General features: G+C 46.8%; 1 protein-coding gene and 1 pseudogene across 2 annotated transcripts; both read left to right on the top strand.

The window, feature by feature from the left end:
- The first annotated feature begins 39671 nt into the window (after positions 1-39671).
- Positions 39672-39823, top strand: LOC139437615 (U1 spliceosomal RNA; annotated as a pseudogene).
- Positions 39824-53358: 13535 nt separating this feature from the next.
- Positions 53359-68656, top strand: E2F6 (E2F transcription factor 6). 2 transcript variants are annotated; one of them, XM_071211883.1, is made up of 7 exons: positions 53359-53581; positions 58404-58458; positions 60969-61185; positions 62714-62869; positions 64081-64195; positions 67327-67471; positions 67903-68656. In XM_071211883.1, exons 1-7 carry the CDS (start codon positions 53453-53455, stop codon positions 67950-67952), a joined length of 867 nt encoding a protein of 288 aa, XP_071067984.1. In that variant the 5' UTR covers positions 53359-53452; the 3' UTR covers positions 67953-68656. The 2 variants fall into 2 exon arrangements, with proteins under 2 accessions (XP_071067984.1, XP_071067985.1); XM_071211884.1 differs by lacking the exon at positions 53359-53581 and adding an exon at positions 53770-57600.
- The last annotated feature ends 3060 nt before the right edge of the window (positions 68657-71716 follow it).

The raw sequence follows: 71716 nt of genomic DNA, 5'->3' as shown, positions 1-71716 counted from the left end.
TGCAGGTGTATACATGTGCACATGTATGTGTGTATGTGCACAGCTCTACATACATATACACACACACTTATGCTATTATTTTGTAACCAGCCAACACTTTGAGCATCTATTATATATCAAACATAGGTTCTAAGTGAACAAAACAGCTCCTGCTCTCAGGCAGCTCCTGTCCAGTGAGGGAGACAAGCATTAATCCAATAATCACACAAATCATTACAAACTGTGATAACACTGTGAAAGAAAACTACCAAGGACACTGAGGACAAAAACAAAGTGGACTGACACAGGGGAGGGGGCCAGAGAAGGCGGGCGGAGGACACCAGGGGAGCTCTTGGAGAAGCAGAGGGCCACCTGCACAAGGCCTCGAGCCCGTCCAGGTGATGAGGGCAGGGGCAGGGCTGGAGAGAGGCCGGGGCATGTGCCACCTCAGGGGGCAGGGCTGGAGAGGGGCCGGGGGGCATGTGCCACCTCAGGGGGCAGGGGCAGGGCTGGAGAGGGGCCGGGGGGCGTGTGCCACCTCCGGGGGCAGGGCTGGAGAGGGGCCGGGGGGAACGTGCCACCTCAGGGGGCAGGGGCAGGGCTGGAGAGGGGCTGGGGGGCACATGCCACCTCAGGGGAGAGGGGCAGGGATGGAGAGGGGCCGGGGGGCACGTGCCACCTCAGGGAAGAGGGGCAGGGCTGGAGAGGGGCTGGGGGGCGTGCCACCTCAGGGGACAGGGCTGGAGAGGGGCCGGGGGGCACGTGCCACCTCAGGGAAGAGGGGCAGGGCTGGAGAGGGGCCGGGGGGCACACGCCACCTCAGGGGAGAGGGGCAGGGCTGGAGAGGGGCCGGGGGGCACGTGCCACCTCAGGGGAGAGGGGCAGGGCTGGAGAGGGGCTGGGGGGCGTGCCACCTCAGGGGACAGGGCTGGAGAGGGGCCGGGGGGCACGTGCCACCTCAGGGGAGAGGGGCAGGGCTGGAGAGGGGCTGGGGGGCGTGCCACCTCAGGGGAGAGGGGCAGGGCTGGAGAGGGGCCAGGGGGCACGTGCCACCTCAGGGGGCAGGGCTGGAGAGGGGCCGGGGGGCACGTGCCACCTCAGGGGAGAGGGGCAGGGCTGGAGAGGAGCCGGGGGGCACGTGCCACCTCAGGGGAGAGGGGCAGGGCTGGAGAGGGGCCGGGGGGCACGTGCCACCTCAGGGGAGAGGGGCAGGGCTGGAGAGGGGCCGGGGGGCACGTGCCACCTCAGGGGAGAGGGGCAGGGCTGGAGAGGGGCCGGGGGGCACGTGCCACCTCAGGGGAGAGGGGCAGGGCTGGAGAAGGGCCAGGGGGCGTGCCACCTCCGGGGGCAGGGGCAGGGCAGGAGAGGGGCTGGGGGGCGCATGCCACCTCAGGGCGACAGGAGGTTGGCAGATGAGTTTTTCATAACAGAGACACACAACAGGTCTGGCTTGGAGGGTCCGTCGGTCCCTCACCGTGGGTGACCAAACGCTCGGCCCGCAGTGGACACGCATGGGCAAACGGCCACGACCGGCAAGAGCATGTGACCCCGGTGGTCCAGCCGTGCGGCAGCTGAAGACAGGGAGTGAAACGGCATCTCAGTAGCCCCTGAGGTTTCTCACATCTCGTTTAGCATTTAAATCTCGCTGCAGCTCCCAGTGCACTCCTCTGTCGTCTTGGCCAAAAGCTGGCTGAGGAGGCACCTGTGCCCTCCGGGGGGCTCCCCAACGCGGACTTTCCCCCACAAAGGCGCACCTGTCCCCGCTGTAAAGGGGCCACGACTTGCTCATCAAAACAGGTAAAATCTCAGAGCTCCCTTTCACAAGCGCTGGGGCCATTCTGCCTAGCAAAGTAACCACTTGTCAGGAGTAAAAATTCGCCAGGTGAAGAGTACTTGTGCATAGCACCTAGGAGAAAGCAACTCTATTTAAAAGGTTATAGCGGCCACAAAAAGAACAGGATGCTAATCAGAAAAGGCAGCGACACCATTTTCTATCCCTCCCTGGCAGCTTTTCGCGAGCCGTCTGCTCGTGTCCACTCGCTGTGCATTCTTTTGTGTCTACATTTATTTATTCCCGCCCCCCGCAGCCTGCTTGCTGTCTGCTCTCTGTGTCCATTCGCTGCATGCTCTTCTGTATTTCAGCTTGTCTCCCTTTTTGCTGTGTCACCTCGCTGAGTCGGCCCCTCCGTGGCGCCCACGGGCTGGGCAGCGCTCCATGGTGTCCGCAGGCCAGGAGGCGCTCCGGAGCACCTGGGGGCCGGCGGCTCTCTGCGGCATGCGGGCGAGCCTGTCTTCACAAGGAGGCCCCGGGACGCGAACCCAGGGCCTCCCACGTGGTAGACGGGAGTTCAACCGACTGAGCCACAGCGCTTCCCTCAACAATACCATTTTAAAGCAATTACTCTACAATGTAACACATTGTTACAAAGCTATGGCAGAAAACTGTGCAGGTATCAAAATTTGTATGGTAGAAAATGCACAGTAATTTCAAGGATAACTGTTCCTAGCAGACCGACAGGAAAATTGCATGTACAGTATCATAGCATTTCTTTTTTGTAAAATCTAAATTATATACGCACATTAAAAGGACCAAAAACCTCCCCAAAATGCTAGCAGTGGTTATTTCTAAGCGGAGAACTCAGGGTTTTTTTGTATTTTTCTTCATTTTATAAGTTTTCTGCAATGAACATGCGCAGTTTTTAAATTAGAAGAAATGCTTTTTAATTTTTTAATCAGATAGTAAGTTTTCCCCAGAACAAGACGTAAATGGCTAATGCAAACACCCTGATCGGCTCCCACCAGAGCTAAGTGCCTGCCGCTCGGCGCCGCCCGGGGCTCCCCGGGAAAGCTTCACAGCCTGACAGGTCCTCAGCCACCGGCCCCGACCGCCAGCTGGGGACAAAGGCCCCTCCTCGCGGGGCCGGCCGCAGCGGCCACTGTGGACTCCAGCTCCTGACGCCCTGCGTCTCCAGCCCTGACCTCTGCCCTCACACAAAGGCCTCACTTGCAGGACGGCGGCGGTGCCAGAAATTCCCTCCCGATTCAGCCGAGGAGAGGTCTGTCTTCTTTTTTCCAAACCAGCCTTGTGCCCTCGTGGACCAGCTAGGGTGAGAATTTTTTCAAGAAATGAATGGAAAAGACCATCTTCCTTCCAAAATTAATAATTTTATGTTCACCAGGATTACAGGTAAATTTTGCTTCATTTTTTTACTTAATCTGAAATCAACACATTTGTGTAATAAAACATTTTAAAATAGTAATTTTGGGAATTTAAACCCACACTCAACAGTTACATTTCGGGTCCCTGTGTTCAGCGGCTGGGAGCCAGCTCAGGGGTGCTGACACCTGAACTCAGTCCAGACCGGGCTCCAGCCCGGGCCTGCGCCGGCCTCCCCCACCCGCAGGCCAACCCCCCACCGTGGGCCGCCCCCGCAGCAGACCACCCCTGCCCACAGGTCACCCCCGCCCGGGCCACCCCCGCCCCACAGGCTGGGAGCCCGGCTCTCTGCCCTCCCCGCAGAGGCAGGCTGCTGCTCTCAGCAGCAAACTCCTCGGAGCTCAGAGACCAGCACCCTCTCTGATGCCCCTGCCCCACCCAGCTGACTCGCGCCGCGAGGCGCAAGCACAGCGCATCTGAGCTGGACACCGGGCTGATCTCCTGAAGCCTAGAACCAGCTATGGGAGCACCTCGGAGTGACCGTGCACACTCCAGCCCTTCATGGTCCGATGCTAGAACTCCTACCTCAACGCAAAAGCAGCCCACTGTGGAAAGAAAGCCTTTTCAGCAAATGACGCTGAGCAGCTGGACGTGCAGAGGCAGAAAAGGGAAGCCTGACCTAGCCCCTTCCAGCCTCACACAAGAACTAGTCAAAACAGAACCCAGACTTAGAGATAAAGTGGGAAGCCATAAAATTTTTAGAAAAAAACGTAGGAGAAAATCTTGGGATCTGGGATTTGACTCACAAGCCAAATCCATAATTGAAAAATTTATGAACTGGGCTTCATGAAAATTAGAAACTTGTGATACAATAGACCCTTTTAAGGTAAGTTATAGGGGAAGCGGCTGTGGCTCAACCAACTGGGTTCACATCCCAGGACCTCCTTGTGAAAGCAGGCTGGCCAGCCCGCGGAGAGCTGACAGCCTGCGCCCACGTAGAGCTGGCACAGCAAGATGACGCAACAAAAGGGAGACAAGCAGACACAGAAGAACGCGCAGCGAATGGACACAGAGAGCAGACAGCAAGCAAGCTGTGGGGGGCGGGGTGGGAATAAATAATCTTTTTTTAAAAAATAAGCTATAGAGCAGGAGAAAATATTTGTAAGCCACACATAGGTCAAAGGACAAGTATCTAAAATACATTTTAAAAATCAAAACTGAACAGTGAAGAGAACACACACACACAGAAATAATCCAATTAGAAAATGGGCAAAAAAACACAGAGCTATTTCACCAAAGAGGAATACAGATGGAATTACCCCCATGAAAAGATGTTCAACATCGTTAGCCAACAGGAAATTGCAGATTAAAACCGCAATAAGAAGACACCACTATACAACTATCAGAACAGCTAAAATAAAAAACTGTAACACCAAATGCTGGCAAGGATGCACAGAAACTGGGTCCTCCAGACAGGACTGACAGGAGTGTAAAGTGGTGCAGCTATTCCTGAAAACAACTTTGCAGATTCTTATAAAACTAAACATGCTCCACCCCATGACCCAAAACTGTGCTCATGGGCACTTAGCCCAGAGAAATGCAACCTTAGGTTTGCACAAAACCAGCTTTTTTCCTACCAGCCTAAGCTGAAAGCGGCTGGTCGCCCTTCAGGGTGAATGGCTGAACCACCCGTGGTACACCCTTGCCATTAAAAGCTGCTCGGCAACAGTAAGGAAAGAGCTGTCGATTCCTCAAACAGCCTGGATAAGTCTCCAGAGAATTATGCTCCGTGAAGAAAAGCCAATCCCCAAAGTTAACTTACTGTTACAATTCCATTTACATATGGTCTTGAACTGACAAAATTGCCGAAATGAAGACCAGATTGGCGGCTACTTTGGAGGGAGACAGCAGGGCTGGCTGAGGGGCTCCAATCCTTGTGCTGCCGGAACTAGTCTCAATCTTGAATATATCACAGTTGTGATATTATACTAGACTTTTGCAGGATGTTACCATGGGGGAAAACGTAGAGAGTATGTCTGCAGTATTTATTTCAACTGCATGTGAATCTATGATTATGTCAAAATAAAAACTTAATAAATATAGATCAGTTTGGCTTAGTTTTTATTTAATATTATCTTTGCTAACAGCTCTCCATAACACCCAACAGTAGAGAATACTTCCATCCAGGCTCCTTGCTTTGCTAATCTGAAATCTGAGTGTGGTAACAGCGTGGCGAAGGTAAGTTGCTACTCCTTGATGTAGTTTCTGCGTCAGAAATCTCTAAGAATCTGCAATCTTCATACAACATCAACGGGGATGAGAAAGCAGCACTCAAGAGCCAAATCTGAGCCAGTTCCTTCTCACCTAAGCAAATGACCCCAGATAAATATAAATTGAAGGGCTTAAAATCACAAGGAGGAATTTTTGTTCCTTTCGTGGTGATTGAACAGTGGAAAGAAGATCCCACTGGGGACCCCAGCCCCAATTCCAGAGGCATCTGCTTCCCTGGGCTCAGGACCCACACACAGCGGAGGCACCTGCTTCCAAGCAGAGGTTCTGAGAGGAACAAACAAGAGGATGAGCAAGGCAGACCAGAGTGCTGAGGAGAAACGTGTTTCCCTGAGAAGGGGCCTGAAGAGAGAGCAAGGAGTGCTGACCCCACCAGTGACAGTGATGGTAATAAAATAAGTAAAACTTTTAAGACCCACCACACTGAGGTGCTCTCCACTGACAGTGCTCAAGCCGGAGAACAGAGGCACAGCTCAGAAGCAGGTTCAGGCCAATTCCTGAGTGGCCACAGAAGAGCTGACAGTGGAACCCCTCCAGAGACAGGTGTGGACAGCGATGAGAATAACAACACAGGGCGGGCTCGGGCTCTCCTACGGAGGAGGCGTGCTCTCGGCACCTGGCGTGTCACACGCTGAATCCCTGGAGCCTCCCGAGGATGCCTCACTGCGGATCCCAAGCCACAGGAGAAGAGCAGAAGGTCAAGAGGTCTGCCCAAGCGGAGGCCTGGTCTGCTTGGCTCCAGGCAACCAGCTGTTTTTTAAAAACTTCTTATTTGAAATGATTTCAAACTTACAGGACAATTAAAAAAATACAAAGTCCATACAAGAGAACGCCAACACACCCCCACCCAGATCCCTGACCACAAATTTTAACATTTCCCATCTTTGCCAAATCATTCTATGTATTTTCTGAACATCTGAAAGCAGGTTACACATACAACCCTCCTTGATCAGGTACACTTCCACGTACGTTTCCTATAAACAAGAATATTTACTTATGAGTCAACTAAGGTGTAGTTACCAAGTTCAAGAAATACACTCACATAAAGCTTAGTCTACATTCCAAATTTTTTTTTTTATTTTTTATTTTTTAATATTTATTTATTATTATTATTTTTTAATTACATTAAAAAATATATATGAGGTCCCATTCAACCCCACCGCCCCCGCCCCCCACTCCCCCCACAGCAACACTCTCTCCCATCATCGTGATACATCCATTGCACCTGGTAAGTTCATCTCTGAGCATCACTGCACCCCATAGTCAATGGTCCACATCATAGCCCAGACTCTCTCACGTTCCATCCAGTGGGCCCTGGGGGGATCTACAGTGTCCCGTAATTGTCCGTGAAGCAGTATCCAGGACAACTCCACGTCCCGAAAATGCCTCCACATCTCATCTCTTCCTCCCGTTCCCCACACCCAGCAGCCCCCATGGCTACCGTTCCCACACCCATTTCACATTTCCTCTGTGGACATTGGATTGGTTGTGTCCATTGCACACCTATGTCAAGTGAGGGCTTAGATTCCACATGGGTACTGGATGCACTCTTCCCGCTTCTAGTTGTAGACACTCTAGGCTCCATGCTGTGGTGGTTGACCTTCTTCAACTCCATGTTAGCTGAGTGGAGTAAGTCCAATAAGTCAAAGTGTAGGAGCTGAAGTCTGTTGAGGCTCTGGGCCTGGGTGTCATATTATCAGTCCAGAGATTCAAATCCCCTACATATATCTTAAACTCAGCACCAAATACAATTCCAATAAAGTAGCATGCAAGTCTTGTGAAAAGAGATCCCCTCTGAGTCCATTTCCATCACGCAGAAACACCAGCTCCAAAGAAGGGCCATCTGTCATGGCAGTGAACCCCTTCTGCCATGACCATAGAACCCGTGGGTCTCTTTATCCCTCAAAAGAACCAATACCTGGGGTTGTATCTACCTTATCTGTCTCTTAGACTCTGTTCAGTTGTACATAGGGGTATTCCTTCTGACAACCTCCAGACTCTTTTTTAGAGACTCACAGCCTTATAATCTCATTTCTCCTCTCCATTTCCCCCTTACATTAGGTCAAACTGCTTCCCGAAGTCATGTTATTATATGTAGACAGGTATATTCTGCTGTTCCGCATTGAATCTTTAATTCAAGGTCATTTTCTAGTTGCTTCTTCAGCTGGTATGTGGTAGTGATCCCTCGGTGCCAGGGAGGCTCATCCCTGGGTGTCGTGTCCCACGCTGGGGGGAATGCATCACATCTACACGCTGAGTTTGGCTGTGAGAGTGGCCACATTTGAGTAACATGAAGGCTGTCAGGAGGAAACCCCCAGGCACAATGCTACTCTAGGCCTTGTTCTTATTGCAGGTGCATAGGCTCAAAAGTGTAGCCATTAATATCAAGGGCCCACTGTTGGGCCCTCCTTCCTTCCTGGTTCTTGCCGTTGCACCTGGAGGATTGCCGCTGCTCTCCCAGGGCCCACAACAGTGACCCCCCGGCCAGGAGCCCAGTACCCCCCCAGCTGTTGTTTTTAATTGTTTCCACTATGAGTATATATAGACATTACCATATACCCTGGGCATATGCCCTGTATAACTCCCTGTCAACCATATATATCTTGTCAATAACATCCCATATCAGTATTCCTCCGCTGCCATTGTTGAACCACTCTGTGATCCAAAACTTCCCGTAAAGTGAATCCCAACATAATGTCAGCTTCAGAAGAGTCTTAGATCACCAAAATTCGTATATACAATATACAGTATTTCCCCAGATCCACCATAAAACCTTTTCCCTTCCACAGCAATAATCTTTTAACTTATTCATATCATATTTCCTGAAACTGATGTACAGATTCCGAAACTATAGTTTTCAAACAAGGTAACATTTGTGCTTACTATGTGGTCCATACTTTAGGTTGTACAGTTTTCTAAATTTTTTAGTTATCCTATGTTTTTTCTTATGGTTTTCATTATTAGTCTGTCATCCCCTATATGTTTTTGGTGTAATATTAGCTGTTTTATATTCATCCTCGTGTACACTCACATAACTCCTCTTTTGCCCCCTTATTTACCTTTGTTCTATCCATTGCACGTCCATTTTCCCCTCCCCTTAGGGCCCACAACGCCTGCCAATCTAATGCCCTGGGAGCCGTCCTTTCTCACGAGAGATACAGTTCTCTCTATTCGACGGCATTAGTCTTCCCCAGGATATGGGTCCACCCCACCCAATGGTAGAACGCACCTTGGCAAAATGAGCCTTCAGCTATTCCCTCCGGAGTCCGTCACGCATCAGACCATACCCCCTGAGCGTCCTAACCAGGTGACCCTCCTACTTATACTTTGATACGTTTTACTCAACATTTAGTTCTCAACAAACTTCTGGCACTCTCCCATGTTTGTATGTTGCCCCTCCCTCCCACCTATTTCTTGGACCATATTACCCCTCTTCCCATCCCCAGCCCCCCTCAAACCCAGAAAACCCCACCCGAAGGTAACCCCTTGCCCCCATTTTGTCCCTTCTTTGTGCTCATACTTACCCCCAGCTCATCACAGATTCCACCCCTACAGACATTAACTCACATCCTTCCTCCACCCCCCGATTTCCAGTAAGCCACTTTTCCAGACTCTAGCTCTCTGAGGCAGGTAACTTATTTCATATCATTGAGGTCATATAGTATTTGTCCTTCAATGCCTGGGTTGCTTCACTTAACATAAGATTCTCAAGGTTCATCCATGTTATCACGTGCGATTGTAGTGTATTGGTTCTTACAGCTGAGTAGTATTCCATTGTGTGTATATACCACATTTTATTGATCCACTCATCTGTTGATGGACTTTTGGATTGATTCCAACTTTTGGCGATGGTGAACAATGCTGCTATGAACATTGGTGTACATATATCGGTTTGTGTCCTTGTTTTCAGATCTGATGGGTATATACCCAGCAGTGGTATTGCTGGGTCATATGGCAAATCTATGGATAATTTTTTGAGAAACTGCCAAACTGTCCTCCAGAATGGTTGGATCCTTCTGCATTCCCACCAGCAATGGATGAGTGTTCCCCTTTCTTCACATCCTCTCCAGCATTTGTATTCTACTGTTTTTTTCATGGCTGCCAATCTTATGGGAGTAAGATGGTATCTCATTGTAGTTTTGATTTGCATTTCCCTGATAGCTAGGGATTTGGAGCATTTTTTCATGTGCTTTTTAGCCATTTGTATTTCTTCTTTGGAGAAGTGTCTGTTTAAATCTTTTTCCCATTTTTTAAATGGGTTGTTTATCTTTTTGTTTTCGAGATATATGAGTTCTTTATATATGCAAGTTATAAGTCTCTTATCAGATATATGGTTGCCAAATATTTTCTCCCATTGTGTGGGTTCCCTTTTTACTTTCTTGACAAACTCCTTTGAGGTGCAGAAGGCTTTAATTTTGAGGTAGTCCCATTTATCTATTTGTTCTTTTGCTGCTCGTGCTTTTGGTGTGATATTCATGAAGCCATTTCCTATTACAAGGTCCTGTAGATGTTTCCCTACACTGCTTTCTAAGGTCTTTATGGTCTTGGCTCTTATATTTAGGTCTTTGATCCATCTAGAGTTGATCTTTGTATAAGGTGTGAGATGGTAATCCTCTTTCATTCTTCTACATATGGCTATCCAGTTCTCCAGGCACCATTTGTTGAATAGGCCATTCTCTCCCAGTTGAGAGGGTTTGGTGGCTTTATCGAATATTATATGGCTATATACATGAGGTTCTATATCTGAACTTTCAATTCGATTCCATTGGTCTGTGTGTCTCTCCTTATGCCAGTACCATGCTGTTTTCACTACTGTAGCTTTGTAGTATGTTTTGAAGTCAGGAAGTGTGATTCCTCCTATTTCGTTTTTCTTTTTCAATATGTCTTTGGCTATTCGGGGCCTCTTTTTATTCCAAATAAATTTCATAGTTAGTTTTTCTAGTTCCTTAAAGAAGGCTGTGTTGATTTTTATTGGGATTGCATTGAATGTGTAGATCAGTTTTGGTAGGATAGACATCTTAATAATATTCAGTCTTCCTATCCATGAACAGGGAATATTCTTCCATTTATTTAGGTCTTCTTTGATTTCCTTGAACAATCTTGTATAGTTCTCGATGTATAAGTTTTTTACCTCTTTAGTTAAATTTATTCCTAAGTATTTGATTTTTTTATTTACTATTGTGAATGGTATTTGTTTCTTGATTTCCTCCTGATCTTGCTCATTATTGGTGTATAGAAATGCTACTGATTTTTGCACATTGATCTTATAACCTGCGACTTTGCTAAACTCATTTATGAGTTCTAGGAGCTTTGTTGAAGATCTCTCAGGGTTTTCTATATATAGGATCATGTCATCTGCAAATAATGAAATTTTGACTTCTTCCCTTCCAATTTGAATGCCTTTTATATCTGGTTCTTGTCTCAGTGCTCGAGCCAGTACTTCCAAGACAATGTTAAATAGGAGCGGAGACAATGGGCATCCTTGTCTTGTTCCTGATTTTAGAGGGAAGGATTTCAGGACTTCGCCATTGTAAACAATGTTGGCTTTAGGTTTTTCATATATACTCTTTATCATGTTCAAAAAGTTTCCTTGTATTCCGATCTTTTAGAGTGTTTTTATCAGGAAGGGGTGCTGTATTTTGTCAAATGCCTTTTCTGCATCTATAGATATAATCATGTGGTTTTTTTCTCTCAATCTGTTTATATGGTGTATTACATTGATTGATTTTCTTATGTTGAACCATCCTTGCATACCTGGGATAAATCCCACTTGGTCATGGTGTATAATTCGTTTAATGTGTTGTTGAATACGATAAGCAAGTATTTTGTTAAGTATTTTTGCGTCTAGGTTCATTAGAGAAATTGGTCTGTAATTTTCCTTTCTTGTGGTGTCTTTGTTTGGCTTTGGTACTAGGGTAATGTTGGCATCATAGAAGGAATTAGGCAGTGTTCCTTCTGTTTCGATTTTTTGGAATAGTTTCAACAGGATTGGTGTTAGTTCTTTCCGGAATGTTTTGTAGAATTCACCTGTGAAGCCGTCTGGCCCTGGGCTCTTCTTAGTTGGGAGATTTTTAATGACTGATTCTATCTCTTTGCTTGTGATTGGTTTGTTAAGATCATCAATTTCTTCTTTTGTCAGTATGGGCTGCTTATGTATTTCTAGGAATTTGTCCATTTCCTCTAAATTGTCATTTTTGTTGGAATATAGTTTTTCAAAGTATCCTCTTATGATAGTCTTTATTTCTGTGGGGTCAGTGGTGATATCACCTTTCTCATTTCTTATTTTGTGTATTTGCATCTTTTCTCTTTTTTTCTTTGTTAGTCTCACTAAAGGTTTGTCAATTTTGTTGATCTTCTCAAAAAACCAGCTCTTGGTCTTGTTTATTTTTTCAAGTGCTTTCTTATTTTCTATTTCATTTAGTTCTGCTCTTATCTTTGTTATTTCCTTCCTTCTTCTTCCTGTTGGGTTACTTTGTTGTTGTTTTTCTAATTCCTTCAAATGTGCAGTTAATTCTTCAATTTCTGCTCTTTCTTCTTTTTTGATATATGAATTTATGGCTATAAATTTCCCTCTCAGTACCGCTTTTGCTGCATCCCATAAATTTTGGTATGTTGTGTTATCATTATCATTTGTTTCAAGGTAGTCATTGATTTCTTTTGAGATTTCCTCTTTGACCCACTGTTTTTCTAAGAGTGTGCTGTTTAATTTCCAAATTGTCGTGTGAAGTCTGGGTCTCTGTCCCTTGCAAATTTCCAGCTTGACTCCACTGTGGTCAGAGATATTGTTTTGTATGATTTCGATCTTTCTGAATTCATTAAGCCTTTCTTTGTGGCCTAGCATATGGTCAATCTTGGAGAATGTTCCATGTGCGCTTGAGAAAAATGTATATCCTGCTGTGTTTGGGTGTAATGATCTATATATGTCTATTAGATCCAGCTCTTCTAATATACTGTTCAAATGTTTTGTTTCTTTAGTGATTCTCTTTTGAGATGTTCTGTCCAGAGTTGATAGTGGTGTATTAAAATCCCCCACTATAATTGTAGATGCATCTATTCTTTCACTTAGTTTTTCCAGCGTTTGCCTCACATATTTAGAGGCGCCCTTGTTAGGAGCATAAATATTTATGATTGTTCGATCTTCTTGACAAATTGTCCCTTTCACTAAAATATAGTATCCTTCTTTGTCTCTCACAATTGTTTCGCATTTAAAGTCTATTTTGTCTGATATTAATATAGCTACTCCTGCCTTTTTTTGGTTGTTGTTTGCTTGTATGATTGTTTTCCAGCCATTCACTTTCAACCTCCTTGAGTCTCTGGGTCTAAGATGTGTCTCTTGTAGGCAGCATATAGATGGGTCGTATTTCCTTATCCAGTGTCCCAGTCTGAATCTTTTGATAGGTGAGTTTAATCCGTTGACATTCAGTGTTATTACGTTTAGAGAGTTATTTATGGTAGCCATATTTTGGTTGGATTTGTGTTTGTTATATTTTGTTTGTATTATTTTATTTTCCCCTTCTATTTTTGTCTTTCTTGTTGCTTTTACACTCTCCTCCATCTCTGACTGTCCTGTTTTTTCCTTTCTTCCTGCAGAATTCCCTTAAGAATTTCTTGAAGGGGAGGTTTCTTGTTGATATACTCTTTCAGTTTCTGTTTATCTGTGAATATTTTGAACTCTCCATCATTTTTGAATGCTAGTTTAGCTGGATAGAGTATTCTTGGTTGGAGATTTTTTTCCTTTAGTACCTTGACTATATCATACCACTGCCTTCTTGCCTCCATCGTTTCAGATGAGAAATCAGCACTTAATCTTATGGAGTTTCCCTTGTATGTGATGGTTTTCTTTTCTCTTGCTGCTTTTAGAATTTTTTCTTTGTCTTGAGCATTGGATAATTTGACAAGTATATGTCTTGGGGTGGGCCTGTTGGGGTTTATGACCAGTGGAGTGCGCTGTGCTTCTTGGATATGTACATCTGTCTCTTTCAGTAGATTTGGGAAGTTTTCATTCATTATTTCCTGCAACACTCCTTCTGACCCCTTTCCCTTCTCTTCTCCTTCTGGAATGCCTATAATACGTATGTTTGAGCGTTTTGCGTTATCATTCAGGTCCCTAAGTCCTATCTGGATTTTTTCTACCTTTTTATTGACCACTTCTACTATCTGTTTGATTTCCAATGCACTGTCTTCCACATCACTAATTCTCTGCTCTGCCTCTTCTAGTCTGCTGATATTTGCTGCAAGTGTATTTTTGATTTCTTGAATTGTGGTGTTCATTTCCATCATATCTGTTATTTTTTTGCGCATGTCTGCAATTTCCCCTCCAAGTGTTGTCTTCACGCTGTTGACCTCTTTCATTACTTCATCAAATTTGTCGGTGATAAATGTTCTGAGATCTTTCATTGCTTGTGCGAAGTCCTGCCCCCCTTCCTGATTTTCAGTTTGTTGATTGGATTCAGCCATGTTTTCCTGATTACTGGTTTGGTTTGTAGATTTTTGTTGCTGTCTTGTCAACATTTTTTCTTGACGGGTTTAATCAGTTCCTTAGCTTCTTTGTCTAGTCTTGGAGATTAATTAGCTGTTGTTTTTGCGTAAGTGTTATATCTTCTCTTTGTCACTTTGTTCTTCTTATTCGAATTTCTTATTGCTAGTTAAGCTCACTTTAAAGGAAAGTATTAGTGCTGGGGAAAGTCAATTGTGTAAGGAAGGAAAAAGTGTGAAGTAGTATTGGTGATATATGTTTACAAAGCAACAATATGAGTTCTGGGAGGATGGAGGTTAGATCATGTAAATTGTGTAGAGTTATAGTAGTAGGAAAGTACCTATAATGAGGTAGACGACTGAATATGGGAGGAATGTGGTACGTACTAAGAGGCTATTGTTTTCGTGAGAGAGGGAAAGAGAAAAGAAAGGTAATAGTTTCAGGGACGAATACCAGATGGAAAACTAAACAAAGGTATTAGAAATTAAGAGTTAGACACTTTGTGGATCAAAGAAAGGGAGATGGAATATAGGAGAGATAGCAGATGGTGGAGGATATCAAGTTGTAGGGGAAAGGGGATAGTGTAGATAGGCTAAATCTATTCACAGAGAAATGAGGCAGTGGAGGGTGAGGAAACCCAGCAAATGTGAGGTATTTCCTGTAGGACCTATTGTATTGTTAAGGTAAAATAGTATAAGAAGAATATTGGGGACAAGAAAGAGAGGATTGAAAAAAAAAAAGAACAACAACAACAACAACAAAAAATAAAAAATAAAAAAAAATAAAAAACAAAACAAAACAAAGAACAGAAACCCCGCCGCCAGGCTCGGCTGGGCTCAGCTGGGCTCCGGTCCCCCGCCCGCCGCCCGCCCCGGCTCGGCTGGGCTCGGCTGAGCTCGGCTTTCCCGCCCGCCGCCGCCCGGCGCGGCGTGGCAGGGCTTGGCCCCCCCGCCCGCTGCGGCTCAGCCCGGCTCGGCCGGACTCGGCCGGACTCGGCCGGACTCGGCTTCCCCGCCCACCGCCCGCCGCCGCGGCGCAGCGCGGCTCGGCTCTCCCGCCCGCCGCCTGCCGCGGCACGGCTAGGCTCAGCTGGGCTTGTCTCCTTCGCCCGCCGCCCGCCGCGGCACAGCGCGGCTCGGCTCTCCCGCCCGCCACCCGCCGCGGTGCTAGCTGCCTCGGCTCCGCCTACCCAAGGAGGGAGTCCTCCACACGTAGCTGGGATCTCCGTGTATATTTCACAGATGGATCCTCTCTGTTACCTTCCCTCCAAATCGATGTCCAGACACCTCCGGACCAGGAAAAATCCCGAGACAGCCGGTCCCAAAGAGTCTCCGACGCCTCCCAGCCGATTCCCCCCAGGAGCTAGTAACCGGGAAGTTCACTCAGCCGCCATCTTGCCTCCCCCTCCTGAAAAGTCCCAAATTATATCTTATAGACCAGTCCTTTCCGTTACCTTCCCACCAAATCGATGTCCAGACACTTCCTGCCCTGAAAAAATCCTGAAAAAGCCTGGTCCCGGAGAACCTCCAGCGGTGCCCAGCTGCCTCTTCCCAGGAGAGACGGCAAGGCAAGCTCACTCAGCCACCATCTTGCCGGAAGTCTACATTCCAAATTTTTAATGTGCTTTTGAGCTTTTATTCCTCCAAACTTAGACACCATACAGCATCATGTATTGCATTTAATCGCCATTATATCTTTAGGTTCTCTCTCTTTCTGCTTTTTTGTTAATTGTGGAAACATACATACAACATAAGTCTGTCTACCCCCGGCCCCTCCCAAGCACACTGTTGGTGGGATTGACCACATTCCAACGTTGCAGAACCCTCACCCCCACCCCCTGCTGGGACTGCCAGAAGCCACAGAAGACAGACTGATTAGAAGACGACGTCCAGCTGAGCATCCTGACGGTGAGGCGGAGGCAACCCCTTGGAGCTACCAGAATCACAACGTCTAATACTCTAGACAAAGCCGACAAGCACATCTTGGTAAAAGAGAGGACCCAGAGTAGATTTTTAGGATATGCCCCATAAGATCTTGTGGGAAAATGCAGGTTCTCAGGAAAAAGTAGGGAGGATGATAGAGAAAATCCTGACATACGGCGATTACTCAGACCAATCCAGTGACCAAAAGAGAGTCAACGGCAGAACAAATGGAAGAGTCCATGAAAAAGGAACTTGCAAGAGAGATGAGAATCTGGGAAAGGTAACAGAATGGGTAGAGACCATTTGCAACACTGAGACTTAGCTTTCTTGGGTGCATAGCTTTGAGACCTGCCTTGGTCAAGCAGTGAACTTCTCTGGACTCAGAAATAACACCTACACCTCACGAGACAAGCCAACGCAAGGCCTCACGAGCTCCCCCTGCCCCGCCCCACCGCCACCAGCAGGACAGGTTCCAACCCCATCTGCAGACTGGGTTCCAGAGCTGCTAGAAATTACCTCCATGTTTCTAAGGAATGACTGAAAGTTAAATTTCTGTCACCACTGAAACAACTCAGAAGTAAAACTTGGTGAACCTGGCCACAGTGGAGCTTGTGATGAAGAGGAGGCTGTGGAGGCCCCGGTCTGTCGTGTAAATGCTCTTTAAGGAATTAGGGGGCATTTCTCTGGGCTTCCATTTCTTATTTCCATCTAGCCTGTAACTCTCAGGATCACCCTCGGGTGGTAAAACTCAAAATTCAATGCACAGGGAAGCAGACTTGGCCCAGTGGTTAGGGCGTCCGTCTACCACATGGAAAGTCCACAGTTCAAACCCCGGGCCTCCTTGACCCGTGTGGCGCTGGCCCACGCGCAGTGCCGATATGCGCAAGGAGTGCCCTGCCACGCAGGGGTGTCCCTGCACAGGAAAGCCCCACGTGCAAGAAGTGCGCCCGTGAGGAGAGCCGCCCAGCGCGGAAGAAAGCGCAGCCTGCCCAGGAATGGCGCCGCACACACGGAGAGCTGACACAACAAGATGACGCAACAAAAAGAGACACAGATTACTGTGCTGCTGATAAGGATAGAAGCGGTCACAGAAGAACACTCAGCGAATGGACACAGAGAGCAGACAACGGGGCAGGGTGGGGGGGAAGGGGAGAGAAATAAATAAGGAAAAAAAAAGGAAGGAGCTTAAAAAAAAAAAAAACGCAATGCACAGCATGGCCACCATGAGACCCACTGTCAGGGAAAATGCCAGAGGGGCTGTCGGCAGGAGCCCCCACGGATGCCCCTCACCACCAAGCTCTCCGGTAGGCGTTGACCAGTTTTGTGAAGGATGTTCCTCAGCTTCTCCATCTAGAACAGGGGGTGGTGGGTTCTAAAGGCCCAGAACGGCTCTCATCACCATCGCTTCTAAACTGCTCTCGCGGGCACACACAGTCTACCAGAGGACACGCACTTCACAAGAAGCCAAGGCACGAGGAAGGACAGAAACAGAGGCCCCAAGCTGAGCATCTGTCAAAGCAGTCTGTGTGTCTTCAACACCAGAAGACACCAGTGCACTGAACAAATGACCAACGATGGTAGAGCTTACCGGCCTGGCAGGTGACTCACCTGATCCCACGTCCAGGTACTCGCTTCCCGAGGGACCTGGCCACTTTCATGTGCTGTTTCCAGTCAAGCTTTCCCCGCCCCAGGTGCAGAGATAAGCGATAACTAACACCGTGTGGCCCCGCGCGCTCCCCTCCCCCCAGGAAGAAAGGGTCCTGTCCCTGTAAACCAGTCCTCCACCTGAGGTTCCAAAACGTGTGTTTACTTCGGAGGGTGCCATCTTTGGGGACACAAGAGACAATATGGAACTTTCTCGACCTTAAAAAAGTCAGTAAATGCAGCCTTGGTAATGGATGGGCCCTGGCAGCCTCCATGGGCCCACAAGTCACAGGCAGTAGCAGAGGCACTGTGGGGAAACGGTGGGTACTCCAAACTCAGAGGGGACGGCAGGGACCCCTCACCTGTCCGCCTGCTCTCCAGGGATGCAACACATCACAGTTACAGATGTCCACGCTGCTACCCGAAGTAACAGATTCCATTTACATAAACTGTCAGAACACGCAGTCCACAGATCTGCAGGTGGATGGGTGGTGGCTGGTGTCTGGGGAGTGGCTGGGGCTAATGAAGGGCTGCGGGTGGGAACATGGTTTCTTTAGGAGGTGACAAAAATGTTCTGGGATTAGATAGGGGTGATGGCTGCACGGCCCGTGAACACACTAAACACCACTGGACTGCACACTTAGAAACGCACTGGAGGGAAAAAGGCCTGAATAGACGCCAACGTGTGGCGTGAGCTGCTGGTGGCCTTTCCATGGAGGGTAACTTTTTTTTTGAAGGTCCTAATATTTACATACTATCAACCCTAACAAGCCACTTCTGAACCTATTTCCTCCTCTGTAAAATGGGGTGACCACCCCACCTTTGCAAGGGTGTAAGGAGAGCAGTAAGCACCTAAAACTCTTCCCCCCTGGGAGATGCCCAAGCAAGGGCGGTATCCGCTTGCTCTCCAGTGTGGAGACGGTGGCAGGAAAAGCAGTTATGGACCAATGAAATGCTCTAACCCTCACGAGCTCGTTCTAGACTTCTTTCACACTGCCCACCACACTTCTCCCCACAGTCTAAGACACTGTTAAGCTCATGAAAGAATCACAGATATTTCTATTTGACTAATACGAAGCAAAATGGTCATTTGAATCAAGTTCTCCTACATCTGGAAGCAAGATCTCAAAGTAGAACCCATAACCATTATCTAGTTGTTTCTTCCCATGTTGAGCTTGGCTCTCTACCCAAGGTTCCATAAACTCCCCACAGAACAAAACAGCATTCTTCCAGCAAGCATTTACTGAGCACCTGCTATGGGCCAGCCATTGTGCTGGGGGCTGGGATGCGACGTGAGCAAACAGACTTGATCCTTCCTAGAACTTACAGGAGGGAAGATAATACACACAAAAAAAACACAGTCACAAATGTGGTGTGGCACAAAATTAAGTGGTTCCCAACCTTATTAAGGAATCACAAACACACAACTACCAACGTTCCTGGTCAACAGAAGACTCCAGTTGCTCGGCAGCTGATACCATCTCCACAGAAGGAAGAAGCCCAAGATGGGACTGCCTGGAAGTGGTGGAGGCAGGCACCACAGTTTCTGAACTTCAAGAGCAGGCAGACCCTCTGCTGTTCCTCAGAGTCGCCGCAGCCTTGGTAGGACTGCTGGGCTCCAGCCTGGCGTTCTTGAGCAGGTGGAGAAGGGGGCCTGGAATGTGCATTTCTCACGAGTCCCCAGGTGAAGCCAAAGCTGCTGGTGACAACACCTGCCATGCCACACGGCAGACCTTATGTTTGAACAAAACTAGATTTAGAAGGAAACTTACAGACCTTCAGAATGACTAAGAGGTAAGACCCTGAGCTCAGAGAGAACAGACAACAACTGGTCAAAACCCACCAAGTTCAGCAGATTCCTTAACTCTCAGCCACTGCCGACCCATCACACAGCGCTGCCTGGACCGAGGAAAACAGACTTCTAAAAATGTCTACACAATTACAGGACACTGTAGATCCCCCCAGGGCCCACTGGATGGAACGTGAGAGAGTCTGGGCTATGATGTGGACCATTGACTATGGGGTGCAGTGATGCTCAGAGATGAACTTACCAGGTGCAATGGATGTATCACGATGATGGGAGAGAGTGTTGCTGTGGGGGGAGTGGGGGGCGGGGGCGGTGGGGTTGAATGGGACCTCATATATTTTTTTAATGTAATTAAAAATAATAATAATAAATAAATATTTAAAAAAAAATAAATTAAATTAAATTTTTAAAAAAATGTCTACAGCCACTGGCTATTTATTCTTTTTATTCTTTTGAAAAACAAGTAAAATAACTATGATATATTAATGCAGTGAAATGTGCAGCCATTTACATTTATTACCTAGGATTAGAATGATACTTACTAATTTAGGAAAACGCTCATACTAAAATGAAAGAAGCAGTATATAAAATAGTATGTACAGCATAACCCCAGTTTTGTTATCTATGTACACAATGAAATTTTAATGGAAATAAACATTAGTAGTGATAGAATTTGTGGGTAGTCTTTTCTCCATTTTATTTGTTTTTTTTCCCCAAATACTCATCATGAATACATGCTACTTTTATAATCAGAAATAAATAAGTTTTTAAATAACTTTTTCTTAAACCCAAATTTTGAATCCTATAACCAGCATTTCTTTCCCCAGAGAAAACTTCAAACAAACTAGTGTGACACCCAAGTCTGCCAGCAGCGCGGTTCTCTGGGCTGGCGCTGGGCTGCTCTGCCCACCCTCCTGTCACCTGCCCTTACCCCCCCAAACCCATGGCTGTGGTAACTGCCAGGGGCTCGGCGCCCCCTTCCCAACCACGCTGGGGTCACGCCTTGTGGCAGACTCACCCTTTCCCACTGAGCCCCCTGAAGACCTCCCCTTCGCACGGGATTTAAACACTAGGAGTGTTCAAGGAATTAATGACGTGGATTTACTTCAAAGTAATCTGGTGGGGAACAAGGTGGGAAAATGCTGACTGCCGCTGAAGCTGGGCAATGGCCACAAAGAGCTTCGTTACACTAATCTTTCTACCTTTCCACGTGTTTGAAATTTTCTTCAATTAAAAAGTAAGGGGGAGCAGGTAGGCTAAGATTTGTCCCTGTGTACCTCCGGGAGCCCTGGGTTTCCCACTCAGCCCCTGACAGATCCCCACAAAGGGTGCATCTTAAGCATCCACAACAGCCCTCACTGGGCACTAGAAGGATTCAGACAAACGGTGACATACATTTCTGTCCCCAAAAGCTCATAACTTGGGATGGGTAAATAAAACGCTAATGATTGTATTACTGGGATGGATAACTGCTATAAGAGATAATTACCACTAAACTAGATTATATCCCACTGAGATTAAGACAATTAAGGCAAGATTTCACCCTTTTCACTTCATGTCCCTTAAGCTAAACATTTTTTACTTTTCAAGACCAGCAAAGTTTTAGAAATGTGTATTACCATCAGTCAGTGATGTTTTATCAAAATGGAAAGAATATCAAATGCACAAATGATAAAAAAGCCTGTGTATGTGCTAGAGAAATAAATTATAATTTATCCACATAATACAATACAAAACAGTTACTGAAAAGGAGAAAAAATAAGCAATAGTCATAATTATTACATTTAAAAAATGACATAAATGCCATAATATATAATTTTGAACAATTTCAGAAGCATACACTATTCAGTGTTTTGTTTTGTTTTGTTCTGGTTTGGTTTGGTTTGAGGTACAAGGGCTGGAGACTGAACCTGGGATCCTGTATGTGGGAAGCCAGAGCTAAACCACTGAGGCACATCAGTTCCCGAGTTCATTTTTTCATCTGTTTGCTTGTTGTTTGGGTTTTTTGTTTTGTGTTTAGGAGGCACTGGGAACTGAACCCAGGACCTCCCTGTGGGAAGCAGGCCCTCAACCACGTGAGCCACAGCGGCTCCCATTCAGTTTTTACACCACGGAAAAAAACGCATTAAAGTAGTCACAGTAATTCTATCTGAACCATGGACTTCTGGGTGCTTTCTTTCCTTAAACTTTTCTGAATGTTCTTTTGTCTTCTTTTTAAAGATACCTAGATCACACAAAATGTTACATTAAAAATTATATCTGCATGTTCTTAAACTTTTGTCATAAATATACATTACTTGTACATTAACCTTCCCCTGCCCTGTTTTTTAAGTACAATTACCTTGAAAGTACAAAAATTTATCTGTAGATCCATAAACCAACTGGAAAACCAAGAGGGCCACTGAGCAGTGCACAGGCTGACAGAAGCCTAACTGCGGGGGGGGGGGAGCCCTCAAGAAGCCCCCTCCTCGCCTGCAAAGCGCCCCAGGCCACAGGCTCTGAGGGTCCTTCCACCTTCCACAGAGCGTGCAGCCCTGGGCAGCCCCTGGACCCTCTCCATGGTGCAGACTGCCCTTATGGGTTTAGAGCCGACACCGCCTCAGAACTCTCTAGAGTCCTAACCCCACGGGCCGCTGTGTTCTCCTGAAGGCTGCGCTCAAGCACGGGCCCACACCAGCACACGGGACCAACCGGCACACGGGGGCCACCCGGCACACGGAGCCACACCAGCACACAGGGGCCACCCGGCACACAGGGGGCCACCCAGCACACAAGGGCCACCCAGCACACAGAGCCACCCAGCACACGGGGCCACCCAGCTCACGGGCCCACACCAGCACACCAGGGCCACCAAGCACACGGGGGGCCACCCAGCACACGGAGCCACACCAGCACACATGGGGCCACCCAGCACACAGGGGCCACCCAGCACACAAGGGTCACCCAGTACACGGGGGCCACCCAGCACACGGAGCCACACCAGCACACAGGGGGCCACCCAGCACACGGGGCCACCCAGCTCACGGGCCCACACCAGCACACCAGGGCCACCAAGCACACGGGGGGCCACCCAGCACACGGAGCCACACCAGCACACAGGGGCCACCCAGCACACAAGGGCCACCCAGCACACGGGGGCCACCCAGCACACGGAGCCACACCAGCACACAGGGGGCCACCCAGCACACAGGGGCCACCCAGCACACAAGGGCCACCCAGCACACGGGGGCCACCCGGCACACGGAGCCACACCAGCACACAGGGGGCCACCCAGCACACAAGGGCCACCCAGCACACAGAGCCACCCAGCACACAAGGGCCACCCAGCACACAGAGCCACCCAGCACACGGGGCCACCCAGCTCACGGGCCCACACCAGCACACCAGGGCCACCAAGCACACGGGGGGCCACCCAGCACACGGAGCCACACCAGCACACAAGGGCCACCCAGCACACGGGGGCCACCCAGCACACGGGGCCACCCAGCTCACGGGCCCACACCAGCACACAGGGGACCACCCAGCACACAAGGGCCACCCAGCACACAGAGCCACCCAGCACACAAGGGCCACCCAGCACACGGGGCCACCCAGCTAACGGGCCCACACCAGCACACCAGGGCCACCAAGCACACGGGGGGCCACCCAGCACATGGAGCCACACCAGCACACAGGGGGCCACCCAGCACACGGGGCCACCCAGCTCACGGGCCCACACCAGCACACAGGGGCCACCCAGCACACAAGGGCCACCCAGCACACGGGGGCCACCCAGCACACAAGGGCCACCCAGCACACGGGACCAACCGGCACACGGGGGCCACCCGGCACACCGGGCCACCCAGCACACGGAGCCACACCAGCACACGGGATCAACCGGCACACGGGGGCCACCCAACACACCAGGCCACCCGGCACACGGAGCCACACCAGCACACGGGGGCCACCCAGCACACAGGGGCCACCCAGCACACGGAGCCACACCAGCACACAGGGGGCCACCCAGCACACAGAGCCACCCAGCACATGGGGCCACCCAGCACACGGGGCCACCCAGCTCACGGGCCCACACCAGCACACCAGGGCCACCAAGCACACAGGGCCACCCAGCTCACGGGCCCACACCAGCACACAGGGGCCACCCAGCACACGGGGGGCCACACAGCACACAGGGGCCACACCGGCACACAGGGTCACCCAGCACACCGGGTTCACCCAGCACACGGGGACCAACCAGCACACAGGGGCCACCCAGCATGGGGACACACCGGCACACGGGGCGACCCCGGCACACCGGGGCCACACCAGCACACTGGGGCCACCCAGCACATCGCCCAACCAGCACGTGGCTCTGCGAACCGCCCGAGGAAGGGAGGCAGTCCACTCGGCACTGCAGAGCAATCCCTAGACCGGCTCTGGAAGACCAGACCCTCGGTTAAAAACAGACTCAGAGGACAGCTGCAAACCACCAGAAGGAGATCACAGCTACTGGTCAAAATGGCTATTCTAATTAAAAGCATTTTGAGCCACAAAGAAATCACTGAAATCAACTACAAAAACAAGGAAGGCCAGGGTAGAATCTCGCCTCAGGCCACCCCATAAAAACCCCGGTCCGCTGGTCAGCACAGCCGCCCCCGGATGGCACTGAAATGGTAGGCACAGCGCAGGGCCACGAGCCCCGGGACACCTCTCCGCCTGTGCGCGATTTCATTGCTTCAAATTATAAATTTGGCTTTTATTTTCTAGAAATTTTACTTTTCTTCTCAAGCCCCAAAACAGCACCCTGGAAGCAAAAGATTGGTCATAAAGAATTCTCCCAATCTGCCCAGAGATTTAAGAAACCCTAAGACGACAGACAGAGGTAGAATTTTAATTGGGCTTTCAAACTCCTAATAACATCTTCTTATAAAGTGCTACACTAACACAACATTTACCTAAGAGGAGCCCCAGAACCCTCCCAACCCCCATCTCGTTCCGCGTCTACACCCAGTGCTAAATGCAGAGATTAAAATATTCTCACTGGAAATCAAAGTTTTTATTCAAGTTAAACTTACACATTTTATGTAACACAATTCTATAATAAAAGTTTAACCAACAAAAGCTTCAGTAAACAAATTAAGTAGTCCCTCTGTTTCGCTGGCCTCTCAGGGATCAAAAGGTGGTTGACAGCAAATGGCCCCGGACCCCCGAGCGGCCGGGCGCCCCGGCGGCGGCCACACGCGCGCGCACACGCGCCCACGCCCCTTCTCGGACTTCGGGGAAGCCGCCTTTGTTCCCAGGACCCACGGCGGGGCCCCCGGCCCTCGGCCCTCGGCCCTACCTCTCCTGAATCAGCCTCTGCGCGCGCAGAGCCCGTCGCGGGCGCCCGGGTCCAGGCAGCAGCCGCCGGGCCCGCGTGCGCCGAGGCCCGCGGCCCCCACGCCGCCTCCCCGCACTCTCTCCAAACCGCTCTGCCTTTGTCGCCACTGTCACTCCTACCGCTCTCGCCGCTGAGCCTCGGCCCGCGCGCTCCTCGCCGCCCGCCTCCCTGCCCGGCACACGCTCACGCGCGCACGCCCACGAGGCAGCGGCGCCGGGGCCTCGCACGCGCCCTCGGGGCTGAGCGCGCAAACTCCCCGCTGGTCCCGCGGCGAGCGGGCGCCCCGGCAGCCGTGCGCCCCTGCGGGCCGCGCTCTCCCCCCGCGGGGCCGCTCTCACCTCGGGCCCTTTGTGCTCCGCGGAGGCTGCCCCTCTCCGGCGCCACCAGGGCCACTGGCCGGCCCGACCAGCGGCTGCGGGCCACACCAGCCACCCCCCGGTTGGGGCCCGGCCGGGGGCGCGCGGCAAAGCCCGGAGTCTCCGGAGCCAGCCGGACTCGACCCCTGACACCGGCCGCCCCCGGAGTCCACTTCTCCGGGTCTTGCTGGCGGCCGCGGGGCCGAGGCGCCGGGGACCCGGCCTGGGGCAGGGGCTGCGGCGGGCCGCGCGCGTGGGGCGGGGAGGTCGTGCTGGGGCGCCCGGGCCGGGCGAGGGCAGGCGAGAGCGGCGCGGCGCCCCGAGCCCCGCGCACGCCCCCTGCGCGCTGTCGGAAACCTGCGCCCCGCTCTCACTGCGCCCGGTCGAGGACCCCGCCCCGCCGTGCCCCGGAGCTGGGGTGTGTCCCCGGCCTGGGGCGCTCGCCGCCTGGGCGTCGGAAGCAAGCGAGGAAATCCCGCAGCAACGGCCGAGGCGCGCCGTGCGCACCCGGGAAACGTTGCCGGCCCCTGGGGGTCCCAGGAAGCACGGCCCTCGCCCCCCGCCCTTTCTGGTAGGGCCACAGCCCGGGGCTCCCTCCAGCCACAGCGCGCCTTGCGGGGGTCGGGGTCCAGGCAGACGCTGGCAGGGCACTCCGAGAGCCCACTCCAGGCAGGGGGCAGGGGTCGCGAGCGCCCAGAGGAGCCTCCCGGCGACTCCGCCAGAGAAGCGGAGGAGCTGCCGAGGCCACGCAGGAGGAAGCGGACTCGCGCACGAGCGCATCCACGGGAGGGACACAGCTGACTTCCCGCGGATCGGGAGGACGAGGGAATGGACGGACGAACCAGGACCCCGAAGAAGTCCTGGTGGCCTCGGGCGGCCGGTGTGGGGATGGCGCGCAGGGAGGGAAGCCCGGGGACTCGAGACGGGAAACAGAGCGCGAGGTTTCTCTCCGCAGAACACAGGCTGTTGTTTTCTGGAACTAGAGCGAGAACCAGAGCCGGAGCCGCACCCGTGTTCCGGTGCCACCCACCCGTGACCCCTAGCGAGGCCTTGAAAAGGAAGGAGAGTGCGCAGAGCCTGGCGGTGCGGGAATTGCCGCCCCGCCAGGGTGAGGCACAGCGGGGCCTCCGCGCACGGGGCCTCCTGCACCAAGCTGGCACCATCGTTTTCCTTTTTATATCTTTAGGAAATCGTTCAAACACACACTAAACTCACCCCGTGGGCCCAGGAACAGTCCAAGAGTCTGCATGCTGCAGAGGTTAAAAAAAGGCATACCCCGTCACAGCCAGAGCCCCGAGGCATCTTGCCCCCACCCCACTCTCCAAAACACCCTTTCCACTTTTTCATACTGTGACCAAAAATGCATGTGTTCATTAACCATATATAGTATTTGTACTAGTTTTACAACTTTCCTGTGTTACCATGTTCCATATTTCATTCCATGACCTGGGCAGTTTGTTTTGTTTACTCAGGTATCTTTATAAGACCCTTCTGATCTCGTAGATGGCTCCAGCTTATTCATCTCACCTGCTGAACAGCACTCCACTGTATGACTATGCCTCCATTTATACGTGTCCCTCTGTTGATGGACGTTAACAGTAACCCAGCTTTTGACGCTTAACGAGAGGGCAATAGCTGTTCTTGACACCGTTTCTAGGTTACAGTCCAGTAAGTGGAAGTTTTGGTCATGAAGTTTGTGCATTGTGGACTTTACATCCCCAGGTCCACTGAGCCCCTCAGCTTCTGGCTTTACCTAGTGCTCTGTAGTAGTAGGCTTTGAAATGTTCCCTAGAGGGAAATGGATTTGGCTCAACTGATAGAGCATCTGCCTACCACATGGGAGGTCCAGGGTTCAAACCCCTGCCCTCCTGACTAGTGCTGTGTGCAGCACTGATGCGTTCAAGGAGGGCCGTGCCACGCAGGCATGTCCCCCACGTAGGGGAGCCCCATGGGCAAGGAGTGCACCCCATAAGGAGAGCCACCCCGCATGAAAAATGTGCAGCCTGCCCAGGAGTGGTGCCACACACGGAGAGCTGGCACTGCAAGATGATGCAACACAAAGAGACACAGATTCCCAGTGCCACTCACAAGAATGCAAGTGGACACAGAAGAACACACAGCAAAGGAACACAGCAGACTGGGGGCAGGAAGGGGAGAGAAATAAATAAAAAATAAAACTCTTTAAAAAAAAATGTTTCCTAGACAGAACATGCAAAAGTGTATTTATTTTAGAGAAGTTGTGGGTTTACAGAAAAATCATAAAATACAGAGTTCCATATACCACCCTCTTATTAATAAACTTGTTACAATTCATGAAAAAACACTTTTAAAATTCTACTATTAACTATAATCTGTCATTTACTGTAGGATTTACTGTGTTGCAGTATTACATATTTCTTTTAACTTTTATTCTAGTAACATATACAACCTAAAATTTCTCCAGCAGCTGCACCATTTGCATTCATAAATATAATCCAGTACTGTTAATACAATCTCGATGTTGTGCTACCATCACACCATTCATTACCAAAACTTCACAATCAACCCACATAGAAGCTCCGTACGTTTTAAGCATCTGCTCCTCATTCCCAGTGCCCACTCCAGCCCCTGATATTCCAGATTCTAGATTCTGAGTCTATGACTTTGCCTCTTCTAACTCTTCGTTCTCAGTGAGATCCCTCTATGTTTGTCCTTTTGTGTCTGGCTTATTTCACTCACCACGATGTCTTCAAGGTTCATCCCAGTTGTCGTATGGGTCAGAACTTCATTCCCTTTTACAGATGGATAATATTCCATTGTATGTATACACATTTTATTTATACATTCACCAGTTCATGGACAGTAGGGCTGCTTCCCTCTTTTGGCCACTGTGAATAATGATGCCGTGAACATTCGTGTGCTGTTCGCGTCCATGCTTTCAAATTTGGGGGGTATATACCTAGAAGTGGGATTGCTGGGTCATATGGTAATTGTATACCTAACTTTCTGAGGAACCACTCAACTGTCTTCCACGGTGGCTGCACTATTTTACATTCCTACCAACAGTGAATGAGTCTTCCTATTTCTCCACATCCTCTCCAACACTGGTAATTTTCTGGGGTTTTTTTTTGTTTTGTTTTTTAATTGTAGCCATTTTTCTACCAGGTGTGAAATGGTATCTCAGTGTGGGTTTGATTTGCATTTCCCTAACAGCTACCAAAGTTTAGCATCTTTTCATATCCTTTTTAGCAATTTGAATATCCTTTTTGAAGAAATGTCTTTCAAGGTCTTTTGCCCGTTTTTAAATGGGTTGTTTTCTTTTTTGTTGAATTGTAGGATTTCTTTACATATTTTGCATTTTAAACCCTTACCAGATATGTGGTTTCCAAATATTTCCTCCCATTGAGTAGATTGTCTTATCTTTTCATGTTCATGATGAACTCCTTTAATGCACAAAAGGTTTTCATTTTGATGCGGTCCCATTTATCTATTTTTTTCTTTTGTTGCTTGTGCTATGGGTATAAAGTCTAAGAAACCATTGCCTATCACGAGGTCCTGAACATGCTTCCCTACATTTTCTTCTAGGAGTTTTATGGTTCTGGTTCTTATATTTAAGCCTTTCATCCATTGTGAGTTAATTTTTTTTTAAAGATTTATTTATTTATTTATTTATTGAATCCCCCCACACCCCGGTTGTCCGTTCTCTGTGTCTATTTGCTGCATCTTCTTCTTTGTCCGCTTCTGTTGTTGTCAGCGGCACAGATTGCTTTGTTGCATCATCTTGTTGTGTCAGCTCTCCGTGTGTGCGGCACCATTCCTGGGCAGGCTGCACTTTCTTTCGTGCTGGGCGGCTCTCCTTACGGGGCGCACTCCTTGCGTGTGGGGCTCCCCTATGCAGGGGACACCCCTGCGTGGCACAACACTCCTTGCACGCATCAGCACTGTGCATGGGCCAGCTCCACACAGGTCAAGGAGGTCGAGGGTTTGAACCGTGGACCTTCCATGTGGTAGACGGACGCCCTAACCACTGGGCCAAGTCCACCACCCCTTGAGTTAATTTTTGTACATGGTGTGGGGTAGGGGTCCCCCTTCATTCTTCTACATGTGGATATCCAGTTCTTCCAGCACCATTTGTTGAAGAGACTATTCTTTCCCAATTGCATGGGCTTGGCAGGGTAGTCAAAATTCAATTGGCCATAGATATGAGGCTCTATTTCTGAATTCTCCATTTGATTCCATTGGATATCTATCCATGTGATTTTGACCACTGTATCTTTGTAATAAGTTTTACATTCAGAAAGTGTGAGTCCTCCAACTTCATTCTTCTTTTTCAGGATGGTTTTGAAAAACCCTTGCCCTTCCAAATAAATTTGATGATTGGCTTTTCCCTTTCTACAAAGAAGACTGTTGGAATTTTCATTGGGATTGCATTGAGTCTGTAAATCACTTTGGGTAGAAATTACATCTTAACAGTATTTAATCTTCCAATTCATGAGCATGGATAGGTCTTTTTACATTTTTTTTAGCAGGGAAACAGACTTGGCCCAGTGGTTAGGGCGTCCGTCTACCACATGGGAGGTCCGCGGTTCAAGCCCCAGGCCTCCTTGACCCTTGTGGAGCTGGCCCATGCGCAGTGCTGATGTGCACTCCCTGCGTAGGGGAGCCCCACGTGCAAGGAGTGTGCCTGTAAGGAGAGCCGCCCAGCGTGAAGAAAGTGCAGCCTGCCCAGGAATGGCGCCGCCCACACTTCCCATGCCGCTCACGACAACAGAAGCGGACAAAGAAACAAGACACAGCAAATAGACACAGAGAACAGACAACTGGGGGAGGGGGGAAATTAAATAAAATAAATAAATCTTTAATAAATAAATAAATTTCTTTTAGCAAAGTTTTGTAGTTTTCTGTGTACAAGTCCTTACATCATTAATTAGATTTATTCCTAGATACTTCATTCTTTCAGTTGCTACTGTAAATGGAAATTTTTCTTGATTTCCTCTTCAGATTGCACATTATTAGTGTTTAGAAACACTACTGATTTTTATGTGTTGATCTTGTACCCTGCACTTTACTGAATTTGTTTCAGTTTCAGAGCTCTGGTAGCTCTAGTAACTCTGTTGTATATTTTTCAGTACTTTCTATAAATAGGATCATGTTGTCTGCAAAATAGTGAAAGTTTTACCTTTCCTTTTCAATTTGGATACCTTTTATTTCTTTTTCTTGCCCAATTACTCTGGCTGGAACTTCCAGTACAAGGTACAGTGCTGACAGTGGGCATCTTTGATCTTGTTGCTGATCTTAGAGAGCTAGCTTTCCATCTTTCACCATTGAGTAGGATGTTAGCTATGGGTTTTTTATCGTGTCCTTTATCGTGTTGAGATAGTTTCCTTCTATTCCTATCTTTCTAAGTGTTTTTATCAAGAAAGGATGCTGGGTTTTGTTAAATGCCTCTTCTGCATCAATTGAGATGATCGTGAGGGTTTTTTCACGTCAATGTCTTAATGTGGTGTATTACATAAATTGGTTTTCTTGTGTTGAACCACCGTTGCATACATGGTGTGACACCCACTAGATTATGGTATATTTCATTCATATTTATATTTTAATGTGCTGTTAGATTTTATTTGCAAGGATTTTTTGAGGATTTTTATATAAATATTCATTAAAGAAATTAGTCTGTGCTTTTCTTTCCTTTTTTATCTGGTTTTGGTATTAGAGTGATTTGGCCTTATAGAATGACTTAGGTAGTGTTCCCTCCTCTTCAGTTTTTTGGGAGGATTTTGAGAAGGACTGGAATGTTGGGTAGAATTCACTTGTGAAGGCATTTGGTCCTGGGCTTTTCTTGTTGGGAGGTTTTGGATGACTGATTCCGTTTCCTTCTTTGTAATTGGTCTGTTGAGATCTTCTATTACTTCTAGCATCCATGTAGTTTGTTAGTGTGTTTCTCAGAATTTGCCCATTTTATCTCGGTTGTCTAATTGGTCTAAATAGCGTTTTTAAGCTTTCCTTTGCATTGTCCTGGCCACTGGTGAGAGTGAGCAGCTCTTCAAATGCTTCTTGGCCGGCTTTCCTCGGCTCTGAATGGCCCGGTTAGTCCCTGACGAGCTTTCTGCTTCCTCGTCTTTTCCTTGTTGGTTCACTGAGTCCTTCCAGTCCTCTGGGCACTAAGCCTCTATTGGTTACATGCACTGCACATAACGTCTCCTAACATGTGTCTTTTCACTCTATGATGTCTTTTGTTAAACAGAAGGGTGGGAAACGGACTTTGGCCCAGTGGTTAGGGCGTCCATCTACCATATGGGAGGTCCATGGTTCAAACCCCGGGCCTCCTTGAGCCACCCAGCGTGAAAAGAAAGAGCAGCCCTGCCCAGGGATGGTGCCGCCCACACTTCCTGTGCGCCGCTGACGACAACAGAAGCAGACAAAGAAACAAGACGCAGCAAATAGACACCAAGAACAGACAACCAGGGGAGGGGGGGAAATTAAATAAATAAATAAATCTTTAAAAAAAAAACAGAAGGGTTTTGTTAAAATATTCTTTTCATCAATTAAATCAATCACCCTTGTGGTCCTTTGTTTCAGATAGCCCTACCCTCAGCTCTTAAAAAAATCCTACTGCGGTTTCTCCTAAAAGTATTAAAGTTTTGCTTTTCACATGTAGGTCTTTAACTCAACAGGATTTTTTTTTTTTTTTTTTTTTTTTTTTGGCTGTAGGCACTTGATTTTCTCAGCTCTAAGTAACCTGGGAGAGCCAAGCCAGAAGTTTTTGTGGCCAAGAGAGCAGCTCAGCTGGAGTTAACTGGAGGTTGATTGGCATGTGCTCCTTCTTATCTTCCAGTCCTCAGCTGCCTTGCCTCCACCTGGGAACGCACTTCTCCAGGGTCCTGCTCTAGAGAAGTTTATCACTAATTTCCCCCCTACTGAACTAGTGGCAAAACGCTCAGCAGCCCTTCCAGAGGTGCCTGCATTTTACGCTGATTCCCAGAATCCAAAAATCCTCCAAGACTCAGGGGACACTGGGATTTGGAAGCAGTGGGGGCGGCTAGGGACGAGCTTGGAGGCACAGATTCCACAGCCGTTAATGAGGCTAAAAGATGCCCCTTCACTACTCAGTGAACTCTTGCTTCTTAGGTAATTTGCACCCCTGAGGTAGAAATTACCATCCTGTTTTCAGCTGGGAAACCAGGACTAGCCACAAAGCTCCTGGAGGGCAGAGCCAGATTTTGAACAGAGCCAGATGTTTCTGACTCCAAAGCCCCAACTCTCCCCCGTACCCTGTGCCTACACTTTACACACGGCCCAGCTGGGCTGCTGGGTAGCATTACTTTAAATTCCGGCTTTCAATGTGATATAGAAATCATGATTATTTAAATGAATAGTTTAGTATTTGTTGTTTAATAGAACCAATTTATGGAGATTCACTCAGTGAATGTTTATTGTGCGTCTGCTCGTCTGTGGCAGTGTGGTAGGGGCTGTAAACTCTGAGGATGCCACACTAATGGAAGAAGTTGTTGATGTAGGAGGAGTGGGGGGTGTGGGGAGTGTGGGAACCTCTTACAGTTTTTAATGTAACATTGTGTGTGGTCTATGCATCCTTTTTTAAAAAAATATATAAATGAAAAAAAAAAAACCTGTGATGAGACGCGGCCTGGTGGGGCAGACAATGCAAGCGGGATGTGGGGCTGTGGCCGCCAAGCTGGGAGTCCCTGCCTAGCCTACAGGCAGGTCTAACGGGAAACTTCTCACATGAGGGGTACCTCCTATTGATTTGCCCGTGTGTGAGCGCCGTGAGGCAGGAACCATAGCTCATCCATCTTTCTATCTTCAGCACCTGGCAAAAAGGTGCTCAAGAATTATTTGTTAAATGAATAAATATGTGAATGAGAACATCTTAAGCCCCTACGGTGATTATATCTCAGATTTTTTAAAGAATAGACTCATTTTCACCTATTCTTGTTAAATATATAATGTAATGTGATTTGATTTTTGTATCTGTTGTCAGACCGTGCGTCACGAGTTATTGTTTTAATGTGTAGTCAATATACCTCTGCAAGTGACAGGAAGCGGCACAGATCTTCTTGGAAAAAGCACTGTCTCTCGAGGAACAGGCAAGGCTTCTGCAGTAAGGGTGGGTAAGTGGGGAAAGGATGGCATTCCAAGTGGAGGGGAGCAGAGCCCCACTCAGACGCAGGAGAGCCTGCAACTAGCAAGTGAAGTGAGCGACAGAGTGCCTAAGGGGGTAGCAACAATCAGGTCAGAATAGAAAGGATAAGAAAGGAATAGAAAGCAAGGATTGCCCAAGGACAGGCGTGAGTGCTGGGCTAAAGAGCAGAAACGAGTTTTGTGAAATGTGAATGCTCATCTCCCAGAAGGGATTCTAAGGAGAATATTTTCCAAATATCTAGGCTATGCCTGTGCTGTTCATTTAATACACACTTACTGAGCCTCTATTATATGTCAGGCACTCTTGGATTGGGATACATGAGTGAGTAAGAGATAAAATCCCTTCCCTCATCGGCTAGAGCAGCTGACATGCAATTCCAGCCACTCCAGTAAAAGTGTGTACAGAACAGCTGCGTCAAATTAGCATTAACCAATGTCTGCTCTGTGGTCTGGATTAGTTACTGTAATTGCTAAACCGTTAATCACTGGAACAGATGCCCTTACATTTTTTTAGTTTTGTATTTTTTAAATTTTTATATTGAAATAATTTCAAACTTGCAGGACAGCTGCAAAAATAATACAAATCCCGCCCTGAGAACTCAATGGTCTTTCTTCTGCCAGCTCCAATCTGCTTTTTTTAAATATATTTTTAAATTTATTTTTAAAAAACGCATAGGTTACATAAAATGTTACGTAAAAAATATAGGGGATTCCCATATTCCCCACTCCCCACACCCCCTACTTTTCCCATATTAACAACTTCTTTCATTAGTGTGGTACATTCATTGCAATTGATGAGTGCATTTCGAGGTGCTGCTAACTCCAGTGTGCTTTGAACTCCTCTAAGGAATTTTTAATTTCTGTTACTGCAATCTGCAGCTCTGTTTGGTTCCATTTCATAATTTCCATCCCTCTGTTGATTGTCTCTTTGTGTTCATCTATTGTTTTCTTGTTTTCCTTTAGTTTTAAAATTTTTATTTGTCTTTTTTTTAAAGCTACATAGATCACAAAAAAATGTTACATTAAAAAATATAAGGGAAGCAGACTTGGCCCAGTGGTTAGGGCGTCCGTCTACCATATGGGAGGTCCGCGGTTCAAACCCCGGGCCTTCTTGACCCGTGTGGAGCTGGCCCATGTGCAGTGCTGATGTGCGCAAGGAGTGCCGTGCCATGCAGGGGTGTCCCCCGCATAGGGGAGCCCCACACACAAGGAGTGCACCCCATAAGGAGAGCAGCCAAGCATGAAAGAAAGTGCAGCCTGCCTAAGAATTGTGCCGCACACATGGAGAGCTGACACAAGATGATGCAACAAAAAGAAACACAGATTTCCAGACAGCTGACAACAACAGAAGTGGACAAAGAACACACAGCAAATAGACACAGAGAACAGACAACTGGGGTGGGGGGGGAAGGGGAGAGAAATAAATAAAATCTTTTTTTTAAAAAATAGGGGAAAATGTGAGAGGGGAGAGGGTGGAGTAGATGATATTACCCTATATATATATATATATATATATATATATATATATATATGAGGTTTCCAAATACCCCAACCCCCTTCCCACCCCCACTCCTCCCACATTAACAATCTCATTCATCATTGTGGCACATTCGTTGCATTTGATGAATACATTCTGGAGCACTGCTACACCACATGGATTACAGTTTACATTGTAGTTTACACTCTCCCCCCGTACATTCAGTGGATTATGGCAGGGTACATAATGTCCTGCATCTGTCCCTGCAATATCATTGAGGACAACTCAAAGTTCTGAAAATGCCCCCACATCACACCTCTGCTTCCTTCTCCCTGCCCTCAGCAACTCCCATGGCCACTGTCTCCACATCAGTGATATAATTTCTTCCATTGCTAGAGTCACAATAGTTCTATAGTAGAATATCAATTAAGTCCACTCTAATCTATATCCCACATGGCTGATGGATAGGATTCTCCTGCTTGCAACTGTAGGCACTCTTGTTTCCCTGGAGTGGTAGCTGACAATCTTCCCCTCCCTGTTAACTGACCCAGGTAAGTCCAAAGAACCAGAGAGTAGGTGTTGCAACTCTGCTGAGGCTCAGAACCCAGCTGGCATGTGGCCAGTCCAGAGATTTAAGTCTCCTGAGTATACACCAACCCCAGCACCAACCACAGATTCAGTAAAAGTGACAGAAGAGCCATGTGTAGAAAGGTCACATCTGAGTCCAGCTCCATCACACTGAGGGGCACAAATGCCAAAGTAGGGCCCACTGGTAAGGAATTAACCTCCAGAGCCATCTGTCATGACCATAGAACCTATGTGTCTCTGTAGCCCTCAGGAGCACCAGTACTTGAGGCTGTATCTACTTTGGCTGTCTCTGGGATCCTGCTAAGATATGCATAAGCATGACCCCTCTGATGATCTCCTCACTCATTTTGAAGTCTCTTAGCCATATAAACTCATTTTTCTTTACCATTTCCCCCTTTTATTCAAGGTCTTTTTCTAGTTGCATCACCAGCTGGTGATTGGTAGTAATCCCTTGGCACCAGGGAGACTCATCCCTGGGAGTCATTTCCCATGCTGGGGGGAAGGTAATGCATTTACATGATGAATTTGGCTTAGAGAGTGGCCACTCTTGAGCAACATGGAGGCCCTCAGGAAGTAACTCTTAGGCACCCTGCAGCTCTAGGCTTCGGTGGAATTTCAAGTATACAGGCTCATAAGCATAGCCATCGTATCAAGGGCCCATCATTGGACGATCCTTCTTCACTGGTCTTTGCCCTTGCACTTGGGAGATTGTTGCGGTTCCATTGGGGAATGTGACACAGCTCCCCTGGCTAGGAACTCAGCACTCCCTCAGTTGTCATGTGTAACTCTACCTACTATGATAATACCCAATGAATACCCAAACATTTTTATATACCCTATATACATGCCCTGGAAAACTCCCTCCCAACCATGCATTCCCCATCAGTGACACCCCACACCAGTGCTCCTCCCCTGCCAAAGCTGAATCCCTCTGGGATCCAAAACTTCTTAAAAAATGAAGCCTGATATATTGCCAAATTCAATTAGTAGGAAAATGAAATAGTAATGATAGGTTTAAAGATTAGAAATAGAATACATACTAATTTAGAAAAACTAAAATAAAGTAAAAAATAAGTTGGGGTATTAAAAAATGAAAAATATCATAAAACTTTGTTTTTGATGCTCACTATAATAGGTGTTCCCCTGTATGTGCAGTGGCAAGGCAATTTCTTCCATTCCTTCCTCAGTGTCTACATCTTTTTTTTTTTTAATTTTTAATTTTGTCTTCAAAAAAGTTCTGGATCATGGAAAAGTCACATATGCAATATAAGGGACTCCCATATACCCCTTCCCCAACAATGATCTTTTTACATGTGCATGTCATGTTTGCTACTGCTGATGTACAGATATTGAAACATAGCCACTAACCATGGTTGCATTTTGGCTTACATTTTAGACTGTACACTTTTCCAAATTTTAAGTTACATTATGGTTTACATTTTAGAGTATACACTTTTATAAATTTTGGGTGAAATTTAACATGGCCTATATCCATCATTGCACGATCTTGTGGAACACCTCCATTGCCCCCCAGTTACCCCTCTTCCATCTATTCCATTCCTCTCTCTCCCTCCCCTGGGGGCCCACAGTGACCACCAAGCTTCACTGCTTGAAGAATCAGATTCACAGGTACTTGCAGCAATGCTGAGGGCCTGACACAGTAGACTGTCCTCCCCAGTTGGGAGCCACCAATACTCTTGAGAGACACCCTCCCCTCTGTTTGAGAACATCAGGTCTCCCGAGGATGGGGGTAAAACACCTTCCTGCTCTTTGTATGGGTCTCCACCCACTGATATAACACACTATGACATGATCAACACTCACACGCTCCCTAGAAGCCTGCCTCAGGTGCACCCTGTGTCAGATGCCCCCCATCAAACACCTTAAACCAGTAACCCTTCCTTATTGTATTTTCTAAAGCGTTTTCTCAACATTATACTTTCAGCCACGTACCTGACACTCTCCCATGTTCACCTGCTCCCCTCAAAACCTTCCCCCAAGTCCATAGACCATTTGACCCATCCTCCCAATCCTTAGACCCCTCAAGCCTGCAGAGCCCCTCCCAATAGTATCCCTATGCCCCCATCTTATCCTTTCACTGCACAACTACTTACCTCCACCTTATCATAGATTTCGCCCGTGTAGGCATCAGCTCACAATCTTCTTCTCCCCCTCTATTTCCTGTAAGCCTATCATCCATCTCTAGCTCTCTAATTTGCTTAATTCATATCAGAGAGGTCATGTAGTACTTGTCCTTCAATTCCTGGCTTGCTTCACTCAACATAAGGTCCTCCAGATTCATCCATGCCCTCTGTTGATTGTCTTTTTGTGTTCATCTATTGTTTTCTTGGTTTCCTTTAGTTTTTTATCCAGGTTTTCATTTAGCTCTTCAAGCGTATTTCCACTGGAGTCTGTTCTTTAAGCTTGTATCCAGCTAGCGTATTACAGGGTATCCCTTGACTGACAGGAGCTAACAAAAAAAAGAAGAGGAGGAGAACAAAAAGCAAGCACCTTCCCGACTTCGCTCTTTTTCAGGGCTTACCTGCCCTGCTGAGCCCTGATTCTTTCTGTGGACCTGGCCCAGGAGGTCCTGTCCCTCTTCCTGAGGAAGCATGTCCTCAGTCCTGGGCACTGCGTGTCCTGCTCCACCCCTTGCCCAGGCAGCATGGCTTGACTGCTCAGTGAGCTGCCTGCTCCCACACAGCACGTTCTGGGGTGGCCCAGACATCCGTGCCCCGGGCCACACTGCCCCTCACAGGGCTGGACTAGCGCTGCGCTGAGACAGGGGCTGACAGGAGCAGGGCGTTGAGGGCCTCGGCTTCCATTTCGTTTTATTTTTAGGAGGTGCCAACATTGAACGCAGGACCTCATGCATGGGCAGCAGGTGCTCAACCAGGGAGCACCCCCCGCTCCCCCGAATGCTCTTAAGTAGCCTTTTTCTAGGTTCGGCACTTGTGATGTTACTGTGGTCCTTTGTTTTCTGGAGCTTTGAGAAGCTGCCAGTTCTTGCTGTTTGTTAAGAGCTTCTCACTCCCCATCTTGACTGGGGCTTCCCTTAGATCATCACAGCTCACATTTCATCTAGCAAATAAAATCCAGAGCAGGGGTCAGCAAACTTTTTCTTTAAGGGCTAGGGGTAAGTATTGTAAGCTTTGCCAGCCAGTAGGCAAAATCAAGCTATTAAATAAATACTTAAGGTCAACCACCACACCATGGAGCCAAGAGTGCCTACAACTGAAAGCAGGAGGATTGCATCCAGTATCCATGTGGAATCTAAGCCCCCTCTTGATAGAGATGTGGAGTGGACACAACATTCCAAGGTCCACAGGATGGAGGAATAGAATATGGATTAGAGTGGACTTACTGATATTCTATTCATGAACTACTGTGATTAGTAATCGAAGAAAATGTGGCATTGGTGTGGAGAAAGTGGCCATGGTGGCTGCTGGGTGTGGGGAATGGGAGGAAGAGATGAGATGTGGGGGCGTTTTGGGGACTTGGAGTTGTCCTGGGTGGTGCTGCAGGGATAATTACTGGACATGTATGTTCTCCTATGGCCCACTGGATGGAACGTGGGAGAGTGTGGGCTATGGTGTGGACCATTGACCATGAGGTGCAGCGGTGCTCAGAGATGTATTCACCAAATGCAATGAATGTCTCATAATGATGGAGGAGATTGTTGCTATGGGGGGTGGAGTGGGGTGAGAAGGGTGGGGGGTATATGGGGACCTCATATTTTTTTAATGTAGTATTAAATAAATGAATAAAGATAAAAAAAATTTTTTTAAATAAATACTTAGATAACCATTTTTTAAAATATAAAAACCACATTTGGTTCATTCGTTAGCCGTTTTAAAAGGGCAGCTGGCCCAGTATTAAAAATGCAATCAGGGGAAACGGACTTGGCCCAGTGGTTAGGGCGTCCGTCTACCACATGGGAGGTCCGCGGTTCAAACCCCGGGCCTCCTTGACCCGTGAGGAGCTGGCCCATGCGCAGTGCTGATGCGCGCAAGGAGTGCCCTGCCACGTAGGGGTGTCCCCCGCATAGGGGAGCCCCACGGCCAGGAGTTCACCCGTAAGGAGAGCCGCCCAGCATGAAAGAAAGTGCAGCCTGTCCAGGAATGGCCCCGCCCATACTTCCTGTGCCGCTGATGACAACAGAAGCGGACAAAGAAACAAGATGCAGCAAATAGACACAGAGAACAGACAACCGGGGGAGGGGGGAAATTAAATAAATAAATAAATGTTTTTTTAAAAAAAATGCAATCAGTTTCAATCAAGACAAAAAAAAAACAATTTGGCTCAACAGAAAAATAAAAGAGATTATGTTACCACTAGGGAAAAAATTCCCAGGAAGATGTCCTGTACCTTAGCTACTTAGCGCAATAACTTTGGGGAAAACCATTCAATCTTATTTTTAAAGATCTCTAATGAAGTTTAAAAATGTATAAGTTCCTACCAATTAAAAATTAATTAGAATACTTAGCTGACAGAGGAGATTCCATGACCAGAAAAGCACTTTTCCCAGAACGGGGCTGATCCATTGCATTCGGGATGTGATTTCCCCAAATGTGGGAAATTCAACTGCGTAATTTGTGGTAGTGGGGTACTGTGTTTGCACTCGCCTGGAAAAATATAATTAGAAAAAAATGTGGTTTAATGAAAAAGTTATTTATTATTCTCTTAGTAAATCATCTCTGTGCTACTAGTTAATCAATTTATACACAAAAGATTAGGTTTACTCTTCCTGGAAATGAACCTGAACCACTTAATTTATGTCTTCATTGAACTTGAACCAAAGCCTGAAAAGTAATTTCAGATGTTTTCTTTAATGAGCTGACTCGAATTGGTGAAAATACTGCTGACAAGAATGGGGCCAAACCCAAAACTTTGACAGGCAACCTGAAATTTAAAAATGAGCTGTCCCTCTCCAAGGTGAAAACAGGCATTCTCCAAGAGGCCACGGGGTTAGAGCTGGACTTGGCTTCTGGGCACACTTGTTTCTTTGTCCAGCATTGGCCTCAAGAATCACACACTTGAACTACTGTGATTAGTAATCAAAGAAAATGTGGCATTGGTGTGGAGAAAGTGGCCATGGTGGCTGCTGGGGGTAGGGAGTGGGAGGAAGAGATGTGATATGGGGGCGTTTTCAGGACTTGGAGTTGTCCTGGATGGTGCTGCAGGGACAGTTCCCAGACATTGTATGTCTTCTCATGGCCCACTGGGTGATAGAGTGTGGGCTATGGTGTGGACCATTGACCATGAGGTGCAGCGGTGCTCAGAGATGTATTCACCAAATGCAATGAATGTCTCATGATGATGGAGGAGGTTGTTGTTATGGGGGGAGGAGTGGGGTGAGGGGGGTGGGGGGTATATAGGGACCTCATATTTTTTTAACGTAATATTAAAAAACAAAGACAAAAAAAAAAAGAATCACACACGTGTTTCTTCCCTGCACACACCTACGCACACACACTCTTCTCCTTTGACACACACTGCTCCTCACGCACATTTCCCCCTTTCATGTCATTATACATGCTAAGCACATCTATTCCTTACACACATAGCTATATCCTAAATGTGCATAGCACAAAGCTTCAGGCTAAATGTGTATAGCACAACGCTTCAAACACACTCGGGGCTGTGTCTCAGAGGCAATTCTTTCCTCATACACCAAACAGTTCCCTCTCTCCGCAAACACACACACTCTCCTCCTTCCCTCTCCCCCTCCCTCGCTCCCTCCATCCCATTCTTTCGCTCCCTCTTCCTCTCATACTCACTCTCTCCCTCTCCACCCTTTCTCCCTTACTCTCCCCCTTTCTCCCTTCTCTCCTTCCTTTCTTCCTTTTTCCCTCTCCCTCCCCTTCCTTCCCTCCCCCCCATGCCTTCTCATATAAACGTTTCTCCCTTGGTACGTCCATCCCCCTCCTTGTGTTCCTATTTCTGCTTCTTGCAGGCCCAACTATCCTCACCTCTTTCTCTACAATGCACATATTTTCACATCACTGCATCCAGATGCAAACTATTTCTGTATCTGCATAGCTCTTTACAATACACAAATATCAACACAGCCCCATTCCTTTCCTGCCTTCACATAAACTGCTTCTTCCTATAGTACAATTCATCACAACAGCCAGATTCCAATGCCTCAAAGTGGAATTGGACAGAACCTTTACAAGCCCCCATTTGTGTGCTTTAGGCAATTTTAATCATTTGTTATCCACATACCAATTGTTTCTATATAAAGGAGGTTTCCAAATAACTTCAGAAGACAAAATTTATTCTCTTAGAGTAAATGTCTTTAAGTATAACCTGGTTAATGTTAACTGTCACTTCTCGTAAAGAAAAATGTCTCTACCAGCACCAGTAAATGCTTAAATTTGCTTCAGTTATCCTGAATTGTGAAAGGTGGGGGTTGGCTTGCTTGGCACCTGGAAGTGCACCTCGCAGGCCATTCCTCCTTGAGCCTAAACCCAAATCCAACTGGACCCACCCCGCGACTCACTCACCAGGAAGGCAGCGCTCTGAACCCAGAGGCCCTGCTCAGCTCCTCCACGCCACAGGGCCGCCTCGTGGTGGGGCGAGAGTCAGCCACGTGCAGCTCACGACAGCGCGGCAGCTGCTGGCAGGCCAAGCTTGTCAAAGCCCAAGCGTCATCTTGGCGGGTATCAGACATCAGCGAGGCAAAGGGACGCAGTCCAAAGGACAAATTCAGTTTGGTGGAACCAATATATTTTATGGGTAGCACATAGGAGATGAACATTTGAATAAAGCACGGTTAACAATCAGTAAGATTCTACTCAGAATTCAAGTAGGATAGAATGCGGGAATTCAACTTTAATGAGGCTTTCTTTAAAAATTTGTTTGCAGAGTAGCCACACTGTGGCAGTTTGATATTATTGATGAATTCCAGAAAGAAATACTGATTATGTTTGTAAACTGGTCTGTTCCTCTGGGCTCATGATACCCTTTGATTGTATTAAATTCAGAGGTTTCACTTTTACGATTAAATTAATATCAGGGTTTTGATTTGGCCACGTAAGTAGGACAGTGAGTCTCAAAGGGGTGGAGACTCGCAGAGAGAAGCAGACACGTGGGAAGAGAGAGAGCTCCATAGACAGGCCCCTGGAAAAGAGATGAGCCTGAGAGTCTACAGCTGGCCTTGTGGAGAGAACAGAGCAGCTGAGCCCATGAAGAAACGAGCCCCAGGAAGACAGACGAGCCCCATGCCAGCCTACAGCTGAGACTGGTTGAAGCTGGGACGATGGAGCCTGAAGAGGAAGGAGGAAGGCTGAGCCCACACAGACGTCACTCACCATCTTGTGTCAACTCACGGCAATGGACTTTGAGTGAGGAAGTACCTCTTAAGGTACCCTGAGTTGGACTCTTTAGGGCCTGCCTGGTAACTGTAATATTCGACCCCAAATAATCCCCTTTATGAAAACTAACAGATTTCTGGTACTTTGCATCAGCACCCCTTTGGCTGACTAATACACACACATTAGCAGAAAGCTCTATCACCAGAAAAGATGAGATTATATAGAGATTTGAGTGAGATGGTGCTCTGTTCCAATAATGTACACAGAAATAACTCATTCTGTCAGTAGTACAGCAGCATTCCTAATCTCCAAAGGCCATTACAGAATAAATTACACAGGGCCAAAGAAGGTGTAAAGGCCAAAAACAGGGCTGCTGAGAGTGTCTAACAGCACACTTAAGCTCATCGTTCTTTCGCTCTTTTTCTCCAACCTCTTGGGAGGTTATTCCTCTATGAATCAATGTGTTAGTGTATTCCATATCTGGATTACCATACTGTATCCCCAAAATCATATGCATATCTCACCATTATGTCAGGACTTTAACCAAAGTGATTGGAAAACCATTGTCAGCCTCAGCAAAGAAAAATTAACCATTTTGGCCTTTGGTAGCTTTTTGACGCACAGCTTCCTGGGTGCTCTTGTCAGAGTCACATACCAACGCCATGAGCGGCGCTCCTTCTCAGAGGCCAAGCTAAGGGAAGTTTTATGTGCTTCATCATATTTCTCATCCAAATTCTGCCTAAGCTCTTGTAAGGGAAGATAAATCGATAAACCTCTCTAGAGGACAGGCTGGCAGTACCTGTCAGAATCACAGCGGCCTGCGCTGGCCACTCCTGCTTTAGTCGTGCCCCTCGTGGGAGGGAGGCAGGCGTGAGGTTGCTCTCTACTTGGCACTGCTTGTGAGACACTGGAATAACCCAAGTGTCCCTCCTCCGGGGACAGCGTGGGCAACACATGGTGTGTAATACGTGCCAAGCTGTGTGGACATAGAAAGCCAGGAGGCCGTGCTACACGCTGGGGCACAACTTGCCAGGTATGTTGTTAGGTTAAAAAAAAGGCAAGGAATAGGATGATACTGGTATACAATAAAGGCAGGAAGTAGCATAAATGTTAGTACATAAAACACTCTGCACGAATTCATATGAAACCAGCAGAGTGGTAGCCTCCAAAGAGTGGACTTTGCTACTGGAGACAGAAGTTGGTGTATTTTTTAGTATCCTCTGAATTTGGGGCCATGGAAATGTGTCTCTTCAAAAAGGAAATTAAACATTTTGTTTGTTTAATCTGCCTTGACGAAAATTTTTCAAAGGTCTCTGATATTTAAATTTGGGGTATCATAAGCCTGTCATGCTGAAAACCAGCATGATTATTCTCTAACATTTGGCGACTTTTTTTTACAATAAGGTAGTGTAGTTTGTCTTTTTCATTTTGTAGGCAATATGTAAATATCTGACAAAACAAGACTTCAAGTTTGCTGATTGTATTTCTTCCTGCATCAATTAATTCAAATGGATTTTTATAACACAAACCCCGACACATGCAAAACGCAAGAGAAAAATTCAAATGATTAGCCTGAATTATTACCACTTAAACTTTGCTTTAAACAATTAAAGTTTTTGCCTCCCTGTCAGGCAAGGGGGAAAGGGGGGTCCCTGGCCTCTGGTGGGGCCTTAGAAAGCTTTTCAGGGTGGGGTGCCCCAATAACACAGCCCTGTGTAGGCCACAGCTGGGCCTGCAGCGCCTCCCCAGTCCTGGCCTATCCCCTGTGCAAAAGGAAACCCCAAAAAACCTGGGGAGGGGTACATGGCAACCAAACCCCACAAGGAGTCACAGCTGGGTCCATGGAACCCTCCCTAAAATTTGAATATTACAAATTTGTGTAGGATAAATTATAAAAAAAATATTACATGGCACAAGTTTTCCTGAAGTATGTTCCTTATTAATTTCTGAGAATTCCCCTTGCTGAATAGATAGCATTCTTTCTCCAAATTAAAACCAATTTAAGTCTGCAATATTTAAGAAATACTAAGAAAATTAGTACTATTCAGTATAAGCATTCAAGAAGGTGGAAAAATAGAAGTTCCTAACTTAATCATTTGATACTACTAAATCAAAGTCCATTCTAAGATTGGCTTAGAAGATTCAGAATAAAACATTTTTGTTGTCATGTTTTGCTTTAGTGTTTACATTTCAAATCGGCGTAGTGTTTTTTTAAAGAATGCTATTTGGAGATTTATAATATAATGTACCTCTTGATAGTGAAGCATAACAAGAAAGTTGGTCCCAGTGGTGGGCTCATCAGATGACAGGTGGGGAGTGGGCAGAGCAGCTGGGGAGGCATGTCTGAAATGAGGCTAAAGGTGAAGAGTTTGTACAGAAAGAATCAAAGGCATAATGTTCTAGATAAAGCAACGTGTGAGGAGGTGAGATGGTACAGAGCCGGTATTCAGGTTCTTGGCTTGTGTCATATAAAGGAATTTAAGGGCAGGCAAGGGAGTAAAGAGTTTATTAAGAAACCAAGAAACAAGAAAAGAGATAGGTACACACCTGAGGGATGGGTGCAGGCTGTGCTATGGGGCGCACTCTCTCTAGGGACTTCTGGTTTTATTGGCTATCATTACCGGTTAGGGTTTGCACTGATTGGTACATTTAGGACAATGCAGGGAACTTGAGTGGATACTTTGACTTTCAGCGGTTGGTGCCCCTGACTATTGCTCTTGAGCCCTGCTGGAGTTTGCTGTACGAGGGGCTTGTGAAAATAGGAGGGTAGTATGGGAATTTCCTGCTTTTCTCCTTCTGTTTGCTGGGTGGGTGCCGCAAGCTGCATTCCCACAGCTTGTCTGTGCACGGCAGCAGGCACGAGCTGCCGGTGCTGCTTCCTCAGCTGATGGGTGATGAGCAAGCTGCCTCCAGACAACGCGGACAAGGCGCTGCGCTGAGTCCAGCAGGACGACGCTTCAGGCCTTTCTGCTGGGTGGAGTTTGTATGGAAATGTATGAGCTGCTCCTCTCCTCCTCAGGAAAGCCCTGGAAGTAAGAGAGGCACCGCTGTTCTGGAGGCTGAACGTCGCTCACTCTGCCTGGACTGTGGCGTGAGGGAGAGGGAGGTTCTAGGCTCCAGGTAAGGCACTGAAGGTAGATGAATGCTCTAGAATAAGCAAATTCATAGGAAGGGACAGTAGAGTAAGGTTACCAGGCCTGGGGGGGCTAAGTTTCCCTTTGGGTGGTGAAAGTTCAGTAATGGATGGTGGTGATGGTGCACGACGCTCTGAATGTAACCACCACGACCGAGCTGGACACTTAAAAGTGGTAAAAATGGGAAATTGGGGGTGATATGTTACCACGATAAAGTTTTCTAAAGAAAGGCCAGTGGGAGCAGGCTCTTCACAGCCCGTGCACCGTGCTGAGGAGCCGGGGGTTGAGCAGCGGGGAGACTCCCGCACGTCCCGGGCGAGGGCTCTCTCTCCCAGGCACACTCCACCTTTCCAGGTTTCCAGCACCTTCTCCCACACTCTGTTCAGGGGTCTCTGTGCCTTTGGAGACTGAAGGGGGTCCACCCGGGGCCGTGGCCCACAGCTTTCCCCAGAGGCTCACAGAGGCTGGACAAGTCTGGTGTGACTCGTCAGCTCAGGCCACGTGGGCACGTGCTCTGCAGGTGGCCTGCAGCCTGCACTCGGGCGTGGCCTCGGACCCAGCCGTGGCAGTGCTCAGGGCTCTTCTCCACCCGTCCCTGCGGTGCTGGGTGGCTCCTCTCCACCCGTCCCCGCGGTGCTGGGTGGCTCCTCTCCACCCGTCCCCGCGGTGCTGGGTGACTCCTCTCCACCTGTCCCCACACTCAGCTCGACTCCCATGCCATTCGCTCTCCTCTGCTTACTCTAAGCATAAGAAAAGCTCACCCTCCTTTCTGGGCTTGGGAGATAGGCGGTCTTCCATCTTCCACCACTCTTTCCCATTTATTGTTTTGATATAAACCAGGGCTTCTTAACCTTTTTTTGTTCCACAAGCCCCTTTGCCAGTCAGGTGAAAACCACGAACCCCTTACTAAGTCCACACTATGCTGTGTGTTATTTAATAAATGTGTCACACCCACACCGACACATCCCCACAAGAATCATGTTTCTTGAATTTCAGTTCCTGTTCACAGACCCCTGGCTAAGAACCCCTGGACTTTGAGACTTGTTTTCCACTTGACTGTAAAAAGAGGGCGTCAGCTGTTTCTTGACCTTATTAGACCATAATAATCATCTCGCTTCTTCCAGAAGACTCACAGCAGACGCCTGGCTGGACTGGGGGAAAGCCGGGATGAGGAAGGGCAGGGGGAAGCACTAAAATCGATGCACCGTATCTCGTGGTAGCTGTCCCAGGACCCGGGTGTGGTCGGACGCCAGGCAGGGCTTGGGGACACTGCTGTAGGCAGGGCAGCCACAGATCCAGATGAAGGAGATGGCGCCGAAAGGAGGCTCCGGGGCCACTGGGCAGGACCTGAAGCCTGGCTGCTTGCAGGAAGTGGCCGAGGCCAGGGAGCCGAGCGAGTCCGCGGGGTGCCAGGCTGGGTGATGGGAAGGGCAGCCGTCACCTGGCGTAGCGGACTGAGGACAGTTTATTCCAAACTGAGCTCAAGGCATCTGTGGGACACAAAGAGACGCTGAGCAGCTGGACGCGTTGGTCTGGGACTTGGCCTCAGGACCAAACAGGAGTCAGAGAGCCAGGTCAGCTTCTCCTTTGTAGGCTGAAGCCACCCCTAACATTTACTCTACATAAGGACTGCTTATCTTGGGGAAAAGATGGAAATAAACTATAACCGGTGAGATGTTCCAGGATGTAGGTGCACTTTTCACAGAAAGATAAATTCCACATTTGTGTAACAAATAGAACATGCAGTGCTTGTCAAGTCCCTTTGAGAAATCGTAATCAAGCACTTATACCAATGTGCTTTGTAAGAATGATACTAAATGCAGTCTGGAGAATCAAAGCCACCTCAGCTACTACCGGCTCTCTCCATCTGCCGTCATTTCTGCCCTGCAAGAAGTTACAAGACTCAGAGTACCCCTCAGTTCATAAAGCAGGTGCTGGCTGAGGGCAGAACCCTGTGTGTCTACCTCCACAGGCGGGAAGACCCAGGTCTGTTTGAATTCATTTTAAGGAAAACTCATATCAAAGCTAAAACCCATTTGGAATATCTAAATGTTGCACAATTTTGTTTTCAGTCGAGAATAAAAAGCAGCAAAATAACCCTTATCTGGGTGTCTACGTGAACTGAAATTCCTGCCTCACAGCTTATTTAACCACAAATAATTAGATCTTGCCTATAAAGGAAGTTACCCCTGATTTTGGCAAGTGCTAACTCAAGAAGCCGTAGACAGGGCGTCATCTTTGTGAGGACAGTGAGATGAGATTCTCCAGAGAGGGCACAGGAAACAGGGGGAACAGGGTACAGCCCTGGAAACACACATCCAGTGGACTGAAGGCTGGACCAGAAGCAGGGCTGAGGCTAGCGGGAGGTGAGGGTTGCCCCCTCAAAGTCTGCACCCTAAGCAACTCCCCAGGAGAAGGGGGTGTCTGAGACCAAGGGGAAAGAGACTCCAGGAAAGAGGGATCGGTGGCGTAAAAACGTGCAGAGGTCAAGGAAGTTAAAGAGCTGCATGCTCAGACCTTGAAAGAGTAATTCCAGGAAACTGGTGGGAGCAGAAGGCAGGAGACAGTGGTCTGGCAATGAAGAGCGAGGAAGGAGAGGTAGTAAGAATGGGATAAGGCACACTACACTGTACGTTTTAATATTTTAAGGTGTTACTTCTGGAATTTAGTCACCAAGGTGTCTGTTCCTTAAGTTTGTATCCTGATAGGGTTATGAGAGAGATTTCCTTGAATTTCTTGAAAAGGAAAGGAAGGAGGAGAAAAGAAAATCTAAGAGTCTCTAGGTCGTTCTTCAAGGTTAGCTATCATAGTAAGACAGCCCGAGATGGAGGCACAGGGTCCTCTGGCTCTCCTGACCCAGCATCCTCTGCTGGGCCTGCGCAGCGGCTTAGGAAATCCCCTTTATATGGCTCCCGATTTTCCTCCTTCCCCTAAGAAAGAGATTCCTCTGACCCCCAGTGCTAGGGCTTTGCTCCAGGCAGCTGTGACTGGATCGTCTTCTTCTGGGGCCCTTGGGGCCCGGTGGGCTGCCTCCACTTGTTGTACAAGTGTTGTACAAGTGTTGGCAAGTCCTGGGACAGCCAGCACTCCCCACGCAGCCCACTCAGCTACCCCGTGCTGACCCCAGGGTGCCCCACCAGGTTTTCCCACTGTTTTAAGTTGCCTTTTTCTTGATTGCAACCCTTTGTTTTCCTCTGCTCTGAGAAAAGTGGTTCTGCCTGCATGTGCTTGTTTAAAACTTCGGGTTCGGTATGTTATTCAATCCTTAGATTACTCTCTAGCTTTCTTTCAATTGACATTTACATCCCTAGACTACCCTTTTCAGCCACAATCCCATTTATAAACCAGCTGTGTTAGTTACACTCACTATAATGTGTTACCATCAACTCTATCCATTTCCACACTTTCACAGTCATTTGAAAATTCTACATACATTAAGCATCAGTATCCCTCCTCATTTCTCTAGTAACCTACAGTTTTAACTCTATGTATTTATTTTTCATATTTAGTTCTTATTAATGAGAACCTGCCATATGTCTTTTTGTCTGGCTTACTTCACTTAGCATAATGTCCTCAAGGTTCATCCATGTTATCATATATGTCCCAATTTCATTTCTTCTTACAGTAACATAGTATTCTATTGTATGTATATACCACATTTTGTTTATCCATTCACTGGTTGATGGACACTGGGGTTGTTTCCATCTTTTAGCAATTGTGAATAATGCTGCTCTGAACATCAGTGGGCAAATGTCTGTTCGTGTCACTGTTTTCAGTTCTTCTGGATATGTTCCTGGCAGAGGGATTGCCAGATCATATGGAAGTTCCTGAGGAACTGCCAAACTGTCTTCCAGAGGCTGCACCATTCCACATTCCCACCAACACTTGTTTTCTGACTTTTTAGTAACAGCCATTCTATGAGGTGGGATGATATCTCATTGTAGATTTGATTTGCACTTCCTTAATAGCTAATGATGTTGAACATTTTTTCATGTGCTTTTTCGCCATTTGTATTTCCTTTTTGGAGAAACCTCAATTTAAGGTTTTTGCCCATTTTTTAATTGGATTGCTTGCTCTTATATTGGTGAGTTGTATGATCTCTTTATATAGTATGGAAATAAAACCCTTATTGGATATGTGGTTTCCAAATATTTTCCCCCATTGAGTGAACTGTCTTTTCACCTTCTTGACAAAGTCCTTTGAAGCACAAAAGTGTTTAAGTTTGAATAGGTCTATTTCTCCACTTTTTTCTTTCATTGCTCATGTTTTTTGTGTAAGGTTTAAGAATCTACCACCTACCACCAGGTCTTGAAGAGGTTTCCCCACATTTTTTTCTAGGAGTTTTATGGTTGTAGCATTTATATTTAGATCTTTGATCCATTTTGAGTTAAATTTTTATAAAGTATGAGATAAGGGTCCTCCTTCTTTCTTTTGGCTATGGATATCCAATTCTTCCCACACCATTTGTTGAACAGACTGTTCTACCCCAGCTGGGTAGACTTCAGTGCCTTGTCAAAAATCACTCAACCATAGATGTGAGGGTTTCCCCTGTCTGGTTTTATCAGAAGTAAAAGTGACATTTTGATCTCCATCTATCTGATTCTTACCCATCCTTAACCTTTTGTATTACAGGCAGGGAAGAAGTGTTTTAGAGGTGTGCTGGTAAACTGGATCTCATTTTTTTTAAAAAGGCCCTGATTTGTAGTGTTTGTCCACCTCTCTGGTGTAAGTGGCCTCATCAGGCTGATTTCAGGACACCAAAGGTTTAACAACCATCTCGCAGAATTCCTGACTACCTGACAATTGACTCTCCTGTACCAATGCCAACAGCACACCACAGGCTCCCTCAAATACCAATCGATCAGAAGCCACTGCAGAGGTTAAGCAATGGAGTGAGCAGTCTGATTGAGGTTTTTAAAATATCACTGTTGAACTTCTGCTTCTACTCTTCCTGCTACATGCAACAACAGGGACATTATGTAGAAAACAGACATAAGAGACCCTGAAAGGTGGAGAAAAGACAGAAGCCTGTCGGGGACTCTGGGCCCAAGGAACGCACAGCAGCAAGTCCACTGGGTTGTTTTGTTTGTTTGGTTTTTTAAAAGTTTATTTTTTATTTATTTCTCTTCCCTTCCCTGCCCCCCCCCCCAGTTGTCTGCTCTCTGTGTCCATTCGCTGTGTGTTCTTCTGTGTCCGCTTGTATTCTTGTCAGCGGCACTGAGAATCTGTGTCTCTTTTTTTGTATCATTTTGCTGCGTCAGCTCTCTGTGTATGTGGCACCATTCCTGGGCAGGCTGCACTTTCTTTCACACTGGGTGGCTCTCCTTATGGGGCACACTCCTTGCGTGTGAGGCTGCCCTACGCAGGGGACACCCCTGTGTGGCACTGCACTCCTTGTGTACATCAGCACTGTGCATGGGCCAGCTGACCACACGGGTCAGGAGGCCCTGGGTTTGAACCCTGGACCTCCCATGTGGTAGGCGGATGCTCTATCCATTGAGCCAAATCCACTTCCCTGTGTTTTGTTTTGTTTGTTTTGTTTTGTATATCCCAGCCTGGGAGCTGGAGAAGCTGCAGCCGGAAACAGCAACTAGTACCCAAAAGGCCCCCATTGTTCTCTCTAGCCAATGAGCCAGGAAGGGGGCAGCCTAGCAAGAGAGAAAACTTTAGACAATAGTCACTCTACACCAGACAAACCGTGTAGAAAAACCTGTGGTACCAGCCCCACGTCTAAGAAGGAAGCTTAGACTTCTGCCATCACAAGGCTATAATGGGGCAGCCCCTCCCCACCCCCACCCCCAGGGAGGGTCAGGGGTGCCTTGTAAGGCCAAAACTTTTGCCCCCCACACACCAATGGTGTCGGAGCAGGCCACTTGGGGAGCAGTAACAAGGTACCCCTGGTACCCCCAATCACTGTATGGCCACCGATGCCAAGTGGAGAACCGGCCCTCCCGGCCCTCCCAGCCCCCTCCCAGCAATAACAAGGCAGCGCCCCACTTTCCCCAGCGCAGTGTAAGAGGAAGCCAAGCTCTGAGAGCGGCATCTCATCCCATAACACCCCAGTGAGAAGCACCCCTTATACCAAGAACCCGAAGGGAACAGACCAGCAGTGGGCACCAGCGCGGAGCTTACGGGGACGCTAGGATCACCTAACAAGTTTCTAAAAACAGCTCCCATAAAACGCTTCCATGGGCAGTTACAGAAATGCCGCCACCGGGCCTCTGGTCTCTCGTGGCCCTTAGCGCGGTGTCTGGAGGCTGGTTAGCCCCGGACCAGCCCATAAGTCAGCCCGGAGCCGGGCTGGGGTGGGTGGCCGTTTAGTTACGCTGGGATGTTTTACAAAAATGCCTCAAAGTGGGGCACTGGGAACAGGGAAGAGCATTTAAAACTGGTTTTCCTTCCAGACATACCTAATTAAGAGGCTGGGCTAGGAGCTGAGGTATAAAGACAAATAATACCCGTCCCTGACTCCAAGCAGCTTATCATCGAATGGGAGAAACTGTAAGTGCAAAGGCTCAAACTAGGGAAAATGTGGCAGGTGCCACGAAGAGGTTAAAACAAAAAAAAAGATGCCATTGGGGCAACCTAGAAAGGTGCATTAATGTCAAGAGAAGAATCAGGCAAGTTTTCAGGAAATAGTCTTGAAGGAGGGGCCTGAGGCAGGGAGTTTCCTCATCAGCAACATCAGGCCTCAGAGAACCTCTTTCCCCTAGTGTGTTTTTACCACGGGTGGACGCACCCTGTCTGCAGGGCAGCCTTTTTTTTTTTGAATAGTTAGAATCTGTGTATTAGTGTTTCTTCGGCGCTGAGGCGGTGTTAGAAGAGGCCTTAGAAAAGTCAGGGCGTTCATTACCACCCAGAAGTGACAAGGGTGACACCCCAAAGTGGCAGCCAAATTGTACGGAGTGTTACTTAAAACTTAACGCTAAAAATAAACACAGGTACGATTTTAAAGGGCGTTGACTTAGGACCACTAGGAGCAGAGAGCGCGAGGGCTGAGGGGCAGAGGGGCTCCGCGGAGGCCGCCCTGGAGCCTCGGGGCTCGCCTTCGGGGGTCCTGGCTCTGAAGGCACCTGGCAGCTTGGGACACTCGCTTTCCCGGGCGCCCGCGGGGTGCTGGCCGCCTCGCTGCCGCGTGCACCTGCCGTCTTCCAGCACGTGGCGCACATGCCACCACCGTGCTGCTCCAGCCCGGGGCAGGCGCCGGGGCCGTCCCGGCGTCCTCCGGGGCTGAGGTGCGCTCACCTTCTGACAGGTACGGGGTCACGCCTCCCACTCGCGGGTGGGGAGCGCGGCACGGGCCCGGTCGCCTGGCTGAGCCCCGAAGGCCCGTTCCGGTCCGTCGCCTCCTCAGCAACGCGAGGTGCGGCCACACGCCGCCGCTGACCAATGCTAGACTCGCCCCGGAGGCAGGGCGAGCGAGAGGGTCCCCGCGGGCCCAGGCCGCCCGGGCCGCGCCCGTTCCCTGCCTCGGCGTCCCGCGCCACCTTTTCCTTTCTCCGCACCGCCCACTCCGCACGCTCCGCTGTCCGGGGTTTCCCGGGCGCCGACCGCGGGGAGAAGGTCCGCATGGGCGCGCCCGGCCCGGCGGGCATGCGCGGTGCGCGGCGGGGCATGCGCAGACGGCGCTGCGCACTGCGCATGCGGACGGTTGCGCCCTGGGAGCCGCGGCCGCGCCGCCTCCTCCGCGCCGCCTCCTCCGCGCCGCCTGCGGGCTCCGGGGCGGGAGCGCGTGTGCTCGCCGGCGGCCCCGCGACCCGCGGCCCGCGTGCAGCGAGAGGGCGAGGCGGGAGCGGCCGCGAGGGCATGGCCGCCGCGCTCGGCAGCGGGAGTCCGCAGCGGCCCGCGAGGCCCCTGCCCGGCCCGCTGGTGGACGCGGCGGAGGAGGCCGTGCGCCGCCGCTGCCGGGACCCCCTCAGCGTGGACGGCCTGCTGGTGAGCGCGCGCGGGCGGGGCCCGGCCGCTCTGCGGCGCGGGGGTCTGTTTTCCACCGCGGCTGGACTTTGAGTGCTCGCTGCAGCCTGCCCTGAGCGCCTTCTCCCTTTCTTGCAGTTAAATGAGCCAATCCCCTAAAACCTTGTCGACGCGTCGGGCCTTCCACCCCCGGCTTCCCCTTCAGCTTGTCTTCCGTTCTGTTTTGCGGAGAAGAGGCGGGAGATTAGGCTCCCTTCCTGAGGAGGGTGATTCCCTCTGGTTTACTCGTACTCTTTATTTTCTATTCCTGTTTTACAATTGCCAGAACAGACTTTTGGGAGCAGCCTGGATTAAACTTCAGAATATCTACTCCCAGTGATAAGTTCTTGACTGTTATCTGCATCCCTTCAGGGGACTTAAACCGATGTCCTTAAACGGGCTTTCCGTTAATTCCACATCCCCTTCCGTGTACTGTTTCTCTTCCCTTCACCGAGCTTCTTGAAAAAGTTGTTGGCGCTTAGCGTGTCCACTTCCTCACCTCTCCTTGTCTCTTCAGCGTGCTGCCTGGAAGTTCTGCCCTAAGCACACCACTGAAACTGCTCTAAGGACATCGGCAGTCCTAATTCTCGTGGATGTCCTGCTGCTGTAGCCTTGGCACAGTTGACCACTCGCTGTCGTTAAACTCTCTCCACTTAGCTTTTGACATCACATACTTCGGGTGCTCCATCTTCTTGTCTGAGCTCACCTTGTGCTCCTTTGCAGACTTCTCTTCCTCTTCCCGTTCCTGTAAATGTTCGTGTTATTCAAGTCTCAAGGCTCGACTGGAGGAGGAACCCCTTCCAAGCTTACCCCCCAGAATTATCAACAGCATTTAGTCCCTTGCAGGCTGTTGGACTGACAGCCTTAGTTCCTTCTGGTCTTAACTGAGGCCTCCCTTGGTTCCTTGCAGGGCATGCCTTTGATTAGGCAGCTCACACCTGGCAGCTGGCTTCCCTCAGATCAGTTAAGGGAGGATGCGCAGGATCTCAGAAGTGACTTCCCATCACTCACTGTATTCTGTTCCTTAGAAGGGAGTCACAAAATGCAGTACCCACCGCAGGCACGGTGATCACACAAGCCCAGGAACATCAGGAGGCAGAATGTGGACCATCTAAAAGGCTGCCCAGTGCAGCCCACCCTGTGGCCCTCGCTGTGTCACATACCCTCCAGAGGTCCTCCAGGATTTTCATTCCATTGTAGCATTAGTTCAAAGCTCAGAGTCTCATCTCAGCCAAGTCCGGTCATGGATGAGGCTCCTTAGGTATAGTTTCTTGAGTACAGCTTTTCGGTACAGTTCTCTAGAAAATGTTGGAAGTTTTAAAATTAGGCCTCAAGGCCTGAGTATAATTCTCCATGGCTCTTGGCTCAGCCCTCTGGGTTCTTGATTCTACCCTTCGAGCCTTTCTTCCTTTCTCATGAAAGATGGTGTTTGGAGCGGAGTAGATTTTTCAGCCTGCCAGTTGAATTTTGTGCCTCTTTTCAGTTTGAACTTTGTTTCTTGCAGTCCAAACTGGCAGTGTTTTTGCTGGTAACTGTAAAAAACTCCTGAATCTCTTTGTTGCTCAGTCGTTGAGTCCCACCCACCCCATACCTCTTCCAGATAAACCCTTCTCTGCCATGGGCTCCTGCTGAAATGGCCGAGGAGCTACCCTGAAGCTTCCTGGAGATCTCACTATTTTATTGAGAGGCTCTGTAATCTCTTTAGGGGGCCTTTTGTGTGACTAAATAGTCCTAAAGCACACTCTTTGATCTTTGTGAGGTCGTTCTTCTGGCAGTGCCCTTGATTTCATCTTTTTTTTGGAAGCCATTTTTAGTTTGAGCTTCTGAAGAGGCTGAGAATTTTCAAACTCATCAGATTCTAGCTCTTTTTTGTTTAACAGCCCTTTCCTCTGCTTATCTGTCCACACATTTTACTGTAAACAGCGAAGAAACCAGGTGCCACCTTTCAACATTTTGCTTGGCTGCCTCCTTCGCTAGATTACCCAGTTCATTGATGCTTTCCACTTCCCACATTTCCTGCCGGTGACAGTGTTGCCAAGACACTGCATTCCATAACAAGGATGCTCCTCCTTCTACTTCCTCCCTTATGAATCCTCAGAGCCTGTTTCTGCTAACAGTCAAAGGTTATTTGAACTTGAAGGGATTTTGATGATTGCACTGTGGTTGTATAAGAGAATGTCGCTGCAGTATTGTGGAGTCTGCAACTTAGATGGTTCAGGGAAAAAAAGGGTGTATAGATATAGAGAAAAAAATGATAAAGCTTACAATAAAATGTTAACATTAGGAAGATTTGAGTGAAGGGTATATGGAAATTCTTTGTATTATTTTCACAACTTTTCTGAAGGCTTAAATTCAAAACGGGAGTGGAGATGGCTCGAGTGGTTGAGCACCTGCCTCCCATATGGGAGCTCCCAGGTTCGGTCGCCAGTGCCTCCCAAGAACAAACAAGCAAATGAAAAGCCCAACTCAGGGGAGCAGGTGTGGCTTGTGGCTGAGCACCGGCTTCCCATATCCAAGTTCCTCGGTTCAGCCCCAGCCCTGGTACCTCAACGAACAAACAGGCAAAAAAACCATGAAGAAAACAAGTTAAAGAGATAATGGGTGTCCTTGAAAGGCGCGCACCTGGTCAGTGCCCCACTGGAGGGGCAGGTTCCTTGGCGTTTAGTGGGAGCCTCCCGCTCGGTTTGCTGTCTCCAGCACCTCACCTCTGCCGGTGCAGAGCCCGCTGCCTCCCGCCGTGGGCGGCGTGGACCGCTCTGGATGGGCCTTGAGTGACGCGAGGCCACGTGCTGGGCGTTTTGGTGACTCACTGACTCTTGGCTGAGGAGACCTTTGTTCACCTCGATGTGGAGAGGGGGTGGGATGGGGTGAAGAAGCGCTGGCCCGGGGACCCCAGCAGTGTGTGGAGGGCGCGGCCCTGCTCCTCACCAGCCCCCGGGAACCTCTTGTCAGTCCCCAGGCCGGCTGACCCTCTAGACATTCGAGTGCTCTGCAGCGGAAGCATAGCTAACAGGTCATGGGCTGAGTGAAAAGCTCATTAGCAGACTTGAGTACATGCAGCACTTTAGGGTATAACGAGAGGTATTTCAAGTCAATGCTGTGCGAGTTGATTTTTTCGTTCAAGAATCTTGCTACAATACAATAGGTTTGTTATGTGGGGAGAATTTTTAGTTAGACCTTATCTTGTACTGAATGTAAAAATAGCAGTAACAGTGGTCTTAGGTATGATGGAACTGCCGCACGTGTTTTGCTGTTGGATATCTGTGCAAGGTAGGATTATGAGTGCTGTGTAAGGGGCTTAGCCCCACACCCAAGTCTAAATTTAGCTCTAAATTCTAATAATTAATATCACAGCAGTATGCTATTTCATTGGAGTTATTCCTGACTAAGTTAACTTGCTATGGGTGCTATCATCTTGTTATTGTGGCAGGAATTGCACTGATAAAGAGCTTTTTTTTTTTTTGCCCTCAGGCTTTCCTATGTCCCAATCCTTATGTCACATTGTCCGTACTTATTTCTAAATCACAAACACGATTATGTCATACTCTTGTTCAGAAATCTTTGTGGTTCTCCACTGGTTGTGAAGTCAAGTCCAAGTTCCTTAGTGTCACTTCCAGAGTCCTTCACGTTCAGCGTGTTCTAGATATCCTTCCAGCGTCACAGCCTTTTTCACACTGGCCTCAAAGATGTTCACAAAATGTACTGTGCAATTTCTATCTGCACCTGTGTTCTTTCCATTTCCTGTACCAGGAAAACTTAGGCTCCTCCTCCCTCCTCGCACGAGTTTATTATTCAGACAAAATTCGGCTCATCTTCAAGATTCCCCTTCTCTCTAAATGCCTCCGTGACTTCCCTCTCTCGTGCGCTGAGTACTCTGGAGGGGTCTCTAAGCACACCTCCCAGAGCCCCTCCCCAGTGTTCTCGCTTGGACAGGAGGTTGGTGTGTCACCTGTTACCTGTGCACATAGCATCAGGTCTCCTGTCACTGTCCTCAGCACAAGGTCAGTAGGGGTTTCTGGATACACTGTTGCATTGTAATTTTTATTTTGTGCAAAAGCAGTTTCTAAATATATTTCAAGTGTCACTACCAATTTATGAAAACTTTTATAGCTTCTAAATAGCTGGTAAAATGACGAGCATTGATAATGGAGCTAAAACCAATTTCTTTATTTTTTCAGGAATTATCAAAACATTTTGTATTAATCTGATAACCAAAGTTTCTAGTTATCCACAGCAGGCATTATTTTCCATTATTAGAAATGCTGATGTTTTTACATTCATTGTAATGGGATTGAAAGGCTGCTTATCAAAGTTTGGAAGCACGTTTTTTGGAACCCCTTAGATTTAAATACTAAGGGGTGAGCATTTTCTAGTTTCGACATATATGCCATCTTTACTGAGCTTTCTAAGACTGGGGACAGTGTCTTAATCATCTTTGTGTTTTTTTTTACTCTCTGTGCCTGATGCAGTCAGTAAGTAAATGTCTATTCAGTTGTAAATTCTCATCCATACTCCCTCTCTTTCTGTATCTTTCTTTAGCTACTCTTTCTATGCTTACGGAAGCCCGTGCTTTATCTTGGAGAGGCTTTGATTCTCTGCTCTTAAACAGTTTTAGAAATTTAAGTCTGTGTGAACACTGTCAGATGTGATAGAGGAGATGCAATTTGGAAGAAAGACTTCTCACACCCAAGTTACTACCTCATCATGGAATAAAAGAAAACACCTGTATCCTAACGAGTAAAATGCTATTTATTTGCACTGTTGTTTTAAAATTACTAAATTTAATTTTTATGTCTTTTTTCAGCCATCAAAAATAAGGATTAATTTAGAAGATAATATGCAATTTGTGTCCATGAGAAGTAAGTTGATTCCTGATAAGTTTTGTACTTTGAACATCTTATTAAAATGACTTAAGTGCATATGAATTCATGAAAAACTTAACATGCATTTCTACACTGAAATGTGAAATTTGGAATTTTAGCATAAATTCTTGGGTTTGTGGGCTGAATTATGTGCACAGATGTCAGTTTATTCTCTGTAGCTTTGGAAATATATCTAAGGATATTTTCTCAAAATTCTTGAGAGAAAAAGTATTTGCTGGTATGAGCAGAACTGCAGGCAGTGAGTCAGCGCTCCTGAGGACAGCTTTGCTCCCCTGGTGTCCTTTAATTCCCGCCGCTCTTCTTAACCCTGCTGTGGATCACTGCTGAGGGTGTCACCTTCCTCTGAGGATCCTGAGACGGTGACCCTGCCCCGATGGCTTCCTTAGCCAGTGCGTTCCCTTCCCTCCGCACAGGTGCCCTAACGTCAGTCGTGACGCCGGCCGCAAGCCGCACTCAGCCCTGCCGCCCTCCCCCCAGGCTTGCCTTTCCAGTGTTCCCTGATGACGTAGGATAACCGCTGTCTGGATGAGCTTGCGGAGTGCCTGGCGCTGTAGGGAGCGCTTGGCACCGGTGATCACAGCCCTTCAGACCGCAGGGGTGAATCATCGCCCACATCCTGTAGGCGAGTGACCTGGGGGCCATGGAGGCTCCGTGACTCGCTCAGGGTCGGGGCGCCTCCCGGGCCGCTCTGGCCTGGGCCTGCTGTCCTCACCCTGTGTCAGCCTCTTCCTTCTAGTTGGGGTTCTCATGCTCCCTGGCTGAAGTAGTGGGGGCTTCCTTGTAGCTGGTCAGCGTGCAGGCTCCTCACCCCGACCTCTTCCCCTTGCTGACACTGCGGTCTTTCTAGGAGGGGGGAGGTTTGTATCAGAAATGGGGTGTGATACCAGCTCAGCTGAACGTCTTCACGGGGCTCTCTAACCTCCAGAAGCAGCCCTGGCTCCTCCTGTGTGTGATTTTATTTGTTGGTATTGACTTCCTGAGTCATCTGAGACCCTGCAAGGAATGACGTTTTTCATCTTTATGTCCCCTCAGCATATAGGTGTTTGGTTAATATTCGTTTTTTATAAAATGACTAAATGATAGGAATGTTCTTATCCTGAACTTAGAAGACATCTTGTTAATAATTAGTGCAATATATGCATTTTAAAGTTAGAATTTCTCAGTTGTAATCGTTCAAGGCTAGTTGTAGAATTGTGACTTCTATTACAATAGAATTTTTTTTAAGTACCAACTTAGGAAAGATCTAATGAATAACGATACTTAACTTCTGGGAGGGTGCTGAGGATGAGGCCCTCATCACACTGCGTGGAGCTCCTAGAACCTGTCATGTGGGGGCAGTCTAACAGCACACATCAGAATGCCTGCACTGACCCTTTGACTCAGCAGTTCTCGGGATTTATCAAGGCGCTTACAAAAGTTCATTGCAGTGTTGTTTTAAAATTAGTAAAAAGTGGGAGACCATCTAAATTTCCAAAATTGGGATTTGTTTAGCAAATACTCCCCACAGTTAAATATTATGCAGCCATTAATGTTGCAATACATTTGACCTGGCAAGATGTTCACAATATTGGCCGATAGGAACATACCATTTTATAATATCCTCTTATTTTTGTTTTTAAAAACCATATGTAACTGATGTATAGAACCCCTGTAAAATGTTATGCATATTTATTTTGTAAGTTCACAACTTTTACTATACACTTATTATTTATGCATGTTCATATATTATATATTCCAATAAAAATATATATATATATTTTAAAAGTACATATTGACATGTATTTGGGAGGATAGGGTATAGGAAAAACCAAAATTTTCCTAGTAGGTAAAGTGAGGGCATTAAAGATATTTTTTCTTCTCTTGCTTACTTAAATTAGGAATATTTAAATTTTAAAAATAAATGTATTTCCCCTTTTTCTTAAGGTAGTTGTCCTACCAGAAGATTAGTTTGGGCTCTTTCAAAAGTTTCATCAGACAGGCTTACACTATGACATATATAAAAGCAGTCGAAAAATCGAAGTCTTTTATTATTTTTGCTTTCTAAAGAATTCCATAACTTGAAAACCAAATGAGAAACTTAATTTTTAAAAAATCATTCCTAGTACAATTCTTGATAGGGGAATTATAGACTTAGATATTTATGAAAGGGCTTTAAAAATTAAAATAGAATGCTCATGTGAACTTACTACTTTATGTTTTAATAGACGCAGTAGACTTGTAAAAATGTGCATGTTAATGAAAACTGCATATTTCAAATGCATCTTTTTTTAAACCAAAACTCTTTGTTTAAACCTGGGTAGACTGATAAATTTTAAGTCCAGTTTGAGAAATCTATTCCATAGGAAACATTAGCTGTGATTTGGTTGGTGTGTAGGAATTTCTGTAGGTGTTTTATGCTTACTGATCAAGAGGAAATAAATGACTTTTTTTTAAATGACTTGAGGAAAAATTTAAAATGTTAAAAATATGTTTATTTTGTTCCCCAGAAGGTCTAAAAGTGAAGAGGCCTCGTTTTGATGTGTCACTGGTTTATTTAACTCGGAAATTCATGGACCTCGTCAGAGCTGCTCCTGGAGGTGTTCTCGACTTAAACAAGGTGGCGGCAAGGCTGGGGGTGCGGAAACGAAGAGTGTACGACATCACCAACGTCTTAGACGGCATCGACCTAGTTGAAAAAAAGTCTAAGAACCACATTCGGTGGATGTGAGTTACTTTCAAGCTTTCCATTGACCGTTTTCCTTCCCTTTATTAAGCGACAATACTATGTTAAACTAGATATTGGTAGTGTTTTGACAGTATAAAACAAAGTAAGATATGGCTTCTTGTTAGAAAAGGATTCTACAAAATTTTCTTGCATTGTCCCACAAGGTACTTAAATAAGACCCACAGACATCGAATACCATTTAAATATTATTGAAAAGTTAAATAACGGAGAGCGAATATGGCTCAAGTGGTCGAATGCCTACTTTCCACATGGGAGGTCCTGGATTCAGTTCCCAATGCCTCCTAAAAACAAGCAAAAAGCAAACAAATGGAAAAGCATCTCAGGGGAGCCGATGTGGCTCAGTGGTTGAGTGCCGGCTTCCCATATACAAGGTCCCGGGGTCAATGCCTGGTACCTCCTCAAAAAAAAACAAAGAACAAAAGGCAGTTGTTAAAAATGTCAGCATAATAAGGAAGGATCTTCAGAGAGTAAAATGTATATTTATATACCCAAGCATTTCAAAGTTTGTTACACTGTAGCAGACAAGTATTTTGGATAAGGAAGGAATAGTTCCAGCGTAACGTACATGAAGACCTTTCAGGCAAATAAAAACCTACCAACAAAGACCGTAAAATGACTAAATCATTAACATAGTTATGAGAGGAAAGCAGGTCATAAAGGTGGTAATTTGAAAGTTCTTAATTTGTACAGAAATACAGATTGTATTCCAGTTTGAACTTGGTACTAAATGGCATTGAAAACCACGTTAGGGATTCATGTCAGATTGCATTCAGAATCACTACCTGAAATCAGATTTGAAAACTAGGAATCAAAAAATACAGTGGTAACAGCCTTTCCCCTCTTTATTTTCCATAAAGGTTGAAGAAAACATGTTTGAATAACATTTGTTGCTTGGGTCATATTATATTGGAGTAGGCAGAAATAGCTAGAGAGACTATATCTTTTGTAAGGTTAAAATTATAACTTGTCAAAAATCATGCCACAGGGAGCAGTGTAGCTCAGAGGTTGAGCACCTGTTTCATGCGTACAAGGTCTGGAAAGAACACAGGCAGACACAGAAGAACACACAGCAAATGGACACAGAGAGCAGACAAACGAGGGCAGGGGGCGGCGAGGAAGGGAGAGAAATGTAAAAATTTTTTTAAAATACCAAAACAGAATCTTAAAAAAAAGATGCCTCAAGTAGAGCTGGGTCTTGAACTAGTTAATATTGACTCATAGTTCAATGCTTTCTCTATTTCATTACGCTTTCTCTACTGGATTGATTTCTAGGGTTATAATGTATTTTTGAAAGTACACAAATTCCTGTGTAAGGTTAGGAACCAAACATTGGGACAAATATCAGTTTATCTGCAGGAAGAATAATTTCCATCTGGAATAAGAGTTAAGGCAAAGTTGTGAAAAACTAATGTAGACATTTGAAGAAGTTCCAGTAACCTAACTTGCAGTTACGCTTTTGTAATCTCTTAGGTGTTATTGATGGTGTTTTTTTTTAATATCTTAAAGAGGATCTGATCTTAGTGATTTTGGAGCAATACCCCAGCAAAAGAAGCTACAGGAAGAACTTTCTGACTTATCAGCAATGGAAGATGCTTTGGATGAGTTAATTAAGGATTGTGCTCAGCAGTTGTTTGAATTAACAGATGACAAAGAAAATGAAAGATATCCTTTAACTCTATACCTTTTTTACTTCTCAGTTTGCTTTAATAGTAGGGTCAGGTTGGGAATTTAATTTATATGTTTAAGATATAAGAGTAGACCTTTAGATGTTAAATAAGTGAAAATTTAGTAGTATAGCATTAACATACACACATAGTACACTGTTGCCTTTAGCTTTTTTGTATACAGCCTGCATTGATGACCTAAGGCAGTAAAGTGACGTACTAAGGTTAACATTTCCATTTAAAATTACAATAATAGAACATCCTTTTTCTGGTTTTGTAACCTGAATATTATAAAATGTTTGTTGACTTTTGCGAAATTCATGTTTTCCCTAGTTTGTAAACTGAAGTTTATTTCTGAAACAATTGCCGTCGTCATGCAGCTGGCTGTCGGTGCTCTTGAGCTCACGGCCCCGGGACCGGCCTTCTCAGGTGTGCCAGGTGTGCCCCACTGTTCCCACTTCGGCGTCCTGGCCAGGTGTGCCACTAACTCGGAGCAATTTAATACTTAATTTACTTGACCTTTCTGTGTCAGTTACCTTCCACAGTACCTTCCACAGCGAGAAGGAAAATAAACCCCAACCTTACTATAGCCTTTCAAAACATCTGCGTAATAAAAGAAGATAATACTGGAGAAACCCAGTAAATCGTATTATTGGCATAATTTGAGACAACACAATAAAATGAAAAACATTCAGGTAGTGAGATGGAAAATAATTTTGGATTATTTTCCTATGAATACACGATAGTCCCAAGAAATGTGTTTTTTAACATGTTTCTGCTTTTTACAGACTTTCCATTTTTCATGTTAGGGGATTCTCATTAAAACTCAGGGTATTTTTTTCCAAAGATTCTCATAGTAAGATCTAGCAAGGAGTAGAGCATAGGGTGGGAATTTGAATACCTTCATGAGTTGTGTTGTTTTAATGTTCTTAGATTTTATTAATACTTTTCTCCAAAAATTATAATTGCAATAATGCAATTTAAAGGAGTTCTTTGAGTTATAAATATTGTAAACTACTTTATAAAATCTTGGAGGAATTCTATATGAAATAATAAGAATTAAAATTTTTTACCAAGTGCTTTCCTTCCCTTAAATGTGAGTTTTTTATCCTATGTAACTAAAGATATTCTAACATTGTAAGTGTTATCAGAGATAAACGATTTCCTCAGTAAGTAGCACTCTCCTTAGAAATCCTTAACTGGTTTTACACTAGCATACGTGACGTATCAAGATATTCATAGCATTCGCGCCTTCCATGAACAGATTGTTATCGCAGTTAAAGCTCCAGCAGAAACCAGATTGGATGTTCCTGCTCCCAGAGAAGTAGGTAGCAATGCATTTTAAAAAGGACTTTTAAAGGAGGAGGCAGGCCAGCAGCTTAGGCTGTGCTTTACTCATGTTAGTGATGTACCTGGTACTGCTCAAGGCACTTCACATGTTTTAACTCATTTTGATTAACACAACAAATGAAGGCGGTCATTATGGTTATACTCTTAAAGAAAAGAAACCGGAAGCACAGAAAGATAAAAGGACATTGCCAGGATCACACACTAAGTGGCAGGACCAAATTTGAAATCTAGGTGGTTTGGCTTCAGTTTGTGCTCTTGACCACTGTGTTACAGTACCCCTTAGAGGACTCATCAAGAATTGGCCTCAGGGAAACGGACTTGGCCCAGTGGTTAGGGCGTCCGTCTACCACATGGGAGGTCCGTGGTTCAAACCCCGGGCCTCCTTGACCAGTGTGGAGCTGGCCCGTGTGCAGTGCTGCCACGCGCAAGGAGTGCGCCCCGTAAGGAGAGCCACCCAGCGTGTAAGAAAGTGCAGCCTGCCCAGGAATGGCGCCGCCCACACTTCCTGTGCCGCTGATGACAACAGAAGCCAACAAAGAAACAAGATGCAGCAAATAGACACAGAGAACACACAACCGGGGGAGGGGGGAATTAAATAAATAAATAAATCTTTTTTTTTTTTTTTTAAGAAGAATTGGCCTCAATCTTTATTTTTTTTAAAAGATTTATTTATTTATTTCACACACACACACACACACACACACACACCCCCCGTTTGTCTGTTCTCTGTGTCTGTTTGCTGCGTCTTGTTTCTTTTTCCACTTCTGTTGTCATCAGCGGCACGGGAAGTGTGTGTGGCGCCATTCCTGGGCAGGCTGCACTTTCTTTCACGCTGGGCAGCTCTCCTTACGGGTGCACTCCTTGCGCATGGGGCTCCCCTACGTGGGGGACAACCCTGCGTGGTGCGGCACTCCTTGCGCTTATATCAGCACTGCACATGGGCCAGCTCCACACGGGTCGAGGAGGCCCGGGGTTTGAACCGCGGACCTCCCATGTGGTAGACGGACGCCCTAACCACTGGGCCAAGCCCGTTTTCCCTGGCCTCAATCTTGAAGTTCCAAACATCCAAATGTAAGATCTGGTCTCAGCCAAGGCTCTAAGGAAGTAACTCACCAAATTCATAAAAGATTAACAGATAAATTAGAACACTTAGTTATAAATTTAAAATGGAAAATAAATTTGCTATGTAAATGAAATAGTCACATCAGCTGCCAGCTACTTAGCACATTCTTTCCCTTGCAGGAAAGTTTGTATTGAGAGATAATTGTCATCAGAAGGTTGCTTATTCAGGATGGAATCAGAACAGAGGGATGTCGCCATTCTGGGGACAAGTCATCGAGTCCTGGCAGCCTGCCTGGTGGCGGCATCGGTGCTTGTCGTGATAAACCTTGGTGTAGGGATATTCCTGATCCAAACTGAGGAATGTTCTCACCATCCACCTTTTATTCCAAGCAGGTCATTCTCCAAGTGACATATTGTTACTTGACAGTTTGTTATACATGGGTTATGTAACAGCTTTCCTCTTGTGACTTGGTGATGTTTACTGGTTGTTTTATTTTGGATTTATATTTATTCCAAGTTCCTTAAATAACATTTATATTTAATTATTTAATATAGGTCATTTTGCAGATGTTTAGACTTTATTTTTTTTTTGCATAATTACTAATCTTTCAAAACCTCCTTACTCTGGGGCACGTGGCTGTGTTTAGCCCGTTTTGCAGTGGCAGGTGTGTTGTTTTCCCTTTGCGATGAGCTACTTGAGGCTGTAATTGCTGAAGCTCTGCTGAGCCTTTTGATGGTGCCCAAGGCTTCTGTTCAGAGCCCGTCTAGAAGTCTGTGCACAGGGTCCTTTTGGCCGTCCTCAGCCTCAGGGAAGTGAAAGCGGTGGAGAAGGATGTGCACAAAGGTTAGGAGAGTCTGAATCCGCAGAGGTCCAGAGGAGCCGCCAGCCAGGGAAGGGCGAGTCCCACACAGTCAGAAGTGCCGACGCGCTCGCTGTTCACAGCAGAGGTTTACGGGTCCTGATTTAATGGGCTGTGAGTCCTCACTTGGCTGCCAGTTCTGAGCAACGTAGAGGTTTCACTTACTGTTTGGAAATAGCTGTTGCCCAGCCTAACTGCATGAACAGAGAAGGTTCATGTTAAATTTGAATCACCTCGCAAGCAGGAAAAGGAATCATTTAATCATTTATAACTGGGACCATCCTTAAGAATATAGCATAATTCTCATAGTAGGAGAGAATTTCCTGATACCTTATGGGAAAAAAACATGTTAATTAATCCTGAGTAAATTTTTAAAAAAATCTCGGGAGCCAAACCTAGCTCAGTGGTTGAGCACCTGCCTCCTACACATGAGGTCCCAGGTTCATTTCCCAGTGCCTCTTAAAACAATAAATCTAAAAAACACTTAAGCCAAAGAATGTGAATAACTGTAATTAGTTAATACTAGTGCTTTATATGCACTATCTTTTATTTTTCGAATGGGTCAAAATAATACATGAACAAGTTTTAAGAAAAATTTTCTACACAGTGAATTGGTAGCTATTCAACTGATCAAAAAATACAAAGGCCTATCAACTTGCCTTAATGGAGCGTTAATATTAACAAAATTTGCAATTTCCTGACTCTTTTCCACTGTTTCAAATGACACGAGGTATGTTTCGACTTGGTCTCTCCTCTTAGAGTACTTTCAGGTGGACCAAAGAATGGTCCTTTTTAGTGAGCTTGGTGCCTCTGCAGGGGTCGAGTTAAACAAGCCTTTATAATTGGAGACTGTAGGGTGTTCCAGGGTTCTTTGTCATCAAAACATTGAGTTTTGACCTTGGAGTATGGACTGAAAAGGTAACCCTCTAGAATTGTCATAGTCACATTCTGGCTCTGAAACCATTACTGTATAATTAAGTAGTATTTTAACTACATGCATTAGCCAGTTGATTAACATTACTTAAATTTGCAGATACTGCATGTACATGATTTTCTAAAATACATGATAGGAAAGTATGAATATAGTTTCAGAAAGGATCCTTGAAACTCCTCTGGTTCTAGTAAGTGAAAATATAATAACCATTCTTTCAATCCTCTTTTTGCTCCATGTATCTTTTGCTAGGACTCTATAACAGTCCATATAAGGAGCACCAAAGGACCTATTGATGTTTATTTATGTGAAGTGGAGCAGGACAGCACAAGTAACAAAGTGTCTGAAGAGGCAGGGGCCGCCTCCGAAAGCAAGCTTCCAGCACGCCCTGGTGAAGGTAAACACGAATCTTGTAATCACGACTTGTCATGTGCTTAGAGTGTTTTGAATGTGTATTATGACCTTATGATATTTGACTCATCCACAGAAACGTGAGTTTTCTAAAAAATACTGCAAGGTAATTCTGGCTGTAACTGTAGCTAAAGTCCATGTGATTTGGATGTCAGTGGACACTTAGAGTCCCACTCGGAGGCTGGTGGTGCCCGCTCCTGGTGCTCTCTAGCTGGGGAGGCTGTTCCCGCTCTGTGACAGGTGTTCTTAAGCACATATTTGAATTTTTAAAATTAGCCTTATTCCATTCACATGAGAAATTGGGTTCTTGATCGGGAGACATTTAATTTTTTTTTTTTTTAGCAGTTGAATTGTATGTTCTGATTTGTCCTTCAGACTTCACTTAGGAGAATTTCTCGTCTGTATGCTCTTTTTCAGAAGAAAATCCTCCTCAGCAAAGTGAAGAAGTACTTGAAGTGAGCAACTGACTACCTGCAGCATTTGAGAATTCACATATTAAGTTTTTGGGGGACATTCAGATGGATGAATCATGCATCCGAGTTGCTTCTCGGAGCCATTGGTCATCTCTGATGTCTCGTTCCAGGTAGTGGCCTCGTTCAGACGTGTCCTTCCCAGGCCAGCAGCATTCCAGGCACTGGTAGCTCAGATTCATGGGTAACTATGGTTATGCATTTGAAAGCAATGCTTTTTATCATTACTCACTGCTTTTTGTCAGTGAAATAGACATAGACATCTTGCCTCCTGAAATAACTTTTTCACAAAGGATATCACTGAAAGATGATAGACCTGAAATGGATAGTTCTTCATGGACTCTACCCTTTTTCTTCAAGGATTATGTGTAGCATATAAAAGAACTGCCTTACACTGGTTCAAGTTTGTCTTTAGCTGTAAATTGAATAGGTGTACACAATGAATCTGAATTGTGCTGTCTTTGTATATATCTGTGTAATGTTTAGATTACATACGGAAAATGTCAAGTGAAACTTCACCGTTGTACAGCCAAAACAGTGTATATATGAAGAGTAACTGACAAGTTCTGTGGTGTCTGTAACTTATTCAAATCCTCTGAATGAGGGTTAGAGGAGACTTCAAACTTCTACATGTAGAAGTATCATAAATGTGCTGCATATTTAAAGCTCATGAATATAATTAAAGTATTTTAATATGTTAACCAGTGCTAAAATTGGAGTCTGATACTTCTTGTAACCTACAAGCTGCAGTGTCCCACCAGCATGGTGGCATGTCACCAGGCTTCACGGCCACGTGCAGAAATGCCATTAGGTGATGCCTGAGTTCACTGCAAGAAGTCCGTTCACTGACATTGAGAATTTTTAAAGCTCTCTGCAGCGGCTTTTGCCGTGTATTTCTGTAAGCCTGCATCCTTGATCTTCAGAGAGGTTTTACTTACAACGAGCTCTTCCCAGCTCTGTCCCCACATTTCTACCTCATTGGGCAAGTCATTTGCCACTCTGTCTCATTGTACCCAGTAGTGTGCCCTTAGACTGAGCTCCTGGTGGGACTTTGTCTTACTCTTTTTTTATATTCCAGCACCTTGTGCCATGCCTGGCACATAAAAGGTGCCCAATAAATATTTGAACAAATCAGTGAGTGAGTGAATTGTGAAATTAGACTAGTAATACTTGGCTTGACTGTCAGGATTCCTGTGAGTATTAATTGAGTTCATGTTTTAAATCCTGGGTTCTCTTGCTTTTAAAGAAAGTTTTGAAGCAACTTGAAATCAAGACCATGTATATAATAAGATTTAAAATAGGAATCAAAAATTTGGAGAAATAATGCTGCTGATAAACTGGTTTCCAAGAGTGAGGCTAGATTTAGTTCAAATGTCCTTTTTTTTTTAAGATTTATCCCCACCCTCCGCCTCTGCCTGCTCTCTGTGTCCATTCACTTTGTGTTTTCCTGTGTCTGCTCATCTTTTCTTTAGGTGGCAATGGGGACTGATCCTGGGACCTTCTGGAGTAGGAGAGAGGGCTCAATCTCTTGTGCCACCTCAGCTCCCTGGTCTGCTGTGTCTCTTATTGTCTCTCCTCTGTGTCTCTTCTTGTGTCATCTTGCTGCTTAGCTCTCTGCTCGGGCCAGCTCGCCATGTGAGCCAGCTCACTGTGTAGGCCAGCACTCCACATGGGCCAGCTCTCCACTCAGGACCTCGCCTTCACCAGGAGCCCCGGGAATCGAACCCCAGACCTCCCATATGGTAGGTGGGAGCCCAGTCGCTTGAGCCACAGCCACTTCCCTGTTCTCATGTTCTTAAGTTTGCCTTTTCTAAGCTGTGCTGTGGTTAAGTGAGCTACTCTGTGCACATAGATAAACGAGAGTTCAGGGTCCAGTGCCTCTACTCCAGCAGCTCCTCCAGTTTCCTGCTGGTGCTGAGCGCCGCCCCCTCCCTGCCAGCAGTCCATGTGCCTGGAAACTGGGTGGTCTCACGACTTTTTCCCCACTCCCTATTATGCAAGCATACCTCGTTTTACTGTGCTTTGCTTTACTGTGCTTTTTACAAATTGAAGGTTGGGGCAATCCCATGTGGAGCAAGTCTGTCGGTGCCATCTTTCCAAGAGCATTTGCTCATTTCTTGTCGCTGTGTCACATTTTAATTAAGGTGTGTACATTATGGGCTTTTTTTTTTTCCATTTTTTTTTTAACTAGAAATTTGTGCGTTTACGAAACAATCATGCATAGTGTGCAGGATTCCTGTATATCACCCCTCCACCAATGTCTTACCTTGTTGTGTACATTGTTTTGGGTTTTTTTTTTGTGGTACTGGGACCAGGGATTGAACCCTGGACCTTGTATGTGGGAAGCCAGTTCTCAGCCACTCAGCCACATCAGCTCCCCCTTGCTGGTTTTTTCATTTGTTTGCTTGTTGTTTGTTTTTTAGGAGGCATCAGGACCAAACCAGGGACCTCCCATGTGGAAAGCAGGCGCTCAACTGCTTGAGCCACATCTGCTATATCACACACTTGATAGACTACAATATAGTGTAAACGTAACCTTTATATTTAGCTCAGTGGTTGAGTACCTGCTTCCCATGTATGAGATCCCAGGTTCAATCCCCAGTACCTCCTAAAAAAAATTAAAAATAACCTTTATATGTACTGGGAAACCAAAAATTCTTGTAACTTGCTTTACTACGATTGCAATGGCCTGCAACCAAGCCCTCAATATCTCTAGGTATGCCTGTATACAAGCAAAAAAATTTTATTTGAAATCAGCCAAGGAGAAGCTACCAGGGCTACTGTTGAATTATCATGGAAGGACGTGCTACAGCGTGACGAGATGGAGAATGCAGGAGGAACGCACGGTCACGTGAGCACCGAGGTCTGGGCGTGTTTGAAGCTCAGGCTGCTGGGCACGCGCAGGTCAGGCCCTCTGGGAAGGTCTGAGCTCCGCCTGCTGGCTTTGCAGATGTCGGCGTGTGTATGAGCACTCAAGCCGCCCGCGTGGGTGAGGTCATCTAGTGAGGGTGTAGCAGAAGAGGAGAGGCCCAGCAATATCTATACGGGGAGATGGGAAAAGTCCTCTCTTGGAGAGGACTGACGAGAGGAGAAGGGGGGATATCTAAGGTATTGACCCCAAAACCAACAAATGGAAAGAATTTCCAAAGATGACCGCATAGTTTCTGAGCAGCAGTTCCTTACTCGTGGAATGTGACAAATGTTCTACTTTACAAGTTGTTCTGAGAGTAAGGTGAGACCCTGTGAGTGGAAGTCCTTGTAAGCGCTGTGTAAGGAGGTCCTGCTCGGTCCTGCTTCCGCGTGTCTGCCCCGTCCGCCCCTAAGGTCAGTGTCCCCTGAGGCAGCCCCCAGCCTCCTCCCCCCCCCACCCCAGTATCCCTGCCTGCCTTCAGGAGGCACCGCTCCTTCCTTTTGTGTCACTTAATGCTGTTGAGAAGCCTTGGATCTTCCCACGCTTCCTTCAGGGCGACGTCCACACTCGATCTGGAGGCCTCTGGGGCAGCCCAGCCTGACTCTCCAGGCTCATCTTGTTACTTGCTTTGCAAGCCTGAACCCAAACCAAATTGGTCTCTTCACTGCCTGAAACAGATACTGCACTTTCCCCTTTCTCTGTATTGGTTCTTAATTCTTCGGCCTGGAATTATCCTCCTCTTTTCTGATTTTCAAAATTCCACATTCTTCTGGGCCCAGCTCAACCCCTCCCTTCACTTGACTCCATCACGAGAACCATCTGTGGAGGTCGTTCGATAGTTGTCATTTGT

This window comes from Dasypus novemcinctus, chromosome 25 (assembly GCF_030445035.2).
Source record: "Dasypus novemcinctus isolate mDasNov1 chromosome 25, mDasNov1.1.hap2, whole genome shotgun sequence".
Classification (NCBI taxonomy): domain Eukaryota; kingdom Metazoa; phylum Chordata; class Mammalia; order Cingulata; family Dasypodidae; genus Dasypus; species Dasypus novemcinctus.
Note: the sequence above shows the minus strand (reverse complement) of the source record. Positions and strands in the feature narration are given on the sequence as shown.

What these genes read in the sequence shown, in the direction of transcription:
- E2F6 (XM_071211883.1), top strand. Translation starts at nt 53,453, where the DNA reads ATGGCCGCCGCGCTCGGCAGCGGGAGTCCGCAGCGGCCCGCGAGGCCC. An exon ending in ATGTTCCTGCTCCCAGAGAA is followed by an intron (nt 64,196 to 67,326) that starts GTAGGTAGCAAT and finishes ATCTTTTGCTAG; the next exon opens with GACTCTATAACAGTCCATAT. An exon ending in TCCAGCACGCCCTGGTGAAG is followed by an intron (nt 67,472 to 67,902) that starts GTAAACACGAAT and finishes GCTCTTTTTCAG; the next exon opens with AAGAAAATCCTCCTCAGCAA.